This window comes from Pleurodeles waltl, chromosome 6, assembly GCF_031143425.1.
Source record: "Pleurodeles waltl isolate 20211129_DDA chromosome 6, aPleWal1.hap1.20221129, whole genome shotgun sequence".
Lineage (NCBI taxonomy): Eukaryota > Metazoa > Chordata > Amphibia > Caudata > Salamandridae > Pleurodeles > Pleurodeles waltl.
In genome coordinates, this window is record NC_090445.1 from 566,113,441 (window position 1) to 566,185,529 (window position 72,089).

Sequence of the window (72,089 nt, forward strand, 5' to 3'; positions counted from 1 at the left end):
TGTTCCCTATGTTACAAGCTGCTGTGACATTGGAGGTTACAGTAAATAAAGGTAAACTTACGCTCAGGTGGTCAATCACATTGTTGCTCGAATGTGAATTTACCTTAAAAAACAAAAGACAAAAGGTGTCTGGCAAAACAGGAACAGTTTGTTTAATTAAGCATTACGGCCGGAAGAGCAGTTACAAAACTGGGGTCTGAGAACTGTCTCTCAATGCACATCAGTTCAGAGTAGGGTTTTATATATTTCTCTGAGTATTGTAAAGTAATTAAAACTATTATCTTGGTTAAGAATGCCAATAGTTGTCATGGAGTCATAAATAAGGTTCCAGATAACAAATGCAGGGGGGCCTAGACCTTGCATGGACACAGTGTGGGCCAGTTAGTACATGTCCAGATGTCAGGCGAGATGGCCGCGTGGTCAGTGTGTGTGTTGTGTTCTGATTGGCTAAGTATTCCTAACTACATGTGGCATCTAACTTTATGGTGATTTTGGGAATGCACACACCCCTCTGGCCATATGTGTTTCATTAGAGCCAATGTCATGGGGCCATTGTAATGGTGTTGTGCCTGTCTGTGGGTTTTGATCTAAGTTTTCCTGTTTGTGCGTTTGTCTGCTAGGTACGTGTTACCCCACCTGTGACCTGTCAGTCAGTAACCTCAGGCCTAGGTCTCAGAGTCTGCATGACCACTTACCTATAAGCCGGGGTTGACCGAGAGTTCACAACAGGGGAATCGAGTAAGGGTGATGTGACTTTGTTAATGTACATGAATGTATTGTTGTGTGTGTCAACGTTGATTACTCCAGTATTAACATTCCTCCCTTAATTGAGTTTTCATCTACTCCATCAGATCCAGACATCATGACAGTCACATTGTTGGGAGCTTGTTGTCCAACTTCTCTAGCTTCTTGTATTCTACCCAATTTGATGACTGCGTTTTTACAGCAGGAAACCCCACGTGAAGGAAATCACACAAAAACAGTAATACGACGAAAACGGGCTACAATGTTGTGCACCGACGACCGCTCAGGAGTACCTCCCTCTTTACTCATGTCTTTTTGAGAGTGTTGCAATGCTTGGATTCAAGAGTCAGAGTCCCATTTTCCATATCATTGCCAGGTATGAAAATCCAGCAAGATGCATCTATCTTCGTAAACACCCCACCCTCCAATGCGCTCATCGAGTCCAACACATACCGATATTGCATCACCATGAGTGGGTGGTTCTCAGTTCTCCTTTGATTATATTAAGGCTGTTCATCAATTTGAGCATTTCCCACCTCGTTATTTGCAACCAGCGAGCAATCACTTTTGTCTGCAAGGAGAAGAAGGGTATGGACCCTCCTGCTGATACTTGGGTGTCGGCGAACAGTCTGAATTTCTCAGGAATGTCCTTGTACTGAGCACAGCCAAAATAAGCAGCAGTTCTTTTCTCTCAAACCTGATGGAACAGATTTGTCTTCTTCCTTAGCAGGTGTTGGTACAATTCAGACAAATCTTTTCCGGGGATGACCAGGGTTGGAGTTCGTATGGTGACAAGGACGCAGATGACACACCATCAAGGGATGAGCTTAGTGTATGCAAACTCGCTATTGACAGCAGGTGTCCATCAGCGTGGAGGTGCCTCATTGCATGTCTGGAATGTGCAAGGTTGTGCCACAGTTTTGGTTCATACCCAGCAGAATTGTTCCTTTGCCTTTGAAATATAAGGAATACAGTGTGAGTTTCCATACAATTAGGGGTTGTTATCCTTGTGAACCTATCTATTTCAGTGTCCCAGATCTCCTGACACAGGGTATCTACGCTGTAGTTAATTTCTCTTCGTATAATGGAGGTGGATAGCCCTGCACTGAAGCTCCATGTCTGTAGTCCACTTGTTAATGAAGACAGCCCCAGATATGCTAAGGGACACCCTGAGACCACAGATTGAAGCGGGAGCAGACATGTTTGTGCACTGGTTAGGTGGTACTAACTCCAAGAATCTCTCCTTTGGAAAATCTCGGGGCCAAACAGTATCCTCCCCTATAGCTTACTTTCTGCACATCCTGTCTAGCTCGGTTTCGTTATCGCTAGGCTCAGTGAGAAGGTACATGTTATAGGATTGGTCTTGTAACAGGTCAGATTTGCTACTACCCTATGAGGCTCTACCCTATTAAGTTGTATTTTGGCCCTAATCCTACATAGGTAAAAATAGAGAAGGTATTTTCTTTTTCAGGGGCTACATCTGGTGATAAGTAAAGCCTATCTGTGTCTACTGCATGCGATATCAACGAACAGACGTAACATGACCCGTCTGATGTCTTGGAGCCCATGGTGGTGATGAGCTGATACCACATGTTATGTAAAAAGGTGATATGTAATGCGTGTGGAATGCTAGTGTTGGGTGCAGTGTAATTATAGGTGACATGGGAAAGGTCCCTACATAAGAGCGGTGACATTTTCTGAGTAGACTCCATTAGACTGGGCTGCTCCTTGGAAATGCATGGATGTGGTAGCACTCCTAGTAAATAGTGGGTGTGTAAATGTTTAAAAACACATAACTTATAAAACATTGTAGGCCTTCAGATGATTCTGGCAGAGGTGGCTGTGTCCTTCTGGTTTAGGAGTTTCTTTGTTGTAAACAGTTTAGAAAAAAGTCTTTGGAGCATTATGTAATTCGGGATCCCTTTGGGGGTACTGATGTGGAAAGTCCTTAGAGCTGGTTGTAGCTCTTGATTCTGTTGCGGTTATTGGTGCAGAAAGTTCTTGGGGCAGTTTGTGGCCCTTGATCTGGTTGGGGGTACTGGAGCAGCCGCTGAAAAGGCGATGGTCCCCCGTAGAGGTGGTGCACTTAGCAGTGCAACTACAGATCTGTTGGAAAAGAGCCAGGTTTGTTTTTATGGAAGAAAAAAATGTACATTCTTGCATGTCATCAGTTATTTCTTAGGAATTCCTGTGTTTTCCGCGATTTTAGTAAGGCGCCGTAAAGTGGCGCCACTCTGGATACCTAGTTTGAAAAAAATGGGTTATTGATCTGATAGAGACTTCTAGTTGCAGATTCCTTACCTTAGAAATTTCCCCTTGGTGTCAGACTGAATCTGGAGATTTTTCTTCAAGCAGCACCCTTGCACGCCATCAGGTGGCGTCGGTCTATTCCACGTCCATCGTTGGCGTTGTGGTCATCGTGCTGACATCACGGTCGAATATAGGAACCACCCTAGCACGCTGACGTTAGTTCTTTTCTTTCCATGTCAGCCTATGCGCAGACCTGGCGAAGAGCTGCCCTCAGTCGCTTTTGGACTGAAATTTCAACCTTTTTGTCTAAGTTTTGGACTACTTGGTGCATCGAGATGTCTTCCCATAAAAATGGATTCAAGCTGTGTGACTCCTGTCACCGCATGATGTTGGTGACGGCTCTGCATCTCCTGTGCTTGTGGTGTCTGGAGCGCGACCCAAAGTCGTGCTCTGAGTGCCGGGCCATGAAATGAAAGGCTTTGAGGAAGTGGTCCCTAAAGCTCACGGTGGCCCGGCGCTCTGCTCCGCGTTGCCTCTGGTCTTGCTCGAGGGAAAGGTCACAATACTATTTGCAAAGCGATCACCACTTGTCCTCGTTCCACTCCAAGTCCTCGGGACATTCGGGTCACAAGAAGAAGTTGAAGAGGAACAAGTGTTCTTCAACTTTGCTCGTCACTCGGATGATGTGACGCGGGACAAGCATCATCCTTCTAGGCCTCTGTCCTCGGAGCCTGCTTCTGGGTCGGCTCCACACCTCCCAGAGTTTTCAGGAGCCAGAGCCACCCCTGCCCAACAAAGGGAGTTTTATGAGGCCATGTGCCCCATATATTGGCAGACTGCCCCTCCCTTTATGCCCTCGGTCCAGTAGGATTGGTGGGGGGCCCCCTTGGGTTCCGAGCAGATGGCGGTCATGTAATTGTGACCTTCCCCAGCACCAGTACAGAAGTCGACACTCCTGACTTCAGTTGGGCCCATAATTGACATCGACCCCATACTCATTCCTGTCCTCTACCCCTCCACACACACAGAGCTTCCAAACATTCCAAGTCCGACATCCCATCACAGACCAGTTGGAGGTAGGATTTGCCATCACATGCCCTGTAGTAAGCTGGCTTTTTATATACTATACCAAAGCGAGGTATAGTGTGCACAGAGTCCAGGGGTTCCCTAGAGGCTTAACAGAGGCTAAAATAGATAATACTAATGCTCTCTATTGTGGTAGTGTGGTGGAGCAGTAAGGCTTATCAGAGGGTAGTGCAAAGCATTTGTTGTACACACACACAGTCAGGAAATGAGGCACACACTCGATGAATAACTCCAGGCCAATTGTTTTATATAGCAAACATATATTTTGTTTGGGGCGGCCAGGTGCAGGGCGCAAACACAGAGCTGGGCGCCCAATGCTTCTCAAAGGTGGGGACCCCGGGGTCACAAAAGATGCTGTAGGCTGGGACCAGGGGGTCAGTTCCAGGAAACCAAAGGCTGGGCAGGCAAGAGAGGCCCTTCTGGACGTTGCCAGACTGTCGGTCAGATTCCCCCAGGCCAGGGGGCTGCGGATGCAAGGGTCTCCTTGGGCGTCAGGTATCTTCGTCAGATCCGGTTGCGGTCAAGGAAGGGTCCTCTGGATTCAGGCTGCAAGGTGGACTTGAGGTCAGAATCACCTGGGGACCTTCTCTGGATCAGTGGGCCACCTGGACTCGGGCCATGGGAGTAATGTGCAGAGTGGGCAGGGCTTCCGGATCTGGGGAGTTTCTGGAGTCCTTTTTGGAGGTTTCTTCTCAACAGGGCCTCTGTCCTCAGGAGTTCTTGGTCCTCTGCTGGTCAGGCAGTCCTCTGTGGTTTTGTAGACGTTGCTCGTCCTGCAGGACGCATCACCTTCTGGGAGCAGGGGCCTTTGAAGCTACAGACAGGCCAGTAGGGCTGGGGCCAGGTCATTTGTCATCTGGAGTTTCACTGCTGTTGTTGGCTTGGCAGACATGTTTTCTTCTTGAGGTCGCCAGGAATCTGGTGAGTTAGGTTCAGGGAAGCCCCTAAATTTTTGATTTAGGGGTGTTACAGTGGTCAGAGGGCAGTAGCCAATAGCTACTCTCCATGAGGGTGGCTACACCCTTTCTGTGCCCACTCCCTTTGGGGAGCGGGGCACAGTCCTAGCCCTATTGATCCCTATCCCCAAAAACAAGATGGAGGATTCTGCAGGGAGTGGCTCACTTCAGCTCTGGACACCTTAGGGGTGGTCCTAGCTACAGTGGTCACTCCTCTCTGTTTTACCTAATTTTCCGGCAGGATCTGCTGCCAAAAGTGGGACTTGGTTCAGGGGGGCGGGCATTTCCAGTAACTGGAATGCCCTTGAGCACTGTAACAGGCGGCCTGAGCTTTTGAGGCTCACCACCAAGTGTTGCAGTTCCTGCAGGAGGGAGGTGTGAAGCACCTCCACCCAGAGCAGGCTTTGTTTCTGACTCCAGAGATCACAAAGGCTCTCACCCCAAGGGGTCAGAAACTTGTCTGTTAGTGGCAGGCTGGCACAGACTGGTCAGCCCTGCAATAAAGGGTTGGGAGATGCCCTCCATGTGAATTGTACAATTAATCCAACACTGGCATCAGTGTGAGTTTATTGTGCTGAGAAATTTGATACCAAACTTCCCAGTCTTCAGTGAAGCCATAATGGAGCTGTGGAGTTCGTAATGACAAACTCCCAGCCCACGATTCAATATGGCCACACTGCACTTATAATGTCTAAGAATAGACTTAGACACTGTAGGGGCATATTGCTCATGCAGCTTTGTCCTCACCTGTGGTATAGTGCACCCTCCCTTTGGGCTGTAAGACCTGCTAGGGGGTGACTTCCCTATGCCACAGGCGGTGATTTGTGGGCATGACACCCTGAGAAGGCTTTACCTTTTTCTCTCCACCACACACGCAATCTGCAATGGCATTGTGCATGTGTTGGTGAGGGGTCCCTTAGGGTGGCACAATACATGCTGCAGCCCTTAGGGACCCTCCCTTGTCACAGAGCCCCTGGTACCACTGATACTTTTTACAAGGGATTTAGCGGTGTGCCAATTGTGGAAACAATGGTACAGTTTAGGGAAAGAACACTGGTGCTGGGGCATGGTTAGCAGGATCCCAGCACTCACTCAGTCAATTTAATATCAGATATCAGGCAAAAAGTGTATGGGGGGGATACTGCACACAAGGGGTCATTTTCCTACATGTCCCACTAGGAATCCATCACAACGGACAGGTAGGTTTACAAATTGTCCAAAGGGGCTACTCCCTCCATTTCAAGACTGCTCCTCTTGCCATGCCACCGTCCTCCGATCGGATGATGGAGTATCACTTGGCACTTCTCCATGAGGAGGTTTACGGCTCTCTTGGCCAAGGGAGCCACAGAGAAGGTCCCTGTGTGAGAAGTAGGTTGTGGTTGTTATTACTGCTACATTCTGGTGCCCAAAAAGGACAAGGGCCTTCGTCCTATCCTAGGCCTCCAGTTTCTCAATCTCTTCCTCAGGAAGGAGAAGTTCAAAAGGCTCACTCTAGCTCAGATCCTTTCTGCCCTGGACTCTGGAGACTGGAGGGTAGTGTTGGACTTGCAGGATGCCTATTTTCATATTCCCATCCTGCCTGCCTACAGACTTTATTTGCGGGTCATAGTGTGCATGTGTTGGTGAGGGGTCTCTTAGGGTGGCACAATACATGCTGCAGCGCTTAGGGACCCTCCCTTGTCACAGAGCCCCTGGTACCACTGATACTTTTTACAAGGAATTTAGCGGTGTGCCAATTGTGGAAACAATGGTACAGTTTAGGGAAAGAACACTGGTGCTGGGGCATGGTTAGCAGGATCCCAGCACACACTCAGTCAATTTAATATCAGATATCAGGCAAAAAGTGTATGGGGGGGATACTGCACACAAGGGGTCAGTTTCCTACATGTCCCACTAGGAATCCATCACAACGGACAGGTAGGTTTACAAATTGTCCGAAGGGGCTACTCCCTCCATTTCAAGACGGCTCCTCTTGCCATGCCACCGTCCTCCGATCGGATGATGGAGTATCACTTGGCACTTCTCCATGAGGAGGTTTACGGCTCTCTTGGCCAAGGGAGCCACAGAGAAGGTCCCTGTGTGAGAAGTACGTTGTGGTTGTTATTACTGCTACATTCTGGTGCCCAAAAAGGACAAGGGCCTTTGTCCTATCCTAGACCTCCAGTTTCTCAATCTCTTCCTCAGGAAGGAGAAGTTCAAAAGGCTCACTCTAGCTCAGATCCTTTCTGCCTGGACTCTGGAGACTGGATGGTAGTGTTGACTTGCAGGATGCCTACTTTCATATTCCCATCCTGCCTGCCTACAGACTTTATTTGCGGGTCATAGTAGGTCACAAGCACTTTCAGTTCAATGTGCTTCCCTTCGGCCTTTCCAGCACCCCTCGGTTGTTCATAAAACTGATGGTGGTGGTCTCAGTTCATCTGCACTGGCTAGGGGTTTCAGTCTTCCCTTACCTCGGCGACTGGCTGTTGAAGGCGGACTCGCTCCAAGTTGTTGTCTCTCAACTCCAGACTACGGTGAACCTCCTGCATTCGCTGGGGGTCACTATAACATGCCGTTTTCACACCTGACTCCATCTCAGACGCTCCCTTTCATCGGGCGGCGAGTCCAGGATATTCAGGCTATGATAGGCTATGATACTGATTTTTCAGCCTCTGTCCTGGGTATCAGTGAGATAGACTTTGAGGCTGCTGGGTCTCATGGTCTTCTGCATCCTGCTGGTCACACATGCCAGATGGCATATGTGGGCTCTGCAGTGTGACCTGAAGTTCCAATGGAGGCAGCATCAGGACAATCTCTCCCACATGGTCCAGATCTCTGAGGGAACTCTGCAAGATCTGCAGTGGTGGCTAACGAACCGAGATTGGGTCAGAGGCAGATTCTCCCTTCCCCAGCCAGATCAGACAGTGGTGGCAGATGTGTCACTCCTGGGATGGGGCAGCCACATGGGAGAGGCAGAGATTAGAGGCATCTGGTCTCCGGCGGAGTCCAGCTCCACATCAACCTTCTGGAGCTCAGGGCGATCAGGCTTGCATTGAAAGCATTCCTTCCCTCTCTCCAAGGGAAAGTAGTGCAGGTGTTCACAGACAACACCACCACCATGTGGTACTGCAACAATCAGGGCAGGGTGAGGTAGTGGATTCTTTGTCAAGAGGCCCTGCATCTCTGGATGTGGCTGGAACGTCAGGGCATATCCCTGGTGGATCACCATCTGGCAGGTTGTCTGAGCGTCAGAGCAGACAAACTCAGCTGTCAATGCATGGTCGATCACAAATGGCGTCTCCATCCAGAGGTAGTTCAAGGTCTCTTTCAGCAGTGGTGAGAGCCTCGGTGTAGGAAAGTACCATCTTGCCTGGCATGTTAGCCTCATTTTCAATGTATGTATGTTTGTTTTTGCCCTTATGTCACTGGGATCCTGCCAGGCAGGACCCCAGTGCTCATTATATGTGCCCTGTATGTGTTCCCTGTGTGGTGCCTAACTGTATCACTGAGGCTCTGCTAACCAGAACCTCAGTGTTTATGCACTCTCTGCTTTCTAAATTTGTCACTGCAGGCTAGTGACTAAATTTACCAATTCTCATTGGCACACTGGTACACCCATATAATTCCCTTGTAGATGGAGTGGGAAAGTAGCCTCTTTGTAGCCTTGTTACCCCCACTTTTGGCCTGTTTGTGAGTATATGTCAGGGTGTTTTCACTGTCTCACTGGGATCCTGCTAGCCAGGGCCCACTGCTCATAGTGAAAGCCCTATGTTGTCAGTATGTTTGTTATGTGTCACTGGGATCCTGCTAGCCAGGACCTCAGGGCTCATACGTTTGTGGCCTATATGTATGTGTTCCCTGTGTGGTGCCTAACTGTATCACTGAGGCTCTGCTAACCAGAACCTCAGTGTTTATTCTCTCTCTGCTTTCTAAATTTGTCTCTGCAGGCTAGTGACTAAATTTACCAATTCTCATTGGCACACTGGTACACCCATATAATTCCCTTGTAGATGGTACTTAGGTACCCAGGGTATTGGGGTTCCAGGAGATCCCTATGGGCTGCAGCATTTCTTTTGCCACCCATAGGGAGCTAAGACAATTCTTACATAGGCCTGCTACTGCAGCCTGAGTGAAATAACATCCACATTATTTCACAGCCATTTTTCACTGCACATAAGTAACTTATAAGTCACCTATATGTCTAACCCTCACTTAGTGAAGGTTGGGTGCCAAGTTACTTAGTGTGTGGGCACCCTGGCACTAGCCAAGGTGCCCCCACATCATTCAGGGTAAATTCCCCGAACTTTGGGACACCATTACACATGTGCACTATACATAGGTCACTACCTAAGTATAGCGTCACAATGGTAACTCCGAACATGGCCATGTAACATGTCTAAGATCATGGAATTGTCACCCCAATACCATTTTGGTATTGGGGGGACAATTCCATGATCCCCGGGTCTCTAGCACAGAACCTGGGTACTGCCAAACTGCCTTTCCGGGGTTTCCACTGCAGCTGCTGCTGCTGCCAACTCCTCAGACAGGATTCTGCCCTCCTGGGGTCCGGGCAGCCCGGCCCAGGAAGGCAGAACAAAGGATTTCCTCTGAGAGAGGGTGTTACACCCTCTTCCTTTGGAAATAGGTGTGAAGGGCTGGGGAGGAGTAGCCTCCCCCAGCCTCTGGAAATGCTTTGATGGGCACAAATGGTGCCCATTTCTGCATAAGCCAGTCTGCACCGGTTCAGGGATCCCCCAGCCCTGCTCTGATGCGAACCTGGACAAAGGAAAGGCGAGTGACCACTCCCCTGACCAGTACCTCCCAGGGGAGGTGCCCAGAGCTCCTCCAGTGTGTTCCAGACCTCTGCCATCTTGGAATCAGAGGTGTTGGGGGCACACTGGACTGCTCGGAGTGGCCAGTGCCAGCAGGTGACGTCAGAGACCCCCTCTGATAGGTTCTTATCTCTCTTGGTAGCCAATCCTCCTTTCTTGGTAGCCATACCTCCTTTTCTGGCTATTTAGTGTCTCTCCTCTGGGGTATTCTTCAGATAACAAATGTAAGAGCTCACCAGAGTTCCTCTGCACTTCCCTCTTCGACTTCTGCCAAGGATCGACCGCTGACTGCTCCAGGATGCCTGCGAAACCACAACAAAGTAGCAAGACGACTACCAGCAACATTGTAGTGCCTCATCCTGCCGGCTTTCTCTACTGTTTCCTGGAGGTGCATGCTCTGGGGGCTGTGTGCCTTCACCCTGCACTGGAAGCCAAGAAGAAATCTCCCGTGGGTCATTGGAATCTTCCCCCTGCTACGCAGGCACCAAAAGACTGCATCACCGGTCCTCTGGGTCCCCTCTCATCCTGACGAGCGTGGTCCCTGGAACACAGGAGCTAGATTCAAGTGACCCCCACAGTCCAGTGATCCTTCAGTCCAAGTTTGGTGGAGGTAAGTCCTTGCCTCCCTACGCTAGACTGCAAACCTGTGTACTGCGTGATTTGCAGCTGCTCCGGCTTCTGTGCACTTCTCCAAGGATTGCTTTGGGCACAGCCTAGCCTGGGTCCCCAACACTCCGTCCTGCAGTGCTCAACCCTGTGAGTTGGACTCCGATGTCGTGGGACCCTCCTTTTGTGACTCCGGTTACACCAATCTTCTAAGTGCCTGCTCCGGTACTTCTGCGGGTGCTGCCTGCTTCTTTGGGGGCTCTCTGAGTTGCTGAGCGCCCCCTCTGTCTCCTCCTCCAAGGGGCAACATCCTGGTCCTTCCTGGTCCCCAGCAGCACCCAAAAACCTCTACCGCGACCTTTGCAGCTAACAGGGCTTGTTTGCGGTATTTCTGCGTGGAAACACTTCTGCAACCTCCAGCACGCCGTGGGACATCTTGCATCTAAAGGAGAAGTTCCTAGCTCTCTTTGTTGTTGCAGAATCTTCGGCTTCTTCCACCCGGAGGCAGCCTTCTTGCACCTTCATATGGGGTTTCCTGGGCTCCTGCCCCCCCCAGACACTATCGCGACTCTTAGACTTGGTCCCCTTGCCTTGCAGGTCCTCAGGTCCAGGAATCCGTCTTCAGTGCTTTGCTGGTGTTTGTGGTTCTTGCAGAATCCCACTGTCACGACTATTGTGTCCTTTTGGGGTAGTAGGGGTACTTTACTCCTACTTTTCAGGGTCTTGGGGTGGGGTATCTTGGACACTGTGACTGTTTTCTTACAGTCCCAGCGACCCTATACAAGCTCTCATAGATCTGGGGTCCATTTGTGATCCGCATTCCAATTTTGGAGTACATGGTTTGTGTTGCCCCTAGACCTATGTTCACCTATTGCATCCTATTGTAATCCTACACTGTTTGCATTACTTTTCTTACTATTACTTACCTGTTTTGGGTTTGTGTACATATAACTTGTGTATATTACTTACCTGCTAACTGAGGGTATTCACTGAGATACTTTTGGCATATTGTCATAAAAGTAAAGTACATTTATTTTTAGTAACTCTGAGTATTGTGTTTTCTTATGATATTGTGCTATATGATATAAGTGGTATAGTAGGAGCTTTGCATATCTCCTAGTTCAGTCTAAGCTGCTTTGCCATAGCTACCTTCTATCAGCATAGACTGCTAGAAACATCTCTATTCTACTAATAAGGGATAACTGGACCTGGCACAGAGTGTAAGTACCACAAGGTACCCACTATAAGCCAGGCCAGCCTCCTACACTCGGTTAGATCTTTTTGCCTCCGCAGAAAGTGCGCAATGTCTGCTTTTTTGGGTGTTGGAGTTTCAGAGGCGGCACTTGCTTAACGACGCTTTTCGTCTTGAGTTGAACTCAGGTCCCCTGTGTGCCTTTCCGCCAATACTGCTTCTGCCCAGAGTTCTCAAGAAGATCAGGAACGACTGGGCCCAAGTTATTGTTATGGCTCCAGACTCTGTACAGAGAGTATTGTATTCCGAGCTTCTGAGCAGGACCATTGATCTTCCACTCAGACTGCTTCTTTGGTAGGATCTTCTGTCGCAGCAGCAGGGGAGTGTTCTTCACCCGAACCTGTCCAGTCTCCACCTTCTTTCATGGAGATGGAGCGGCGGCAGTTGACAGCTTTTGACCTGCCTCCCGAAATCTGTGATGTTATCTTGGCAGCCAGGCATCCCTCCAGTAAAACGGTATATGCCTGTCATTGGCATACATTGGTGGCATGGTGTACCAACAAAACTGTTGATCCCCTTTCTGCACCTCTTTGTGAAGTTCTTTTGTTTATTCTCTCTCTTGCCCAGCAGGGCTCTGCTTTGGGCACCCTCAAGGGTTATCTGTCTGCCATCTCTGCCTTCCTCAGACTTCTTAATCAAACCTCCTTGTTTAAATCTCCCATTGTTGCAAGATTCCTCAAAGGTCTTACCCACATGTTTCAGCTTACCCGTTCATAATGCCATAGTGGGATTTGAACCTGGTACTTACTTTCCTCATGTGTGCTCCTTTGGAGCCCCTTCACAATTGTGCTCTTCACCTCCTCACCTTGGAAACTGCCTTTCTTGTGGCCATCAACTCTGCATGGAGAGTGAGTGAGCTACAAGCTCTTTCTTTGAAGCCACCCTTCCTTTCTGTCTATCCTAACAAAGTGGTGCTTCGTACTAGGGCCTCCTTCCTACCTAAAGTGGTCATGCCCCTTCATGTAGGCCAATCCATCACCTTGCCTACTTTTTGTGGACCACCATATCCTTTTCATGAGGAGGAAAGACTCCACCGTCTGGATCAAAAAAGAACTTTGGCGTTCTACCTCAATCATAGCATAGTCTTCCAGGTGGATGATCATCTCTTTCTGGGTTATGTGGGTGAAAAGAAAGGACGGGTGGTGCAGAAGAGAACCATCTCTAGATGGGTTGTTCTCTGCATTAAAATGTGTTACGCTTTGGGTAAAAAGCAACCTCGTGAGGATTTGCATGCTCACTCAACCAGAGCAACAACTGCAACTACTGCGTTAGCATCTGGAGTTCCAGTCCTGGACATGTCAGGCAGGAATGTTGGTGTCCCCACATATTGTCACCAGACACTAGTGCCTGGACAGTCAAGTCATAGGGACTGCTATTTTGGCCTTTTGTCCTGCAGGACTTCCCAGTATGATCTTGGTTTGCAGACCCACCTCTGGGAATGGTATTGCTTGGGTATGTATTTTAAGGTAAGGAATCTGCAACTAGAAGTCTCTATCAGATGAACAAGGTACTTACCTTCGGTAACAAATTGTCTGTTAGAGACATATTCTAGTTACAGATTCCTCACCGACTCATCCATCCTCCACGCTTGCAGACTGATTTCTAGGGACATGGACTTCCTTTTCAGGGCCCTAATTTTGGCGCACTGAGATCAGTGTTCTTTATGGCTCTGCGCTACTGGTGTGGAAAGTCGTGAAAAGAAACTGACGTCAGCGCACTGGGGTGGAACCTATATACGACAGGAACATTGTCACGGTGAACACGACGTCAACAACGTATGCAGAGTTGACCGATGCCACCTGATGGTGCGCAAAGGTACTGCTCGAAGAAAAATCTTCGGATCCAGTCTGACGCCTGGGGGAAATTCTAAGGTAAGGAATCTGCAACTGGAATAAGTCTCTACCAAATAATTCACTACCGAAGGTAAGTGACTTGTTGTTTAGGCATGCACTGATTTTTATGGGTCGCTGGGTTTGGCATATACTGATTTTTATGGGTTGGTGGGCCTACCCCCCTCTCCGTGCCTGACTAAGTGTATGTCTGAAAGTATGCTTTATTGGGTGATTATCGTGAGCATGTGGGTAATTTTAATTTGGAACTGGTGCTCTGTTGCCAATGCCAGCTCTCCAGTACCCTAGTGTGTGCCTGGGTGGTGCCATCAGTGTGGGCGGTGTTTTCGACATACATGTGCGTGGGGGATGTGTAAAAGCGGAGGTATGTCGCACTGAACGTTGGTTGGCGATCGCAATGTGCCCCGAGATCATGTGTGTTACCCCTTTAGTCCCGGCATGTGGCATGCAGCGTGTTGCTCCCAGGTGGAGCCAGGCGTCTTGACTAGCCTTTTACTAGAGGCTTCCTTTGGGCTAGCTTTGGGTTTCTTTTATTTGGTCTTTAGGCGCTTCCTAAACCTTTGATTGTTTTTTTATTAAACAGATTTTATTGTTTTTTAAGTCACAACAAGAAACAAAACCATACCTTGGCAAAGCGGAGGAGATAAGCAGTTCAGTAATTTAACATTATCTAATTGTGTTTTAAGCTCTACCGTCCCTTACACCTCCCTTTGAGTCTGAACAGTACAATCGTGGGTCTATGATAAAGAGTTACAAGTTAGAGCCAAGTGAGTAAAATCATTCCACTGGTCACTCTTGGTGGAGGCCGAGCGACGGGTTGTCCCATGGGGGTAGATTTAAGGGAGGGGTGACCATTGGATTAGAGTTATGTGGGGGCGGGGTGGGTGAGGGCGTCCTAGGTTGTGTAGCCTCAAGTGAGCCTGTATACGAACATGAAGGTGTGACTGGATGTTGTAAGCTGTCAACTAAAGCTTTCCATGCTTGGGCATTCTCCAGCCTCCCAGTTCCCCTGCACGCCTCACGAAACATCAGGGTCCCCTCACAACCAGACAATTTCTTCAGCTCCCAGCACCATGCAGGGGCCCTGCTGGTCTTTCCAGTGACGAATGAGTTCAGGTTTGGCTTGTATTAGCGCCAGATCTTGGAATTTACTAGTTACTTTTTTTAGTGGTGGGTGGCAACCAGTGGGATAGACAATGACCTGGGGTGATGGGTACCTCCCTGTCAATCAATTCTATCAGTGTTCAGGTGATGCCCTCTCAGTAGCTGCATATGTGGGTACGAGACCACAGCATGAGAAGGAAGTTGGCACCTATTTCCCCACACCTAGAGCAGGAGGCATTAGCTACCCAAAGTATTGTTTATTTGTATCCAGGGTGAGGTAGGCCCTGTGTAAGATATAAAAGAAAATTAGTTTAACCCCTAGGGTGCCCAGGACGAGCTGGTCTCACCCTCAGCACCGGGAAACGGTGTTGAAGACGAGACCAGCTCGTCCTGCAGTGGCCTCCAGGGAGAGCGCCAGCACTTTCACGTGCTGACCTCATCAGAGGCCTTCCCCCGGTGCTGGAAGCTCAGCTTCCAGCGCCGATCGAAGGAGAAATGCAAAAGCATTTCTCCTCCGATCACGTGGAGGGGCAGAGACGCATGATTGGAGAGGAAAAGTCTTTCCTCTCCTTTCATGTCTCTCTGAGCATTTCTGCTGCATCAGGAAGCAGAAATGCCACTAGACATCAGGGATTTTTTTTTTGTATTTATGAAATAAAGGGAGCGGCCACTTGGGCAAGGGCTGCTCCCGAGGGGGGGCAATTTATCTCTTGGCTATTTCTTAATAGTATTAGGCTGATCTGCCCCCGGGGGGGCAGAAATTCACTAGACACCAGGGATAATTTTATTTATTGTTTTTAAAAAAAATATGTGTTTGGGGAGCGACCTGTTAGGCAAGGGTCGCTCCTGGGGGTGGGCACATTATTATTAGACCATTTCTGCCCCCTCTGGGGGCAGATCGGCCTTGCGATCTGCCCCCGGGGGTGGGCAGAAACCACTAGACACCAGGGATTTTTTTTTTTTGTACTTGCGCATAAGGAAAGCGGCCCCTTGGGCAAGGGTCGCTCCCCAGGGGGGAAAATTATTTTTTAGGCAATTTCTGCCCCCCCCCCCGATATTATTAGGCCCATCTGCCCCCAGGGGGGGCAGAAAACCACTAGACAACTGGGGATAATTATTTTTGTTTATTTTCATATTTTTATGTTTGGGGAGCGACCCCTTAGGCAAGGGTCGCTTCCGGGGAGCCAGAATATTTTTAGGACAATTCTGCCTCCCCTGGGGGCAGATTGGTCTAATATAATTAGGCTGATCTGCCTGGGGGGGGGGCAGAAACCACAAGACACAAGGGATTATTTATTTTATTCATATCTGCGCATAAGCGGAGCGGCCACTTGGGCAAAGGCCATTCCCCAGGGGGGCAAATGATTTTTAGGCCATTTCTGCCCCTAGGCCTAAAACTAGGCCGATCTGCCCCCAAGGGGACAGAAAACCACTAGACACTAGGGATAAAAAAAAAAAATATATATTTTTATTTTTTATTTTTGGGGAAAGACCCTTTAGGCAAGGGTCGCTCCTGGGGGGACAAATTATTTTTAGGCTATTTCTGCCCCCTCTGGGGCAGATCAGCCTAATATAATTAGGCCTGTCTTCCCCCAGGTGGCCGAGAAACCACAAGACACCAGGGATTTTTTTTTTATACTAATGCATAAGGGAAGTGGCCCCTTAGGCAAAGGCCACTCCCCAGGCGAGGCAAAATATTTTCCGGCCTTTTCTGCCCCCCTGGAGGCAGATCAGCCTAATATAATTCGGCGGATCTGCCCCCAGGGGGGGGCAGAAACCTCTAGACACCAGGGATATATATATATTTTAATTTACTTTATGTTTTTATTAAACAAGGGTCGCTCCCCTGGAGGGAAAATTGTAGTTGGGCGATTTCTGCCCCCTTTGGGGGCAGACCGGCCTATTTTTGTTAGGCCAATCTGCCCCCAAATGGGGCAGAAACCTCTAGACACAATGGATTGGTGTATGTGTGTGTTTTGTTTGGGGGGGCAGCCCCTTGGGCAAGGGTCGCTCCCCATGGGGGCACATTACTGTTGGCCATAACTGCCCCTCTTGGGGGCAAATTGGTCTATTTTTGAAAGGCCCATCTGCCCCAAGGGGGGCAGGAAGCCCACCAGAGACCAGGGAAGATTTTTTTTCAAAATAAGAGGTTGGGGGTATGGCCATATATGGGGCCAAAGTTGTTCTGCCCACCAGTGGGCAGATTGGGCAATTACCCCCGATCCACACCCCAGGGGTGACAGAAAATCTACTAAATGCCAGGGAATAAAAGAAATAAAAGAAAATAGTGGGGTGTTTGTTACCAACCAGTGTGGGCCTGGTTAAGCCCCCACCCGAACTGAATAGGCTAACAGTCTTTCAGCTTTCCCCCGCACACTAAAACATCTTAATCTATGGCAAGCAAGAGGTAATTTTATTATTATTGTTTTTTGTTTTACATTTGAGCTATGAGAGCTTGGTAACTCTCAAAAACGTCCCACTTGGAATGGTGAGGGCTTCACTTTTTTTTACTTTGGGATGCTGCCATGTAGAAAAATCCACAAGAACTAGACACATCTGAAAACTAAACATCTAGTTGGTTCCAGGGTGGTGTGCTTCACATGCACCCCGCACCATTTCCTTATCCACAATGCCCTGCAACTTTGCTGGAAAGCACACCTTTTTCCCACATTTTTGTGATGGAACCTTCTGGAATCTGCAGGAATCCACAAAATTCCTACCACCCAGCATTGTCTCATCTATACCGATAACATTTCTGCTGCAATTGTCAGCCTAAAATCTTTTTTTTCAAACTGCCCTTTTGGACCCACTTTGGTTCCCCCTCAATTTCAAAGTGTTTTTGGCTCTTCCCTGTCACGAACACTTGGCCCACCTACACAAGTGAGGTATCATTTTTACTGGGAGACTGAGGGGAACGTTGGGTGGTAGGAAATTTGTCCCGGTGCGGTGATCCCACACAGAAATGTGGGAAAAAATAGATTTTTTAGCTAAATTTGAGGTTTGCTGAGGATTTTGGGTAAGAAAACATTGGCGGATCCACGCAAGTCACACCTCCCTGGACTCCCACGTGTGTCTAGTTTTCAGAAATGTCTGGGTTTGGTAGGTTTGCCTATATGGCTGCTGAACCCAGGACCAAAAACGCCGGTGCCCCATCCCCCACAAGAAGAGGTAGTTTTCTATTTGATAATTTTGATGTGTCCAGATAGTGTTTTGGGGTATTTCCTGTTGCGAGCACAAGGCCTACACACACAAGTGAGGTACCATTCTTATCGGGAGACTTGGGGGAACGCTGGGTGGAAGGAAATTTGTGGCTCATCTCAGATTCCAGAACTTTCTGTCACCGAAATGTGAGGGAAAAGTGGTGTTTGGCCATATTTTGAGGTTTGCAAAGGATTCTGGGTAACAGAACCTGGTGAGAGCCCCACAAGTCACCCCATCTTGGATTCCCCTAGGTCTCTAGTTTTCACAAATGCACAGGTTTGGTAGGTTTCCCTAGGTGCCGGCTGAGCTAGAGGCCAAAATCCACAGGTAGGCACTTTTCTAAAAACACCTCTGTTTTCTTCGAGAAAATGTGATGTGTCCACTTTGTGTTTTGGGGCATATCCTGTTGCGGGCGCTAGGCCTACCCACACAAATGAGGTACCATTTTTTTCGGGAGACTTGGGGGAACGTAGAATAGCAAAACAAGTGTTATTGCCCATTGTCTTTCTCTAAATTTATTTCCTTTCAAATATTAGACAGTGTGTAAAAAAGACATCTATTTGAGAAATGCCATGTAATTCGCATGCTGGTATGGGCACCCCAGAATTCAGAGATGTGCAAATAACCACTGCTCCTCAACACCTTATCTTGTGCTCATTTTGGAAATACAAAGGTTTTCTTGATACCTATTTTTCACTCTTTATATTTCAGCAAATGAATTGCTGTATACCCAGTATAGAATGAAAACCCACTGCAAGGGGCAGCTCATTTATTGGCTCTGGGTATCTAGGGTTCTTGATGAACCTACAAGCCCTATATATCCCTGCAACCAGAATAGTCCAGCAGACATAACAGGATATTGCTTTCAAAAATCTGACATTGCAGGAAAAAGTTACAGAGTAAAACGTAGGGAAACATGGCTGTTTTTTTCACCTCAATTTCAATATTTTTTTATTTCAGTTGGTATTTTCTGTAGGAAGCCCTTGTAGTATCTACACAAAGTACCCATTGCTGAATTCAGAATTTTGTCAACTTTTCAGAAATGTTTAGGTTTCTGGGATCCAGCATTGGTTTAACACTCATTTCTGTCACTGACTGGAACGAGGCTGAAACCACAAAAAAATCATAAAAATGGGGTATGTCCCAGTGAAATGCCAAAATTGTGTTGAACAATTGGGATTTCTGATTCAAGTCTGCCTGTTCCTAAAAGCTGGGAAGCTGGTGATTTTAGCACTGCAAACCCTTTGTGGATGCCAATTTCAGGGAAAGAAACACAATCCTTCTTCTGCAGCCCTTTTTTCCCATTTTAAAAAAAACAAACATTTTTTTTAATGTATTTTGGCTAATTTCTTGGTCTCCTTCAGCGAAACCCATAAAGTCTGGGTACCTCTAGAATCCATAGGATGTTGGGAAAAAGGACGCAAATTTGGCGTGGGTAGCTTATGTGGAAAAAAAGTTATGGGGGTCTAAGCGCGCCCTGCCACAAATAGCCAAAAAAGGCCTGGCACCGGAGGAGAAAAAGGCCTGGCAGCGAAGGGGTTAAAGCGTGCATTTCAGGAAATCTTGGGGAGTCATGTCATGTCATTGTGTCCCAAGCCTTTTGGGTAATGGGGATTCCCAAAGCCTCCTCCCAGCATGTCCGCAGAGCCTCAAGGAGCCAGAGGATGTCTGCTTGTAGTGACCTGTATATGCATGTAATTGCTTTTTAAGTGCCGGCTGAGAGTGCTATGTAGCAACAGCAGCCGTGGTCCGTGGCTCCAAACCCCCCAATTTCCAGTGGTGGCAGAGAGCCGCCGTTACAGACCCATTGAGTAGAAATTGGCATGGGGGTAGGTCAAATTCTGCTTGAAGATTGTCGGACAGAAGAAGGACTGAGTCACGGAACAGCTCCCCCACCCTATTGAGTCCGGCTAGTGGCCATTTCCTGAGGGCACCCAATCCCCCCATGTGGTAAAGATGTTGCATGTTCAGTGGGAGATCTGGAGAGTAGGGTATCCGGGTATGTGTTTTTGTCAGGACTCGTGCCCAACAGTTCTGAATAACCAAGAACTCGTTTGAGGCGGCTCTAGGGGTGCTGCTTACGCATAACATTGTTATGACAAGGTCGTTCAGGGATGGGGCCAACTGGCCTATTACCCTGTAGGAAGATTGTCTTCCCACCATCAATTGGGTGTAGCATTATAGTTGGGCTGCCAGGTAGTATGTTTCGAAATCCGGGACTCTAGGCCACCCTGAGGTGTTGGATATTGCAATGTGGTGAGGGCCGCACATCTGGGGCTTTGACCCCAGATAAAAGATCCTACTAGCATGTTGAGTTCTGTAAAGAAGAATATGGTATCCACAAAGGTAGCACATTGAAGACGTATAAAAATCTAGGCAACACTACCATCTTCATTAAGGCTATTCTCTGTGCCTCTAACAGCAAGAGTGTCTTCCCGAAATCCAAGTGGGACTTCAAATTCCTTGTCATAAGCCCTAAGTTCCCTTCACAAGTATCTGATTGGTTATGATAGACTTTCACCCCCAGGGTAAGAAAGACAGTGGGCCTCCCAAACAAGACTACCTAATGAATCTGGTGCCTGGTTGCCTTCTGTAATAGGGAAGAGGCTGGTCTTCTGCCAATTGACTCCAAGGCCAGAAAGTATGCCAGAGTCATCCAGTAGGGCATTGGCCCCAGCCAGATCTCCTCTGATGTTGCTGAGGAGGAGAAATAAGTTATATGCATAAAGGGCTATCCTCTGAGGGATAGTGCCCACCTGTATCCTGCTGTAATAGGCCCCTGAACGGGTCATACATGCCAGTGGTTCTATAGCTATCGAAAATAGGAGGAACGATAAGGTGAAGTCCTGCTGTGTTCCTCGTTCCATTGCATAGCTGTCCGATATGGTCCCCCCATGTGAACTCAGGCTGTGGGGTTGGTATGTAGAAGACGTGATCAGTCTATAAATCTAGGCAATCAAATGCCTTCTCGATGTCTACAGCTAGGATGGCTGTGTTTTCCCTGTCATATGTTGAGGCATCTAGGAGCGACCGTACTCTCCTCACATTAATGGCTGTCTTCCTGGCAGAGATAAAAGGCGTCATTATGACATTGACTGTAAATACCGCTTCCTGCCACGGCGACGGAATTCCAGCGACGATCATTGTGGTGGCCGGCGGTAATGAGAGAAGAGCGCCGCTGACCACATTATGATCCATAATGCGGCCTGGCGGTGTGCTGCTGGTGGGCGCTGCTGCTGGCTGCAGCGCCGCATCCCGTCTCCTGCCGGAGAACGCCCATCAAGCAGGTAAGTGGGTGCTTCGACAGGGGAGGGGGGTGGAGGGTGTTGTGTGTGTGTGTGTGTGTGTGTGTGGGGATATGTGTAACTGCGTTTGTATGCATGCATGCGGGTGTTGGGTGTGTGTAATGCGTGTGTAATGCATGTGTGCATGAATGGGTATGAGTATGCCTGTATGTTGTGTCATGTGATTGCGTGTGTACCTGGATGTATGTTAGTGAGTGTTGCTGTGTGTGTGTATGAATGTATGCATGCGTGGGTGAATGTGGGTATGTATGTATGTATGTGCATGTATGTGAGTGTATTTTGGGAGGGGAGGGTTGGGGAGGACTCTGGGGAGGAGGGGAGACCCCTAACAGTGCCAGGAAAGGAATTCCCTGGCACTGATTGTGCCTACCACCATGGTTTTCAATGCGGCAAAAAACCCACGAAAACCATGGCGTATGCTGGGTCATGATACCTCCAGCGGTACAGTGACAGCCGCCGGGCTGGAGATATATATCTCCAGCCCGGTGGCTGTTACCGCCGTGGGGGTCGGTGTGGTACATTGGCGGTATGGCTTCAGCCATACCACCAATGTCATAGTATGGCGGTAAGTACCGCCTGCCTGTTAGCGGTACTACAGCAATTATAGCACCAATCGCCGGGGTCATTATGATCCCCAAAGTTTTTTTGGTCAGGGTGTATTAAACGTGTTATATGTGAAAGTAACCTATTGTCCAGGACTTTGCTCAGTATTTTATAATTTATGCTGTAAATGGAGAGCGGCAGCTATGCCCTGAAATCCGTTGCCTGTTTCCCTGGCTTTAATAGGGGTATGACCAGCGCTTCTCTGGTGGTCTATGGAAGGCCTCCGGATCTCTTGGCAGTTTTATAAAGTGTTGCTAGACGAGGCGCAAGCTCTGGCGAGTAGGTAGCATAAAACTCTGCTGGAAAGCCATCCAAGCCAGAGTTTTGCCTCTTGCAAGCCCTTTTATGGCCCCAAGAATTCCCTGTGGGGTGATATTTGCACATAGGCTGTCTGCCTCTTCAGCCATGAGTCGAGGGAAGGGAGCTGATGTCCGAGCTCTCTGTAATGCGTTGTCATCGTGTTGGGTCCTATTCATGTATAACTCTTGGTAGTACTGTAAGAAGCAGTTATTAATGTCAGTTTGGGAGTACAGGACCTGTAGGAGAAAGAAGTTCCATTATTGGTGTGCCCCGTCTGGTTGGGTTGGCTAACCAGGCTAGTAGACATCCAAATGGTCGCGCTCTGCATGAGTTTGTTCCATGTAGGTCCTATAGTCAAGTGTGAGTTGTCACATTCTTTTTGGCTTCAAGCAATGCAGTCTGTAACTCTGGGTGACCGGTTGCTGCTGTTCATCTCTAAGTGCAGATTCAGCAGTGCTGATCTCTTGCAGCAAAGTGTACCTGGTGCCCATCGTCTCTGCCAGGCAGTGCCCCCTCATCACAGACTTGATGGAGGAAGGTAGCCTCTTTCTAGCCTTGTTACCCCCACTTTTGGCCTGTTTGTGAGTATATGTCAAGGTGTTTTTACTGTCTCACTGGGATCCTGCTAGCCAGGACCCCAGAGCTCATAGTGGAAACCCTATTTGTTAGTGTGTTTTATATGTCTCACTGGGACCCTGCTAGCCAGGGCCCCAGTGCTCATAGTTTGTGGCCTGAATGTGTTCCCTGTGTGGTGCCTAACTGTGTTACTGAGGCTCTGCTAACCAGAACCTCAGTGCTTATGCTCCCTCTGTCTTTAAAATTGTCACTGCAGGCTAGGGACCATTTTTACCAATTCTGATTGGCACATAGGAACACCCTTCTAATTCCCTAGTATATGGTACCTATGTACCCTGGGTATTGGGGTTTCATGAGATCCCTATGGACTGCAGCATTTCATTTGCAACCCATAGGGAGCTCAGACAATTCTTACACATGACTGCCACTGCAGCCTGAGTGAAATAACGTCCACGTTATTTCACAGCCATTTTACACTGCACTTAGGTAACTTATAGGTCACCTATATGTCTAACCCTCACTTGGTGAAGGTTAGGTGCAAAGTTACTAAGTGTGAGGGCACCCTGGCACTAGCCAAGGTGCCCCCACATTGTTCAAGGCAATTTCCCCGGACTTTGTGAGTGCGGGGACACCATTACATGTGTGCACTACATATAGGTCAATAACTATATGTAGCTTCACAATGATAACTCCGAATATGGCCATTTAACATGTCTAAGATCATGGAATTGGCCCCCCATGCCAAATCTGGTGTTGGGGTGCCAATCCCATGCATCTCCTGGGATCCAGCATGGACCCTGGGTACTGCCAAACTAGCTCTCTGGGGTTTTCACTGCAGCTACCGCTGCTGCCAACCCACAGACAGGCTTCTGCCCTCCTGGGGTCTGGACATCTCAGTCCTAGGCAGGTAGAACAAAGGATTTCCTCTGAGAGAGGGTGTTACACCCTCTCCCTTTGGAAATAGGTATCAAGGGCTGGGAGGAGTAGCCTCCCCCAGCCTCTGGAAATGCTTTTAAGGGCACAGATGGTGCCCTCCTTGCATAAGCCAGTCTACACCGGTTCAGGGATCCCCCAGCCCCTGCTCTGGTGTAAAACTGGACAAAGGAAAGGGGAGTGACCACTTCCCTGTCCATCATCACCCCAGGGGTGGTGCCCAGAGCTCCTCCATTGTGTCCCAGACCTCTGCCATCTTGAATGCAGAGGTGTGAGGGCACAATGGAGGCCTCTGAGTGGCCAGTGCCAGCAGGTGACGTCAGAGACCCCTCCTGATAGGTGCTTACCTGGTTAGGTGGGCTATCCTCCTCTGAGGGCTATTTAGGGTCTCTCCTGTGGGTTTCTCTTCAGATAACGAATGCAAGAGCTCACCAGAGTTCCTCTGCATCTCCCTCTTTTACTTCTGCCAAGGATCGACCGCTGGCTGCTCCAGGATGCCTGCAAAACCGTAACAAAGTAGCAAGAAGACTACCAGCAACATTGTAGCGCCTAATCCTGCCGGCTTTCTCGACTGTTTCCTGGTGGTGCATGCTCTGAGGGCTGTCCGCCTTCACCCTGCACTGGAAGCCAAGAAGAAATCTCCTGTGGGTCGACGGAATCTTCCCCCTGCTAATGCAGGCACCAAACTTCTGCATCACCGGTCCTCTGGGTCCCTTCTCATCTCGACGAGCGCGGTCCCTGGAACACAGGAGCTGGATCCCAGTGACCCCGACAGTCCAGTGGTCCTTTTGTCCAAATTTGGTGGAGGTAAGTCCTTGCCTCCCCACGCCAGGCAGTAATCCCGTGTACTGCGTGAACTGCAGCTGCTAGGGCTTCTGTGCACTTTTGCAAGGAATCCTTTGTGCACAGCATAGCCCAGGTCCCCAGCACTCCGTCCTGCATTGCTCAACTCGCTGAGTTGACCACCCGCTTCGTGGGACCCTCCTTTGTAGTGTTGAGACGACCGCTGTGCTCAGATTTTGTGAACGCCTGTTCAAGTGCTTCTGCGGGTGCTGCCTGCTTCTGCGTGGGCTCTCTGTGCTGCTGAGCGCCCCCTCTATCTCCTCCTCCAAGGGTCGACCTCCTGGTCCTTCCTGGGCCCGGGTAGCACCCATTTTCTTCAACCGCGACCTTTGCAGCTAGGAAGGCTTGTTTGCGGTCTTTCTGCATGGAAACAACTCTGCATCTCCAGCACGCCGTGGGACATCTTCTGTGCAAAGGAGAAGTTCCTGGCATCTTCCGTTGTTGCAGAATCTTCAGCTTCTTCCACCCGGAGGCAGCCATTTTACACCTCTATCCGGGGTTTAGTGGGCTCCTGCCCCCCTTGGACACTTTTGTGACTCTTGGACTTGGTCCCCTTGCTTTGCAGGTCCTTAGATCCAGGAATCCGTCTTCAGTGCTTTGCAGTCAGTTGCAGTCTTTGCAGAATCTCCTATCACAACTTTAGTGTGTTTCTGGGGAAGTAGGGTCCCTTTACTCCTACTTTTCAGGGTCTTGGGGTGGGGTATCTTGGACACCCTTAGTGTTTTCTTACACTCCCAGCGACCCTCTACACTAGGCCAGGGGTCCCTAAGTGGTTCGCATTCCTCTTTCTTAGTATATGGTTTGTGTTGCCCCTAGGCCGATTGCATCCTATTGTATTCTACAGTGTTTGCACTACTTTTCTACCTGTTTACTTACCTGATTTTGGTTTGTGTGTGTATATTTTGTGTATTTTACTTACCTCCTAAGGGAGTATATCCTCTGAGATATTTTTAGCACATTTTCACTAAAATAAAGTACCTTTATTTTTAGTAACTCTGAGTATTGTGATTCTTATGATATAGTGCTATATGATATAAGTGGTATAGTAGGAGCTTTGCATGTCTCCCAGTTCAGCCTAAGCTGCTCGGCTATAGCTACCTCTATCAGCCTAAGCTGCTAGAACACTACTAATCTACTAATAAGGGAAATCTGGACCTGGCACAAGGTGTAAGTACCATCAGGTACCCACTAGAAGCCAGGCCAGCCTCCTACAACCTGTAAGGTGGAGGCTGTTCTTGTGTTATCTGCAAAGAAAGCCCTTATCTTCCTCTGATGGTTTCCTGAAATGATGGGTCCTCCAGCTCCTCAGGCTTCAGTTTTAGGTTGTGTTTTATGCCAGCACAGATGTAAGAGCACCGCGTTGTTATTCCAGATGGTTCGGGTCAGTTCGACAACCTGGGGAAGGATATGCACATCACTGCAACATAAATGTGTATCATGGCATACATACAACTCGTGCATGGGGGAAAATAGGATACCGAATAGAGGGATTTCTGCGCCACCTGGGATCTACAATGTTAACGTCCCTCCCATCAAGCTTCCCAGCAATTTCTAAGTATCTGCCCTCGGGATCTGTGATGGAGCTCACATATTTGAATGGAACCCCTGCTTTAACCCAGATCAACACTCCTCTTGCGAAAGCAGAAAAATAAATATAATAAATCTGCCCTCTCCAGCGGCATTGCAAAGCTTTGCCCTCCCTGGCTGTTAGGTGTGTCTCCTGTAATAGGGCTATATGGATGCCCAACTCTTTAAATATGAGAATACCTTGTAACGTTTGGACATAGTCTGGATACCATGCACATTCCAGGATATTAGTTTATAGTCTGTAACCATTAGTTTATGGTCATGACCGCTGAGCAAAGAGCCCTGGTATTGCTGTTCTCCACAGTGATGATCGGAGTGATACAATAGTCATGTTGGCTCTTGAGTACAGTGAGCTGCCTAATTGTTTCCAGACCATAGTTTCCCCAACTATACAAGCACGAACAGTTAAAGACATTAACAATCCCCAGCACCCTCTACCCAGGACAAGAAGCTGAACCCCTCTCATCCTAACCTGGAACAAAACTTGTCATTTAGAGTAGTCTTCCCTTTTTTGAGGGGGAGTGTGGTGCAGTTGAACCCATGGCTACCTGCCCAAGCTCCCACCTGGCAGTCTGATACAGAAGGAACCTTGAGAGTTGATGTCGCAGCAGGGTATGCCACTGCATCGCTCTCTGGGGGTGCCAGTTCGCTCTGAACTCTAGTAATCAAACTCAGCCCCCAACACATACAGGTAAATCTACTCATATTAGTTCGAGGATTCACCACCGGGAGGGTGATAATCAATACCTCCGAGTTGGAAGATCCATGGCCTTAGTCATTGCCTACTTCTTCCATGTATGGCAGCGGAGTAGAAAGGCCAGTGCTAGACCCACTTAGCGAGGCCACCGCCTCTGCTGCTTGCGGCCTCTCCCACTGCGTCTCCACCAACGGCAGTGCTGAAGACTTCGTTGAGGCTCACCATCTAGGGTTGGCCTTCGATCTTAACTGTCACGAACCAGAGGGAGTCAGAGAGTTGTTCCGCGGCCCCATGTGCCTCTGATTTGCATTGTTCTAAATTGGGATTGTTGCTCCCGTCAGTCTTTGTGTATGACACCTTGTAGGTTAGCTGGTTGCTTGTCCTGATGCAGAAGGGAAGCATACCTCTGTCTTCCATTATGCTCTGAGCATTGATGGATCTGTTGGTCTCCCTTTCCCCGGCATCCCTCCTCTCCCTCAAACTGTATCTTATTTGGAGCTGCGGTTCCTGGCTGTTGCTTGGAAAGCTTTGAAGGAAAGGAGGAGGCAAAAATGTCACCGCTTGGAGAGTATAGCGCAATGCCAAGAACCCGTCAAAGTTTGCCCGAACTATGGGAATGGATTAGGAGGGTTGGATGTTCTGGTGAACCCCCATACCCCATGTACTGGCCTGGTGTCATGCGGTGCTTTGCAATCTGTCTGAACTCATGCGTGTACTTTGGTATGGGGTCTCCGCTATCCCAACTGTGCAAGAAGCCTAGCTTCCAACACTGGAAGACAGCTTAATTTGGGAACCAAAACGGGGCCTCCATTTGGGTGGAGGTCATTAACTTTATGTGGGCTCTATTGCTGCTGGGGCTACACAAAAGAGACATTTCGGTCCCGGCTGGTTGCCCGAGAATGGGGACTTTTTGACTTCCTTATAGGAACCCGTCCCATTTACTTGTGGGTGCAGGAAGCTGGGTGCCTGTTTTTAAGCAGTGGTCAGGGGGCCATCCTGCCCCCCTCATTAGAGTGCCCACTGCACTCACAATGGCAAACTCTAGTGAGGATACCCAGTCGACAGAACATAATGCAGCCCTGAGTTTCCTGAACGCAAGTAAAGACTTGAATATCTAATGTTGTCTTGTTTGCCTTTCTTTTGAGTTTTACTGCAGTGAATTTTAAGGTGTGTCCTAAATGGATGCTTGCATCAGAGGTATCACATTACTGCACATTTGGGTTCTACTTCTGCATGAAGGCATTGCTTCCCCAAACAGTTATTCCCACTACTGTGATTGTGGCCCCGGTCTTGTTGGGCTAGGTTTCCTGTCTGTGGTTGCTGATGCCATGTATTGGTCCAACTACCTGACCCCTGTTGCCGTGGTGCGGAAGTGGACTGACTTTCCTGCTGGTGGATAAAAGGTGCATTCAGGTTTGCCTGGGATTGGTTCTGTGGATGTTAATTCTGCAGGGACTTGCCCTGTCTCATCAACTTCTGCTTGAGATATGCACCTAGCCGGCATCTGTTAGCCAGGTGGCCCACTCTATGGCAATAGTGACATTCTGTGGGGTCTGGCTGGGGTCACCCTCCCTGGTTTCTGTCTTTATAGCTATACTGAAACCCTCTGGGTTTTGTGGTGGGGCACCCATCAGAATGGGTCACTTGAAGGTCTCACAGTTCCTCTCTCTCTGGAAATTATTGAAGTCTGCTTCTGTGACAGGGTTTTACAATGATAACATGTCTCGGATTATGAAAAGCTGGTAAATAAGCAATCCAGACTGAATGAGGGTCTGAGATTGCCATTTTCCTCCCAAGGGAAAGGCATTTGTTAAAAAAAAGATGGCATTGTGGCTGATAAAAACTCTACTTTTCAGTCAGAAAATTGTTTAAAAGTACAAAATGTACTTAAAAACGTCGAGTGAAGTCAAAGTCTTTTGAATTTGTGTGAGAAAAATCACTTTTATTCACAAAAAAACTCAGGAGCAAGTGCTCTGGGATTCGTTTTGAAGGAGCCGGAAAAAAGAACTGATTTAACTGCCACCTTTCTCTGACCTCTGAGGCATGGTGGGATACTGGAGGTCTCTGAGGCCTTAAAGGCAATGTGCCTTTTATTTACTTTACCATGTTAATCTGAAAGCAGCCTATTGGCTAAAAATGTCAATGCTTTTCATTACAGTTTTCTCTTCAATAAAACATAGTACTGTTATCTATGTCTCCTTTCTTTCTGAGTTTCAGGAATTCTGAAGTTATTTTTGATATTTATTAAAGGAAAACTCAACGAAAATTAGACATGTTTTTCACCTTTAAATTATAGGCTGCATGTATATGTATTTTTATATTTTTATACTCCATGATAAATTTGGGTAGTCTTTTAGGGGATAGTTACTCCTTTTAGCTTTTATGTTTTTAGAGGATCCTGATTTATACACGTTCTAACTTTTCTGGTTTTATAGAATTTTAGATTTGACTCTGGTAGCTGGGCAATATGTACATGGGGATTACTAGATCTAATCCGGTAGGGGAGAAATATATACATGGGGATTACTAGAGCTAATGAGCTCAGTGCAATACACAGATGCATCAAAACATGTAACAAACACAAATATCATATGAATGATCACAACCTAGGAAAAAGTGCAGTTGTTAATTGAAACAGCATGAAGTTTGGCATCAAAATAACAAGCCTTACTTTGTCATGAAATATCAATTTGTGAAAATCAGCAACACCCTCATAGTACATTAAATCATCAACAAAACACAACACTTAATGGAAAATAAAGTCACAATAATTTACCAGCCTCACAATACCAAAATGTCACCATTTCAACTGGCGAAGAAAAGCTGACTAGGCACAAGAAAAAATAAAGAGAACAGCCTTGTCAGAAATACCTCAGTACACTCCTAACGCATGTTATCTTGTGACCATGGGAATCTCTACGCAGTGCTCAGGACTAAGTGAGCCTGATAAACTTGTTGATACTGGCTCCGGGGCAGAAATAACAACAATTTATGCAGAGAAAGACTTCAACAAGCATAAGCCCTACTTGGCCAAACACAAGCTAGGCATAATCTCCTGAATCCCAATCCTGCATACCCTCTGTGTCACGCCCAGCGGTCCAAGCGGACACACGTCTAACTTCTTTCAGATATTAGTAGTGTTAAGAAACTGATAGCACTGAGAAAACCTCTTTATGCTAGTAAGATTGAGGTGTGGGCCGTATATCACACCCAGAGCCTATGCGTACCATCTCTGTCACGCACAGCGGTCGAGGCGAAAGGCACCTCTTGAAACAGAGGTTCTGACCCTCTATCACACCCAGGGCTTAATGCGTACCATCTGTATCACACCCAGCAGTCCAAGCGATCAGCAACCTAAAACAATATTCGAAACAATTCAAACAATATTCACCTTTCCTAACGCTGACAATTTAAAAAAATGGTGACTTTAGTGGGTTATGCTTTTTCCTAACCAAATGCTAGGACTAAGGCTCTGATGTAGTCTCTTACACTTCTGATGGCGGCTTCAGGACAGTCCTCCACTCCGCAGATTCAGCAGAACTTCCAGTCCACTGCGGCATCTGCTCACCTTTTGGAAGGGGGGGGTTCCCTTCCTTCGGCTGCATTTGGGTCCAAGCAACCAATCAAATCTGGCTCACCAAAATGTTGCACGAATATGAATGTACCTTAAACAACAAAAGACAAGAGTTGTCTGGCAAAACAGGAACAGATTGTTTAATTAAACATTACCGCCAGGACAGCAGTTACAGAACAGGACTGTCTTTCAATGTACATCAGTTCGAAGTAGGATTTTATACATCTCTCTGAGTGCCATAAAGTAATAAAAAAACATTCCTTTATCAGTTAAGAATGGAAACAATTGTTATGGAGTCATAAATATGGTTCCAGATAACAAATGCAGGTGGGCTTCCACCTTGAGTGGACAAAATGTGGGCCAGCGAGTACATGTCCAGATGTCTGGCCTAAGGGGCGCTTGGTCGCTGTGTGTGTTCAGATTGGCTAAGTATTCCTAACTACATGTGACATCTAACTTTATGGTATTTTTGGGAATGCATGCACCTCTCTGGCCATGTGTGTTTTATTAGGGCTAATCTCCTGGGTCCATTGTGGTGTCGCTGCACCTATCTGTGGGATTTGATCTACGTTTTCCTGTTTGCACATTTGCCTGCTGGCAACTAGTTACTACACCTGTGACCTGTCAGTCAGTAACCTCAGGCCTAGGTCTGAGAGCCTGCTTGACCATGTACCTACGTGCAGAGGGTTGATGGAGAGTTCATGATGGGGAAATCTAATAAGGATGATGCAACGTTGTAAGTGTATATGAATGTATTGTTGTGTACGATTACTGCAATATTAATATCATCTTGATGTAGGTCAACTCCTCTGCAATTATTGGGATGTTCTGTTGCAGGGCAATGTTGTGGATCATGCATCCAGCCACCGTGATTTGGCACACTTTATCGGGTGAGTAGAGGATGGCTCTATGGCGTCTAAACCTGGCCTTGAGGAGCCTGAAAGTCAGCTCCACTGGCCTCCATGTTTTTGTCATGGGCCTCATTGAAGCAGACTTCCCCTGGTGCTGTTGAATTCCTCAGTAGCGCTAACAACCATGGTCTGTTAGGATAAGCTGGGTCTCCTACATGGAAACAATATATCACTAGATTAATAACGTATCGAGCCATTGTACCTTCCAAAATTTGGATTCAAGCAAATTATCCTCACGTCAAATTGTACTTACCAGCAAGCCAGGCCCTCTCCGGTCCAAGTTGTGACATCTGCAGGGGTATGGTGCTGTTCTGTAGTACAAATGAATCATGTGTTGACCCAGGAAAATGGGCACACACACTTGAGATATATAAATCAGGTAAGCAGGCATCTTGCAAATTGATAGAATGGAAATTCTTCCATTTGCGGTAGACCTATTCACTTACGTGTGGTGACGCCAAGGCAATATATGGGTGCCATCTATTGCTCCAACCACATGTGGTAGTCCACCCAAAGCATAAAATGCTTCCTGCACAGTGGCCAAAACCTCTTGTCATGGGAACTGGATGTAGCTGTTGATGTGTCTCATCAAGGAAGCAGGGACTTCTTGTAGCATTCCACTGGAAGTTGGTTGGGACATGCCCCCAGATACTGCCACAGTGTACTGAAAAGTGCCAGTGGCCACAAAAGAACTGCCATGAATTTCTCTATTGGTGTTATTGCTGTTGTATTCCTATTGTGAGGCAGGAGATCAGACTCCAACCCCTGACACAAGTCCAGGATAGTTTTCCCATTTAGTCGAAACTTTTTTATTACAGCCCTGTCCTCCATGGTCACAAGATCTGGAAAAGGCCTTAACACCTGAGGCCATTGTCTCCCATACATGCCTGGGTTAAAAGGTCTGCATGTATGGAAAAGAAAATATCAGATTAAATGGTCACACCATACTCTGAACATCAACACAGGTCCTAAGTCTTGGTACCATTAGGCATGTCCGAATGTCATTAATCAAATGTTTGGAACTTCAGAACTTGTTTTATAATACCGTCAAAAGAGATGCATCCCCCATAGCCGTATTGATGTGAAATGCAGTCACAGTTCAATTTTTATTGTGTCATATCTTGCCAAGAACAGTGTTGTTTGTATCTGACATTTGTAAATACACTAGCCTCCATTTTGAGTGCTGGTGACGCTATAACAATAAAAAATGAACAGCTTCACACCCCAAAATAGCAGATGCCTGATCTTGCCATCAGGACATTGGCTACCTGATGGCTGTCAGCCAAAGTTCACCACGTAGTAGGAGGTACCCTCCACTATGGACCCTGCCATAGGCTAACATGTGTGATGGCTACCCACAAAAGCCAATGGCTGTGTCCGTCTCTATTACGGATCGCGTGCGCCGTGTACTTGTATGTGGCGTATTGAAAAAAGCTTACTTTCCGCCTAACACTGCAGGCAACAGGACCGCCTCATTTTTTTTGCTGCTGTTACTGACCTCTGGAAGCCAGGATGCCTGGCAAAGCAGGTGATGGGCCCCTGCCTTCAGCATGGAGGGCCTGGAGCTCCTTGCCAGGGATGTCCCGTCCCTGTACAGCCATCTCTATGGGACCCCAGAGGAACAGGGATATGTCTGATTGATTGGGAAATGTTCAACTAACTAACTGCTTCAGTTTTTGTCCACAGCCAATATCAAAATGATAGTGATGTGAAGAGTAAGACATTGTTTTAAAGTTATGGAGTTGTCTGATGTGGTCCTGTCAAGCGGGAATACAGCCCATATTGTGGAATAGGATGCTCTTTGTGGTTTCATACTTTTCATGGTACCACAAATAGTTATTTCCTGTGCTGCAGGTTCAAATGCCACAGCCTCTAAATCGTCCACACATGTCCCATTCCTACATACACTTGTTCATACATCCCCCAAAACCCTGCTGACACCTAGCTGCCCTTCCATACTGCCCTTAGTCACTCTATGTGACGCAAACCGTGGGTTCTGATTCTTAGGGGTTTAGGCATGAAGCCAATGTAGCTGTGCGTGGGATTATGTGCAAGGATTGTACAGGTTGTTTAGCCTGTAATATCTCACAGTGATTGAGAGTAATCAGGAGTGGGTCTCACAACAGACAATATTTCATAGCCCTGATCTAGGCGATATTTTGGGCCTGAATTTGTAACATGAGGAGATAGAAAGTGTTGCGGGTGCTCAACCGATCACTGCAAATCAGTGTTTCCCAGGAACCTCTAAATGTTTTAGGAAAAGATGAAGTTATGAATGCATATGAGCGATGCAACAACATTGTGTCACAGCACTAAAAACCAAATTACTTTAAACTTCTCTTCTTGTTTTTATCTATCACCCATAAAGGTCTGCACCCATCAAAAGCAGAAAATATGGAAGACCATTGCTAAGAAGGTGCAGCCCCTGGGGGCCCATAAGCGGCGCAGCCTGCATTGTCGGAAGAGGTGGGAGGACTTGCGATGCTCAACACATAAGTCTGCAGAAGGGCAGCAGGCCTCTCAACGATCCAAGCAGGTGTGCCACACCCGGACCATCCTCCTCCCCCAATGGCCTGTATCCTTGCGGTGGCCAACCTGGATCTTGATGGGCAGCTGAGGGCCCAACAGCAGCATCAAGGGGGCAAGTTATTGCCTGTAGCTATTTTTGTTTAACCTTTTCAATTTCCGGCAAGGTTTTATGACATCAACATGAATTCTGACTTCTCTTCCAGGGGATCCTCATCAATAGTCATAAACATTGAATATTCCCGCCCTTGTGCGGGGACCCCGGAGCATATATATATAAAATACATACATATTATCATGTGTAAAACAGCAATGCAGGCTATAATCATAAATAGGCTAAAATGCTTTATTTCTATGCAAGTTTTTTTTTTTTTTTTTTTTTTTTTTTTATATTGTAAAATCACAAATAGATCATAAATATCTACCTAAGCCCCAAAAACTGGACTTAGGGAAGTAAACAGCAGTAAATATCAGAGAAAAATAGAAAAAACCACATTGAAAAACAATGAAGCATTCTTAGCCAATAGGCTGCATGCAGGTTAACACAGGAGAACCATAAAAACTTTGGCACCGTGCCTTTAAGACCCTGAGCACCTCCAGTATCCCACCATGCCTCAGGGGTGAAGGGAAGGTGACAGTTGGTTCACAGTTAGGTCAGTTCTTTTTTCCGGCTTCTTCTGAGAGGATCCTGGAGCATTGAGCTCTCAGTTTTTCTGAGTTTTCCTCAGAAAAATTCTTTAAAAAAAGCGTTTTTTCACTTTTCACTCGACAAGTAACATCTTTGTCTGAGCTAGGAAGGTTTTTTCTGACAGAAAAATGCCATCTCTTTTTGTAAAATGTCCCTCTTGTGGGAAGAAGAAAGCCCAGTCAGACCCACACTCTCTGTGTATTGTCTGCCTGCCACAGAGTCACTGTCCTGACACCTGCAAGTATTGTAAGAACATGTCAAGGAGGACTCTCAAAGACAGAGAGAAGATCAGGCTACATGGGCTTCAGGAGAGGAAAAAGTCAACATCCTCTTCACTTCCCAGACCTACAGCAGAAGGAATGGCCCGATCGACGTCGACAGGTAGGATTGTACCTGTTTGTTCTCCATCGACGTCATCGGCACCACCGTCTCACCGGCATAGATCGCCGTCGACGGCGACCAGAGCGACGTCGAGGGACAAAACGTCGAAGCATGGACACAGGGGTACATCTCCGTCGACGGCAGGCTGCCGTTCGGCGTCGAGTCATCTCCGGTGCTCCCGTTCGCCGTTGAGAACGTCTCACCCCTTGGCGTCGAAGGACACGACACCAAAAACACCTCGACGGCATGAACATCCGCCGTCGACCACTCGCCACTCAACGTCGAGACACACGACGGCGAGTAGGTCCAGGTCCCGCGATAGGCGATCGGCGTCAAGACATTCAACGTCAAGGCCTTCGACGTCAAGACCTTCGACGTCGAGAACAGACCAGCCATCGCAACCTTCGACGTCGAGGATACAATCGACGTCGACACAACCTTCAGCTGTGTCACAGGCAGTAGAGCCAGCGGACAAAGCTCCCTCACCGGTGGTCTCTATAAGGAGTGCATCATCCCATTCCAGAGCATCGGGGCATGTTTCTCCCATCACAGCATCCCCGGACTCACAATACTCGAGGATGTATTCTCCTACTGCCTCATTACCGAGAATGCCATCGCCTACAGCTAGAGCAGGACGGGCTCGTTCTGCTTCTCGTCAGCCGACCACAAGACCTGCACACTCTGCTACAGCCTCTCGGAGCAGGTCCCGTTCCCGAAGGAGAACCAGGTCACGAACACCACGCAGAAGATCACCTTCTTGGTCTTCTTCAGGATCGTCTGTGGGGCGCTACTCCCCCACACTCACAGATTCTCCACCTGCTAGGATTTCCCCGGTGGATGATATCACCACTTTTAATGAGGTTCTTCTAAGGGGAGCGCAGAAGCTAAATATTGAGGTACCGGAGCCGGCCACCTCATCCTCAGTTATCTTTGAGACCCTACAACACAGATCAGTCTCGAGAAAACTGCTGCCACTAGTACCGGGTTTGCTGCAACCGACTATGGACACTTTTCTGTCTCCAGCCACTCTCAAGTCTGCCCCGGCTAGGATTCAAAAGAAATACAAAGCTCCGGAACAAGATCCTTTATTCCTGCGGAAGGATCCGCCACCGGACTCTGTGATCTTAGCCGCAGCCAGAAAAACACACTCTGTGGCATCATCTTCCACAGTCCCCCCGGATAAGGAGAGCAGACACTTAGACTCTCTGGGGAGAAAGATGTGCGGTACGGCGGCATCTGCTATGAAGGTCTCCAGCGCCTCAGCACTTCTGGGCAGATATGACCGCTCTCCGTGGGACTCACTCCACAGATTTACAGAAAAGTTGCCCAGGGAAGATAGACAGGACTTCCAGGAAATCTTACAGGAAGGGGGCCTAGTATCTAACCAGGTCATCAGCGCGGCGGCGGACGGGGCGGATTTGGCTGCGCATGGGTATGCGCACGGAATCTGCTCTAGGAGGTCTTCCTGGCTACGGCTCACGGGTCTGAAACAGGAAGCACAGCAGCGCATTTTGAACCTCCCATTCAGCGGGAGTTCGTTGTTCGGTACCCACGCGGATGAAGAGATGGCCCGAATGAAAACGGAAGTCGACACGATGAGGGCAGTGGGCCTGGAACGTAAAAAAGACTTCAGGCGGAGGTACAGGCCGTATGACAGACGACCATTCCAGCAGAGGGTTCAAACCCCTCACTGGTCTCAAAGGCCACAACAACGACAGGGACGTCCCCTGTTTCAGGCACGCAGACCCACAAGAGACAGAGGGTCAAGTAGACCTCAACAGTCTACAGCAAAGACACCATCAAAGCAATGAGGCATTGCTTCCCTCAGCACTGTGCACCACTCCAGTGGGGGGAAGTGTTACGCATCATCTTCGCGAGTGGCACTCAATCACAAAAGACAAATGGGTGCTCAATATTGTCGAACATGGCTATTCTCTCCTTTTCAAAAAACCTCCTCCACACTTGCCGCCAGCAAGGTGTTTTCCTTCTCATCTCAGCCTGCTACGCAAGGAAGTTCTCGCACTCCTACAAAAGAAAGCTGTAGAAAAGGTTCCTCCGGCACAAAAAGGAAAAGGGGTGTACTCCCGTTACTTTCTGGTGGCGAAAAAAGGTCAACAGGGCCTCTTCAGACCAATTCTGGACTTACGGCTCCTGAACAAGTACATAAGAAAACAAAAGTTCAGGATGCTAGCCCTTCACCAGATTGTCCCGCAACTGCATCAGGGAGACTGGATGTGCTCCATCGACCTACAGGATGCATATTTTCACATCCCAATAGCAACCAAACATCGGAAATTTTTACGTTTTCAGATAGCGTCACAGCACTACCAATTCAGAGTCCTTCCATTCGGCCTGAAGTCTGCACCCCGAGTCTTTTCAAAATGTGTAGCAGTGGTAGCGGCACACCTTCGAAGACAAAAAATATTCGTCTACCCCTACCTGGACGACTGGCTAGTGAAGGCCTCATCTCCGGATCAGGCGAGAAAACATCGAGATATCGTTCTAAGAACTTTCGAGTCTCTAGGTCTTCAAATCAACCACGACAAGTAAACCTTGATTCCAACACAAAACCTCCACTACCTGGGAGCGATACTAAACACAGAGCTCCAAAGAGTGTATCCTTCGGAGGAACGACTTTTATCAATCCACAGGAAGTGTCAACATCTATTAACAGCCGATGCACCTACAGCTCGTCAGGTGACATCGCTTCTGGGCTCCATGGCTTCATGCATCTTCATTGTCCCGAATGCCAGGCTACGCATGAGGCCCCTTCAGGAGGCATTAGAGAACAATTGGAGCCAAAAGACTGGTCACTGGGAGGACAGAGTTCGACTACCAGCAGTGGCTTTTCAATCACTACAATGGTGGATGCACAGACCTCACCTGTCGATAGGTTCTCCGTTTCACCAGACAATTCCAGTCGACACTCTGGTAACGGATGCGTCTCTTCAGGGTTGGGGTGCTCATCTGGGTTCCTTCCAAGCTCAGGGTCTGTGGTCCGACAAGGAAAAGAACTATCACATAAATCTACTGGAACTCAGAGCAGTCCATCTGGCTCTCAAATCTTTCTCTCCATTGGTTCAGGGGAAATCTATCCTAATTCAGACAGACAATACAACCACAATGTATTACCTGAACAAACAGGGGGGAACAAGATCACTACCTCTGTCTCGAGAATCCCAAACGATATGGCATTGGCTCCTGGCCAGGGGAATGTCCATCACAGCGGTACACCTGCCAGGTCAGCAAAACGTAGAGGCAGATTTCCTGAGCAGACATCTGGAAGACGCGCACGACTGGGTGCTACACGACGAAGTCGTCGAGGACATCTTCGGTCAATGGGGTCGACCTCAGTTGGATCTCTTTGCAGACGAAAAAACAAGAAATGCCCAGACTTCGCGTCCAGGTTCTGCCGTCCGGGATCTCAAGGGAATGCCCTGTTGATCAACTGGTCAGGGACATTTCTCTACGCCTTTCCACCGATTCCCCTCATACCGGCAGTAATCAACAAATTTTACAACTCCAGAACCAGAATGATTCTGATAGCGCCACAATGGCCCCGCCAATTCTGGTACACGGACCTACTCAACTTATCGGAAAGACCTCACAGGAGGTTGCCGTGCAGACCGGATCTCCTGAGCAGAATGGAAGGCAGAATCCTACATCCCAACCTTCCCTCTCTGAGCTTGACAGCATGGCTCCTGAATTCCTACAGTATGGGCACCTAGGGCTCTCACAGGAGTGCATGAGCATCTTGAAAGAGTCAAAACGACCTTCCACGCGGCGTTCTTACGCTTTTAAGTGGAAGAGATTTTACATCTGGTGCTCTCAACAAGGTATAAATCCCATACGAGCTCAGGAGGACGTCATACTATCCTATTTACTTCATCTGGCGAAGTCTGGTCTGCAGGTATCTTCTATTAAGGTTCATTTGTCTGCAATTACAGCGTATCGTAAGTCGCCTTCTCAGGAATCCTTCTTTACGATACCTGTAGTCAAGGATTTTTTAGAAGGCTTGAAAAAGGTTTTTCCTCCCATTCGGAGACCTTCTCCTCCATGGGAACTGAATGTAGTCCTGTCAAAACTTATGGGCCCTCCCTTTGAACCTATCCACAAGGCCTCTTTACAGCACCTTACGTGGAAGACGGCTTTTTTGGTGGCCATTACTTCAGCGAGGAGGGTCAGCGAAATTCAGGCTCTGTCTTGCAGTGAACCGTACACGGTTTTTCACGATAATAGAGTGGTTCTGCGAACTCACCCATCTTTCCTTCCGAAGGTGGTGTCAGAATTCCATATCAATCAGACTATGGTGGTCATTCTGACCCTGGCGGTCTTTGACCGCCAGGGCGGAGGACCGCGGGAGCACCGCCGACAGGCCGGCGGTGCTCCAATGGGGATTCCGACCGCGGTCGGACCGGCACCACTGGCGGGGTCCCGCCAGTGTACCGCGGCCCCATTGAATCCTCCGCGGCGGCGCAGCTTGCTGCACCGCCGCGGGGATTCCGACCCCCCCTACCGCCATCCAGATCCCGGCGGTCGGACCGCCGAGATCCGGATGGCGGTAGGGGGGGGTCGCGGGGCCCCTGGGGGCCCCTGCAGTGCCCATGCCACTGGCATGGGCATTGCAGGGGCCCCCGTAAGAGGGCCCCTACATGTATTTCACTGTCTGCTGCGCAGACAGTGAAATACGCGACGGGTGCAACTGCACCCGTCGCACAGCTTCCACTCCGCCGGCTCGATTCCGAGCCGGCTTCATCGTGGAAGCCTCTTTCCCGCTGGGCTGGCTGGCGGTCTGAAGGCGACCGCCCGCCAGCCCAGCGGGAAAGTCAGAATTACCGCCGCGGTCTTTCGACCGCGGAACGGTAACCTGACGGCGGGACTTTGGCGGGCGGCCTCCGCCGCCCGCCAAGGTCAGAATGAGGGCCTCTATCTTTACCGACGTTCTTTCCCAAGCCGGAGACTCCGGCTGAGAAAGCATTGCATTCTTTAGACTTAAAAAGAGTGCTGAAATTCTATTTGGACAAAACAAAACCGATTAGACATTCTAACCATTTGTTTCTGAATTATGGTCATTTAAGAACAGGAGAGGCAGCGTCTAAACGAACTATATCAAGATGGATTGTGTCTTGTATTGTTAACACTTACCAACTGGCTAATAAGCAATTACTGGCTAGGCCAAAAGCGCATTCCACAAGGGGAAAAGCGGCTACTGCTGCCCTCCTTAACAATGTACCAATTTCCGAGATTTGTAAGGCTGCTACATGGAAGTCTGTGCATACCTTTACTAAGCATTACTGTTTAGACTCGGATGCAAGAGCGGATGCCCAGGTGGGGCAGGCCTCTCTTAGAAATCTATTTGCATGAATATGTATTCTTTCCTGCACTTCTTTCGGACAGTCCGCAGAGTTTAGGGAGGGGCTTGCTAATCTATTCAATGTTTATGACTATTGATGAGGATCCCCTGGAAGAGAAGGATTAGTTACTTACCTGTAAATCCTAGTTCTCTTCCAGGGGTATCCTCATCAAAGTCATAAACAACCCACCCTCCTCCCCGGACTTAAGTCTCCTAGAAGTGCAGGACAGATTATTTTTCTGATCAGTTACACAGATTGTCACCGTAAAAAAGTACTGACCTAACTGTGAACCAACTGTCACCTTCCCTTCACCCCTGAGGCATGGTGGGATACTGGAGGTGCTCAGGGTCTTAAAGGCACGGTGCCAAAGTTTTTATGGTTCTCCTGTGTTAACCTGCATGCAGCCTATTGGCTAAGAATGCTTCATTGTTTTTCAATGTGTTTTTTTCTATTTTTCTGATATTTACTGCTGTTTACTTCCCTAAGTCCAGTTTTTGGGGCTTAGGTAGATATTTATGATCTATTTGTGATTTTATAATATAAAAAAAAAAAAAAAAAAAAAAAAAAAAACTTGCATAGAAATAAAGCATTTTAGCCTATTTATGATTATAGCCTGCATTGCTGTTTTACACATGATAATATGTATGTATTTTATATATATATGCTCCGGGGTCCCCGCACAAGGGCGGGAATATTCAATGTTTATGACTTTGATGAGGATACCCCTGGAAGAGAACTAGGATTTACAGGTAAGTAACTAATCCTTATCCAACATACATCAGGATTTCTGGAGATGTAAGTTAATCAGACAGTGTCTGATGTTGTGTCTGCTGTATTGTTTTGTGCTAAAGGTTGCCACTAGATTCCTCATCATTAGCCAAGTACTGTTTTGAGCAGACACATGAGGGCATGTGAACAGAGGGATACCTGCATTTTCTCTATGTCATGAGGGGCAGTTGGACCAAGCGTCCCATTTTATGATTGGGTCAGGTGAGATGCTCCATCACATATCTGAATAGGTAATGTAGGCCCTATTACTGGTGACATGGCAAACTGTGCACTTATGATGCAGTTGATGTATCAGACTTGACATTGGTAAGTTGGTGCTATGACACTATGAGCATCTGCTCCAAAAGGACTGGAAACATGTACAGTAGCATCATTCCTTATGTGGAACATACCTGAAACCTGTTTGAACATCTGATTTCTAGTCACTTCATGTGGACATTAGCAGGTTGGCATGATGCCTTAGTCCTTCACAAATGTGCCTGTAAGCCAGTCTGTGTGAAACAACGCAAAATATTATGCCAAACTGTATTGATTGCAACTGGCAGGAATGTGTCCAAATTGGTGAGTGAGTTACATGTCCCTCAAACAACATTTTGTTGTTGATGGTGGGAAATGGGGTATTAAAAGGGACATTTTCAGATGGAATGTAACATCACATAGATGTTGAGGGATCGCATTTTGAGAAGGCAATTTCCAGCCCAACACGTGGCAATGTGATGTGAATATCTTTTAGCTCTGTATTGCAGTGGGTTAGAAATGTCACAAGACCTATGTGTTTAATCATGCTGTCAAAACCCTTTGTCATGGAGTGGAATACAAGTGGATAAGAGTCAAGGGTATACCATATTATAGGAGCTAGCATGGGCAGATTCTAGACTTTGAGCAAATGTTGTGTGATCAAAGTTCATGTCCAATTGTATTTACACAGATATACTCAAACAGTTTTTTCAGCATCACCTTGGCAAGGTGAAGGTGACAGCGGCCACATCAGCGGGGAGGAAGCTGGCCACTGTGGGTTGGGTGTGGACACCACGGACACTGGGGGAGCCAGTGTCACCTAGGGTGAGGGGACTGGCACAGAGGCCACGAGTGACTCTACATCTTCTTCTGAGCCCGCCAGCGAAGCTAGTGGTGGCGGACCCTGGAGTGACTGTTGCACTTATGTCATCATCTGCCACCCAAGTTCCGATCTCCAACCTCCCTCTTACCCCCCTGCCCCCCCGTTTGGCCGTAGCCACTCCCCTTAAAGGTTTGGTGTCACCTTTGCTGTAGGCACCTCCCCCATTCTCTGGTGTCCCAGGCTGTGCTCAGTCAGGAGGCTGTAGATCGTTTAAGAACTATTGCTATAGGCCAGACTGCATTACTGAATGCCATCCAGGGGCTGGCCAGCCAGTATACCCAGATGCTGGATGGCATCCACTGTGCCCTGTCTGGACTACAGCGGTAATTCCAGGGTTTGGCATTCTCTTTTAACGCAGCCTCCTACCTATCCCAATCTCATGCCCAGACTCCCACCCCTTCCCCATTCACATTCCATCCACCCAGCCCTAACCCAGGTATACTCAAACATCTGTACGTAACCACTTCAATGACCACAAGCAGCACATCCTCTCATTGACATAGCAAGAAACACAGAGGCACACACACATGCAGACATCTCCCCCACCACCACTACCACAAGCATACCCACAGGCACCACACCCACCACGACACAAACACACCCACCCACCACTAGCACACCTGCAGACACCACACCCCCCACGACCCAGACATCCACACACCATGAGCACATCAACAGACACCACACCTACCACTACACCAACACCCACACACACCACCAGAACACCTACAGACAACACAACACACACCATCTCCACAACCGACACATCCACACACACATACTAAACACAAACGTCCCCACTCACCCACTTAACAGACACTCAGTAAGAAACACAAATCAAACATACAGCACATACACCAGACCCTCAGACATCCCCACCATCAACAGACACATGCACAACAGCCACTGACACTCCCTCTATCTTCCAACCTCAACTCCTTCCCAGTCACCCAACCATTTTCCCCAGGGAGGAACTTATGTTTGCCTTCTCCCTGACCATGTCCTCATCCCAGACCACCCCTCCCAAACCTCAGATCACGCCACGCAAACGTCTTTGTACCCTTTAAAATTCCCACCCGGCCCCATCCAAATCTCAACCCTCCCCTTCCAAATCTCAACCCTCCCTTTCCAAATCTCAAGCCTCCCTTTCCAAATCTCAACCCTTCCCTTCCACATCCCAACCCACCCCACTCCTCCCAAAACCACCTCTCCCAAACCCAAGGACCCCCCTCCACAGTAACATCATTGAGGTGCTTACTCTCTGCCCATACATGCCCCTTCCAGTGGAGGTTTACTTTGGCAATGACATTGGGAGGCAAGTTGTGGGCATGCTACCCATAGTATGGATGAATGGTCTAATGCCTTTGTTCCTTTCTTTGTTGTATCCTTTCATTTAGTTATGAGAGAGTTATCTAATTTATTTAAATTATTTTTATTTTGAAAATACCTCTGTCCTGGCCTTATTTTATGATTGTTACAAATTGTTTACTGATGATGTTATTACCGCTAATATGTATACCTTGACAGTGACAAGCACAGGTTGTATATTTTAGAGAATACATTAGTGTTGTACATTTTGATGGACATATTAATTATGGTGCAAGCATTTAAGTGTTTCAGTGATATGCACATATGCAATACACAGGGAACCTGGCACTTTACTGTTAAGTGACATCTAATGTTTGGCATATATTGCACACACCAAGGGAACATGTGTTTGCAGTTTTGAGGTAAGATTGGTAGTACATTCTCTGTACTCCCACTTGTAGAATGTTGTAGTGGAATTGCTACAATATCATGGGTTTGAGTAGTTCCTATTGGGGATACTGTTTCAGTTAATAATTTAAACGTTATTGGGAAATTATTGCACACACGTGTAAGGACACATTTCTATTTGTGATTGCTGTGTTTTGATGAAACATTTTCTAAGTACAACATTACAAACATAAACATTGCACATCATTATGGTATTGTTTGCAATACAATTTTAACACATACACGTGTCTAGTGGTACTGTACAGCAACAATTCTGGGGATGACAGGTATGACCATGACTTACTGTATGTTCTGGCAACTACAAGGTTGATTTCAATGTTGGTCCAGGAATAGCAACCACATCAGGACTGGTACAATCGGTTCATTGAGGCAGGAAATTAGAAAACTGGGAAAAAGGTGAGTTGCATGCTTTTATCCATCACAGTCTGCCAACTCGGGTGAGGAGGTTTCATAATTTAGTCAGCAGGAATGCACATTGTGAGTACCTCAGCAGGAAAAGGGGCTGGCATCCTGCAGCCAATCGCCTATGCACAGTTCACACAGGTGGTGACTCCTGGCCATGACAGCGGACCATTGGCAGTCTTTCGCCTATGCTTCTGTTAACATCTAAATAGGGCGGGCAGACCATCATGGCAGTGGGCAGGTTTTCAGAGGAAAAACTGATGGCAGGGCCATTACCAGCAAGATCTAAATCAGGCCCTAAATGTTTTGTCATTGGTGACAGCACAGGTACACTCACAAGCTGTGCCAAAGCAGAAACTGTGTGCCTCGTGTCATTTGCGCACTGCATCAACACTAGAAGAATCGATACATCATTGCGTGATTCAGCAACCTATTCAAAGGTCCTGGATCTCTTAAGTCAAAGCTGATCAAGCCTCACATCGACGACACGGTCAAACCTGTCACTCTTTGACATTAATGGTACACATCTCATCTTCAGCACAAGGTAGCCTGCGTGAAATAACGCACACGTTATTTTACAGCCTTTTTCACTGCACTTAAGTAACTTATAAGTCACCTATATGTCTAACCTTCACTTGCTGAAGGTTAGGTGCAAAGTTACTAAGTGTGAGGGCACCCTTGCACTAGCAAAGGTGCCCCCACATAGTTCAGGGCCATTTCCCTAGACTTTGCGAGTGTGGGGACACGATTACACGCGTGCACTACATGTAGGTCAATACCTATATGTAGCTTCACAATGGTAACTCTGAATATGGCCATGTAACATGTCTAAGATCATGTAATTGTCCCCCCATTCCAAATCTGGTATTGGGGAGCCAATTCCATGCATCCTGGGGGCTCCACCATGGACCCCCAACACTGCCAAACCAGCTCTCTGAGGCTTGCACTGCAGCTACAGCTGCTGCCATCTCACAGACAGGGTTCTGTCCTCCCAGGGTCTGGGCAGCCCAGTCCTAGGAAAGCATAACTAAGCATTTCCTCTGAGAGCAGGGTGTTACACCCTCTCCCTTTGGAAATAGGTGTTACAGGCTGGGGAGGGTTAGCCTCCCCCAGCCTCTGGAAATGCTTTGAAGGGCACAGAGGGTGCCCTCCTTTCATAAGCCAGCCTACACTGGTTCAGGGTCCCCTTGTCCAGTGCTCTGGCGTGAAATTGGACAAAGGAAAGGGGAATGACCACTCCCCTGTCCATCACCATGCTAGGGGTGGTGCCCAGAGCTCCTCCAGTGTGTCCCAGAACTCAGCCATCTTGCTTTGCAAGGTGTGGGGGCACTCTGGAGGGCTCTGAGTGGCCAGTACCAGCAGGTGACGTCAGAGACCCCTCCTGATAGGTCCATACCTGATAAGGTAGCCAATCCCCCTCTCAGGGTGATATAGGGTTTCTCCTGTGGGTTCTCTTCAGATTCTGCTTGCAAGTTTCCTTCAGGAATCCTCTGCAACAACTTCATCATCCTCTGACCTCGGATGAACCGCAGCCTGCTCCAGGAACCACTGTAACAGCAACAAAGTATCCACAAGGGATACTTTTCCTCTGCAACTTCAGCTCCAGCCAGCAACTGCAACAACTTTCACTGTGTGCACGCTCTGAGTACCCCCTGTCTTCATCCTGCACCAGAAGGACCGAGGAAATCTCCCGTGGGGTGACAGAGTCACTCCCCTGCTCCAAGATGACGACCAGTGCCCTTGGACTCCTCTCACAGTGACGAGCAGGACACAGAGGGTGGACATCATCGACATAGACTGTACTGATGTCTTGCGTTTTGTGTCAAAATGGCGCTGGGTGGACCGAGGAGGGACCTGGGAGCCTCAATTTGGAGGAGGTAAGACCTTGCCTTCCCAGAGAGTGACGGTAACTCTGTGCACTGCGTCTTCTTCAGCTCCTGAGGCCTCTGTGCACTATTTGCAAAATTCCTTCTTGCACAGCCCGGCCCAGGTCCCCAGCACTCCATCCTGCGACGCTCAACTCGCTGAGTTGTTCTCCGGCGGCATGGGACCTTCCTTTGTTTTGCTGCATCAACATCGTTTTGCACTTCCTTTGTTCCCATGTCCTGGGACTCCAGGGGGTTCTGGCTGGCATCCTGAAGGCACTCTAAAGTGCTGAGATCCCCCTTTTCCTCCTCACACAAAGTTGAGGCTCCCAGGTCCCTCCTCGGTCCATCCAGCGCCATTTTGACACAAAACGCACTTTTGTCTTAACCAAGGTTTGTTGGCGACTTCCAACACAAAATCATGTCTGCATCCCTCTTCTCTTTGTGGGAGATCCTTTGCATCATGCAGGAACCCGCTGGCATCTTCCTAGGGTGCATTTCTGCAGTCTTCGACTAACCGTGGACTCTTCTTTTGCACCCTCTTCTGGGTTGGCAGGGGCTCCTGTCCTTTCTGGAGCGTCTTTCGACTTCTGGACTTGGTCTCCTTCTTCTGCAGGCCTTCAGGTCCAGGAATCCAACAGTTGTTGTTTGCAGATGTGGTTGGTTACTGCATAATCCCAATCACGAAGTGTAGTGTGTCCTAAGGAAACTTGCAGGACTTTACTCCTGCTTTTCTGGGCTCTGGGGTGGGGTAATTTACTTAACTTTACTATATTCTTACTCTACAAGCGATTCTTCACACACTACACTTGTCTAGGGGGGGGTTTGTGATTCGCGTTCCACTTTCTCAGAATATGGTTTGTGTTGCCCCTAAACCTATTTTCTCCTATTGCAATACGTAGCATTTCCTATTGTTTGCATTGTTCTATGACTAATTACTTGTCTAATTTTGGTGTCTAGTGTATATATTGTGTATAAAACTTACCTCCAGAAGAAGTATTGTCTCTAAGATATTGTTGATACTGTGTCACCCAAATAAATACCTTTATTTTTGGTAACACTGAGTATTGTCTTTACTTGTGTATAAGTACTGTGTAACTATAAGTGGTATTGCATGAGCTTTGCATGTCTCCTAGTTCAGCCTTCGCTGCTCTGCTATAGCTACTTCTATCAGCCTAAGCTGCTAGAACACTACTACATTTCACTAATAAGGGATAACTGGACCTGGTATAAGGTGTGAGTACCCAAGGTACCACTACAAACCAGGCCAGCCTCCTACACTGAGAAACTGCATCTAGCTGACAACCGTATTGAACAGGCATCAGGAGCATGAGAGTGCCTCTGAAACGAATGGAGAACTGCCTGCTTTGTCAAGCCACTCACACGCAAAACAACACTGCTCCAATCATGACAGAACATGCCTGTACTGAACCCCTGACTAAAATCAGTGTCTAGTTTTGCAATCTGCCAGATGGACAATCACTCCTAGTTATTGTTGGTGCATATTTGAAATACCCAGAGTCGAGATAGTAGATCAAATCAAACCCAAGAAGGACAATATCTTTGCAGTAAGCTGACTCGCTGTTTTTGACAAAGAAGACAATTGTCCAGCCTTTTGTGCAACCAAGTTTCAAGCGTACATGGTTTATCTGAACATCTAACAGCACAAGATCTTGGCTGGAGGTTAATAGTGAGCTTGAACTTTTCATGTGCATTTTGAGCAAGGCACAAATGATAGCCATCAAAACACAACTTTCACACATATCCTATGAGCATACATGACCTCTCCATATTACGCAACAAACTGCCCACCAGGTAGTATGCCGTTTGAGAGAGCTCCCTGAGACACCATGCTAACTGATCAAGCCTCAAAAGAAAACGGGCTGCTCATGTAGATAAAAAGACAGATGGGCTGCTGAGGTAGATATTTACATAGATGACATAAATGATCAAATATCAGTAAGGAATCAACACCTGGGCACTAGCTCTAGATGACGTTTGAGCGAACACTCTGGACACTATACGACAAGAAAGGAACAATGATAATTCAGCAAAACAGAAGGGAAAGGTTATGGCTCAAAACATAACCATGTTTAAGTTTAAGAAGATCCTGCAGAATGATAGTAATGGCATGTTCCCATAGAACATGGAAGAACCCACAAGAACTGGAGAACCAGAAGCTATCCTGGCGAGAGTCATAGAGATGCCAGGGAACCGTCGGCAATTCCTGCATCCTGTAACAAGAGCATGGTATGCCACATCCAGACATGTTCTTCTCTGGTTCAGAACAGAGCTAAGTATTCCCTTCTGGAGGATCTGAAACCACCCCTAAGACAACAAAGAGAAGTTTGATTATATTGAAGTGGTTATATGAGTTTAAGTTTGTTAGTTATAAAACGTAGTCAGAGATGTAGTGTGCAGTAAAGAGTGAGAAGGTATGGTAACATTCAGGTGTGATGTCACTGACATAATAAAAGGAAGTGATATGGCGGTAATGGACAGTGAAAACTGCAAAATGACCCCCCATGGTATCGAAAAAAACTCAAATGGCTATGGGGTATATTTTTATTTTCAAAAAGAAAATCCTGCTTTGAGATTTTCTTTTTGAAAATAAAATAAAGTTGAAAGTTTGATGTACAGCTCTATCATGTTGATGCTGCTGTCTGTCAAACTTTCAATGCATTTACAGGAACCGGCGTGATGGTGGTTCCTGTAAAGAAATGCAAGAGATGTCTATTGAGCCAGCTGACATTGCTAAATTTGGCGGGTGGTTTTTCCCTTAGGATGACTGAGTACTTTACCATGTCACCCTGATGGAGTAAGTTCCAGTTTCCGATCTCTAAATCAGGCCCTTATTCATTTCGTTTGAATGAAAATTAGGTCTGATACACAGAGGTTTAAACTAGCTGTTAAGGCACTCCCTCCTCCCGGTCCCCCCTTAACCCCTATCCCCCGGACTCTTCTGGTCACAGGGATATATTGTTTGTTGGTTGTTCAAAAACATTGATATCCAGATCCAACAACTGAACTGCGTGCAACTTGTAATTATTTTTCATTGTGTACTGATCATGTAGCAATTCATCTGGTGAAATCTAATGAAAAAAATGGGTAGTAAACAAACCTGTGTGTTTTTGAAATGCGCATAAGATACTGAGTTCAAGAATAATGAGTATTTGTACTCCTCTAAATTTGAGGTGACCCATAATACCATATTAGTCATATGGCAATTTGCAAAATGTGTGTGATCTTTCTTACAGTCTGGCTTACATTTGGGAGCAAATAATGAGGAAAAAATCAATTCATAATTTAGAAAAAGTTACACTATTCTGTGTCTCCACACTTTTCTCAATAAAAACGCTACCCCACTTGTGTTACTGGGCTTAGCGTCTGCAACAAAAAAGTCCTCAAAACAATTATGAAGACATCAACTGTTCCTGCCTTTGATGGCAGGAACAGTTGATGTCTTCATAATTGTTTTGGGGACTTTTTTGTTGCAGACGCTAAGCCCAGTAACACAAGTGGGGTAGTGTTTTTTATTGAGAAAAGTGTGGGTAGCGGCATTATTTGGGCCTGGAACTAGCCTGTCATCCTAGGAAACCTACCAAATCCAAACATTTTTTAAAACTAGACACCCCTATGAATCCAGGTGGTGTGTCTTGTGAAGATCTCAAGATGTTTTCTTACTCACAATGTGTTGCATACCTCAAACTTTGTCTATAGTCATGCATGATCCTCACATTTCTGTTACAAACTTCAAAAATCTATGGAGATGTACAAAATTCCTACCACCCAGTGTTCCTACACATCTCACCCCAAAAATCTTTACCCCACTTGTCTGGCTCAGCCTAGTGCCCGCAACACAAAAAGACCATAAACACATTGGGAAGACATTAAAAGTTCCAGTTAAAAAAGTAATCTGTCTTGGCGATGGGGCTAGCTGTGCTATTTGGGCTGTGCTTGGCAACCACCCAGGGACATCTACGAATCCAAGATATTTTTAAAAACTAAACACAAAATTAGTCTAGGGGTGATGTGTCCTGCGTGATCCCACCACGGTTTTCATACCCACGAGATTCTTCAAATCTCAAACTTTACCTAAGATCACATTTTCCTCATGACTGAAACGTTCAGAATCTTCTGGAGTTATCAAAATTTTACCACCAAACGTTCCCAGACTTCTGAAAAAACTGCCATTCCACTTGTGTATCTAGGATTAGCACATGTAAGTGGAGCGAATCTAAGGACAGATCAAACCAGGGTCCATACAAATCTCTGTTTCCCACATGACCAAAGTTATGCTCTCTCAACAATGATCAGAAGTGAATGCAGACTGCCCTATTATCGTGGTCTGCTTTCTCTTCGTTTTGCAGTGATGTCGAATTTTATCTTTGAAAAGAAATTGGTTCTAATGTTTTCACCATAAACATTTTCTTTTTGTATATGAAGGAATGACCCATTGACATCCTCTGCACTAAAAGGAAGTACGGGGGACATTAACAGGTCATCCTCCTCACTAAAGCAGTTTATTGAGTCTAGTGGTTGATTGATTTTAAGTCTCATAAGTTTAACTGTTACAAGTATTGGAAATACATTTTGTTTTGCCCATGATTTATAAAAATGTCTAGATATTTTAGTGAAGAATTAAAAATTAGATTTTCTTAGGAAAATTTATTTGGATTGGATTGTAAAGTTTTTCTTTTTTCTTGTTCTGTTTACTTTTGCTACTCCTCCCTATTCGGTAATGCTGTTGTTGACTTTTGATTGAGTGCGCACAGGCTGAGCAAACGGCAGCAGCCACCATGCTTGTGCCCCACTTCCCCTTCTCTCATTTTCTCGTTAGGCTCTCTCTCCCAGCAGTAATAGTTTATTGACAATTACAACTGCAGCTCTGTTGGCAGTGGGACGGCATTGCATAAGATTTGCATGTTGTTTTTTCAATTGCTCTGTTGACAGTACTGATCAAGAGATTCTGGGACAATTTGTCTCAGGGAGAACTAGGTGTCAGAAGAGTTGTTGAGCGGTAAATCAAGCTGACATGTGACAATACTTGTCTATTAGTGCCAGTTGATCTGGCCGGCCTTTTTCCTACACTTGGCCCTTCTACTCATGAAGTCAGGAGGAGGGGGAAGCTCTCACCGTTTCTCAGACATAACTAGGCGAGGTAGTCTGGTACAGAAGATGTTTGAATTTATACTGTGTTATAACGATTTGAACTAAACCTTGGTTTAATATTAAAATAACTATAATGGTACCATAATGTGCCAGGTCCAGTTATCCCTTATTAGAAGAATAGAGGTGTTTATAGCAGCTTAGGCTGATAGAAGATAGCTATGGCAAAGCAGCTTAGGCTGAACTAGGAGACATGCAAAGCTCCTACTATACCACTTATATCATATGCACAATATCATAAGAAAACACAATACACAGAGTTACTAAAAATAAAGGTACTTTATTTTTATGACAATATGCCACAAGTATCTCAGTGAGTACCCTCAGTACGAAGGTAAGTATTATACACAAGTTATACCTACACAAACCCAAAACAGGTAAGTAAGAGCAAGAGAAGTAATGCAAACAGTGTAGAATTACAATAGGATGGAATAGGTGCACATAGATCTAGGGGCACCACAAACCATATACTCCAAAAGTGGAATGCGAATCACGAATGAACCCCAGACCTATGGGAGCTTGTAGAGGGTCGCTGGGACTGTAAGAAAACAGTCAGGGTGTCCAAGATACCCCACCCCAAGACCCTGAAAAGTAGGAGTAAAGTACACCTACTACCCCAAAAGAGCACAATAGTCGTGATAGGGGGATTCTGCAAGAACAGCAAACACCAGCAGTGCACTGACAACGGATTTCCGGACCTGAGGACCTGCAAGGGAAGGGGGCCAAGTCCAATAGTCGCAACAGTGTCCGGGGGGGGGCAGGAGCCCAGGAAACCCCGGATGAAGGTGCAATGAAGCTGCCTCCGGATGGAAGAAGCTTGGAGTGGAGTTCTACAAGAAAGAACTCTGGAAGACAGATGTCCCACGTCATGATGAAGCTTGCAGAGGTGTTCCCACGCAGATATACAGCAAACAAGCCTTGCTAGCTGCAATGGTCGCGGTAGAGGTTTTTGGGTGCTGCTGAGGGCCAGGAAGGACCAGGATGTCGCCTTTTGGAGGAGGAGACTGAGGGGGTGCTCAGCAACTCAGAGAGCCCTCACAGAAGCAGGAAGCACTTGCAGAAGTACCCCAACAGGCACTTAGAAGAAGAGTGAACCGGAGTCCACGCAAAGTTACAAAAGAGGGTCCCACGATGTCGGAGGCCAACTGAGAAGGTTGTGCACTGCAGGGCGGAGTGCTGGGGACCCAGGCTAGGCTGTGCACAATGGACATCCTGGAAGAGTGCGCAGGAGCTGGAGAAGTTGCAAATCACGCAGTACACAGCTTTGCAGTCTAGCTTGGGGAGGCAAGGACCTACCTCCACCAAACGTGGACTGAAGAGTCACTGGACTGTGGGAGTCACATGGACAGAGGTGCTGTGTTCCAGGGACCACGCTTGTCAGGATGAGAGGGGACCCAGAGGACCGGTGATGCAGTCTTTTGGTGCCTGCGTTAGCAGGGGGAAGATTCCTTCGACCCACCGGAGATTTCTTCAGAGCTTCTGGTGCAGGGTGAAGGCAGGCTACCCCCAGAGCATACACCACCGGGAAACAGTCGAGAAAGCCGGCAGGATTAGGTGCTACAGTGTTGCTGGTAGTCGTCTTGCTACTTTGTTGCAGTTTTCCAGGCGTCCTGGAGCAGTCAGCGATCGATCCTTGGTAGAAGGCGAAGAGGGAGATGCAGAGGAACTCTGGTGAGCTCTTGCATTCATTATCTAAAGAATTCCCCAAAGCAGAGACCCTAAATAGCCAGAAAAGGAGGTTTGGCTACCAAGATAGGAGGTTTGGCTACCAAGAGAGGTAAGAGCCTATCAGAAAGAGCCTCTGACGTCACCTGCTAGCACTGGCCACACAGAGCAGTCCAGTGTGCCCCCAACACCTCTGTTTCCAAGATGGCAGAGGTCTGAGACACACTGGAGGAGCTCTGGGCACCTCCCCTGGGAGGTACTGGTCAGGGGAGTGGTCACTCCCTTTTCCTTTGTCCAGTTTCACGCCAGAGCAGGGCTGGGGGATTCCTGAACCGGTGTAGTCTGGCTTATGCAGAGATGGGCACCATCTGTGCCCATCAAAGCATTTTCAGAGGCTGGGGGAGGCTACTCCTCCCCAGCCCATCACACCTATTTCCAAAGGGAGAGGGTGTAACACCCTCTCTCAGAGGAAATCCTTTGTTCTGCCTTCCTGGGCCAGGGCTTCCTGGACCCCAGGAGGGCAGAAACCTGTCTGAGGGGTTGGCAGCAGCTGCAGTGGAAACCCTGAAAAGGCAGTTTGGCAGTACCCGGGTTCTGTGCTAGAGACCCAGGGGATCATGGAATTGTCTCCCCAATACCAGAATGGTATTGGGGTGACAATTCCATGATCTTAGACATGTTACATGGCCATGTTCGGAGTTACCATTGTGACGCTATACATAGGTAGTGACCTATGTATAGTGCACGCGTGTAATGGTGTCCCCGCACTCACAAAGTCTGGGGAATTTGCCCTGAACGATGTGGGGGCACCTTGGCTAGTTCCACGATGCCCACACACTAAGTAACTTGACACCCAACCTTCACCAGGTGAAGGTTAGACACATAGGTGATTTATAAGTTACTTATGTGCAGTGGTAAATGGCTGTGAAATAACGGGGGATGTTATTTCACTCAGGCTGCAGTGGCAGGCCTGTGTAAGAATTGTCAGAGCTCCCTATGGGTGGCAAAAGAAATGCTGCAGCCCATAGGAATCTCCTGGAACCCCAATACCCTGGGTACCTCAGTACCATATACAAGGTAATTATATGGTTGTACCAGTATGCCAATGTGAATTGGTAAATTTAGTCACTAGCCTGTTAGTGACAACTTTGGAAAGCAGAGAGAGCATAACCACTGAGGTTCTGGTTAGCAGAGCCTCAGTGAGACAGTTAGTCACCACACAGGGAACACATACAGGGCACATACTATGAGCACTGGGGCCCTGCCTGGCAGGGTCCCAGTGACACAAGGACTAAAACAACATACATACAGTGAAATATGGGGGTAACATGCCAGGCAAGATGGTACTTTCCTACACAAACCCCCACCCAAACGAAGGACAATAAGACGAGCCATGACCTGATCAGTCTTCATTGTCTAAGTGAAAATATCTGGAGAGTTCGTCTGCATTGGAGTGGGTACTCCCAGGTCTATGTTCCACTGTATAGTCCATTCCCGTAGAGATATGGACCACCTCATCAATTTAGGGTTTTCACCTTTCATTTGTTTTAGCCAAAGTAGAGGTTTGTTGTCTGTCTGAACAATAAAGTGACTGCCAAACAGGTATGGCCTCAACTTTTTCAGTGCCCAGACCACAGCAAAGGCCTTCCTCTCTATTGCAGACCAACGCTTTTCTCTAGGGGTCAACCTTCTGCTGATAAAAGCAACTGATTGATCCTCGCCCTCAGAAATCAGTTGTGATAAGACTGCCCCTACCCCTCATTCAGATGCATCAGTTTGAACAATGAATTTCTTGGAATAACATGGGCTTTTTAGGACAGGTGCAGAGCACATGGCCTGTTTGAGCTTATCAAAAGCTTTCTGACAGCTAGCTGTCATAACACCTTCTTAGGCATTTTCCTACTTGTGAGATCATTAAGATGGGCTGCTATGGAGCCATAGTTTTTAATGAATCTCCTGTATTAACCTGTGAGGCCTAAGAAGGCTCTCACCTGGGTCTGAGTTTTAGGGGGAACCCAATCCATGATTGTCTGGATTTTCCCCTGCAGTGGTGCAAACTGTTCTCCACCTATCCGGTGGCCCAGATAAACCACTTTCCCCTACCCTATATGGCACTTTGAGGCCTTGATAGAGAGGCCTGCCTTTTGCAGGGCCTCCAAAACGTTCCAAAGGTGGACAAGGTGCTCATCCCAGGTTGAGCTAAAGACAGCAATATCATCAAGATATGCTGCACTGAAAGCCTCCAACCCTTGCAGGACCGTGTTCACCAACCTCTGAAAAGTGGCAGGTTCATTTTTCAAACCAAAGGGCATCACTGTAAACTGGTAGTGCCCTCCTATAGTAGAATGCAGTCTTTGGTTTAGCATCTTCTGTCAATTTGATCTGCCAAAACCCTGCAGTCAAATCAAAAGTGCTAAGATACTTGGCAGATGCCAGTGTATCAATGAGCTCATCTGCCCTGGGTATAGGGTGAGCATCAGTTTTTGTTACTTGATTGAGACCTCTGTAGTCTACACAAAACCTCATCTCCCTTTTTCCATCTTTTGAGTGAGGCTTTGGTAGAAGCACCACTGGGCTAGCCCATGGGCTTTCAGAAGGTTCAATCACTCCCAGATCCAACATTTTCTGCACCTCTTGTTTAATGCAGTCTCTGACATGGTCAGGCTGCCTATAGATTTTACTTTTGACAGGCAGGCTGTCTCCAGTATCAATTGTGTGTTCACACCAGGATGTTGTACCTGACACAATTGAAAAGAGGTCAGAAAATTGTCCTAGGAGATTGATGCAGTTGTCTTTCTGTTCTGCAGTCAGACAATCTGCCAAAACTACTCCCTCCACTAAGGCATCTGCTTCAGTGGTGGAGAAGAGATCAGGGAGAGGGTCACTCTCTTCTTTCTGTCCCTCATCTGTTGCCATGAGCAGGGTGAGATCAGCCCTGTCATATTAGGGTTTCAGGCGGTTGACATGAATCACCCTACGGGGACTCCTGGCAGTGCCTAGGTCTACCAAATAGGTAACCTCACCCTTTTTCTCAACAATCTGATGGGGTCCACTCTATTTGTCTTGGAGTGCTCTTGGGGCCACAGGCTCCAATACCCACACCTTCTATCGTGGTTGGTACTGGATCAGGACAGCCTTCTGGACATGCCATTGCTTTTGCAGCTCCTGGCTGGCCTGAAGGTTTTTGCTGGTCTTTTTCATGTACTTGGCCATTTTGGATCTTAGGCCAAGTACATAATCCACTATGTCCTGTTTAGGAGCTTTTAAAGGTTGTTCCCAACCCTCCTTCACAAGAGTGAGTGGACCTCTTACAGGGTGCCCAAAGAGGAGTTCAAAGGGGCTGAAGCCCACTCCTTTTTGGGGTACCTCCCTGTAAGCAAAAAGGAGTCAAGGTAACAGGACATCCCATCTCCTCCTGAGTTTTTCAGGGAGTCCCATTATCATACCTTTGAGAGTGTTATTAAACCTCTCAACCAGACCATTTGTTTGTGGATGGTAAGGGGTGGTGAACTTGTAGGTAACACCACACTCTTTCCACATTGCTTTTAGGTATGCAGGCATGAAGTTGCTACCTCTGTCTGATACCACCTCTTTAGGAAACCCCACCCTGGAAAAGATTCCCAGGAGGGCCTTTGCCACTGCAGGAGCTGTAGTGGTCCTTAAAGGTATGGCTTCAGGATATCTTGTGGCATGGCCCACTACCACCAAGAAAAATCTATTGCCTGAAGCAGTAGGAGGGTCAAGGGGGCCAACTATGTCAACCCCTACCCTTTCAAAGGGCACCCTAACCACTGGAAGTGGAATTAGAGGGGCCTTTGGAGTGCCACCAGTCTTGCCACTGGCTTGGCAGGTCACACAAGACTTGTAAAAATCTTTGGAGTCCTCTGACATATGAGGCCAATGAAACAAGGGGACAAGTCTTTCCCAAGTTTTCGTCTGGCCCAAATGCCTAGCCAAAGGAATGTCATGTGCTAGGGTGAGAAGAAACTCTCTGTACTGCAGGGGTATGACCAATCTCCTGGCAGCTCCAGGTTTTGGGTCCCTTGACTCTGTGTAGAAGAGGTTGTCTTCCCAGTACACCCTATGACTGTCACTGACATCCCCATTTTGCTGCTTGACATTTTGCTGTCTGGGACCCTCTAATGTGGGACATGTTTGCTGTGCCATACTCAGCTCTTCCCTGGCAAGCCCCGCTCCACCCAAAAGCTCAGCAGTGTCTGCTGGCAGCTTCTCTGGTGTAGGTTCTGCCCAGGGAGGAAAATCCTCTTCCTCAGAAGGGGATTCATCTGTAGAGGGAGGGATAATGGGTAGGGATTTACCCTTTTTACTCCTAGCTTTAGGGAGAACTTGGTCCATTGTTTCAGGATCCAAGTTACCCTGTCCTTTTTGCTTTTTGGCCTGAGCCCTTGTTAAAGCAAAAATATGCCCAGAAATGCCCAGTATTGCTGCATGGGCCTCCAACTCCACTTCGGCCCAAGCTGATGTCTCCAAATAATTTCCTAGTAGACAGTCTACAGGTAAATCTGTGGCTACCGCAACTTTCTTCGGACCAGTAACCCCCCCCTCCCCCCCAGATGAGATTCACAACAGCCGTGGGGTGGCTAGGAGTGTTGTTATGCAAGCTGCAAGGGTCACGGTAGAGGTTTATGGGTGCTGCTGAGGGCCAGGAAGGACCAGGATGTCGCCTTTTGGAAGAGGAGACAGAGGGGGCGCTCAGCAACTCAGAGATCCCTCACAGAAGCAGGCAGCACCAGCAGAAGTACCCACACAGGCACTTAGAAAAAGAGTGAACCGGAGTCCACCCGAAGTCACAAAAGGGAGTCCCACGACATCGGAGGCCAACTCAGAAGGTTGTGCACTGCAGGATAGAATGTCGGGGACCCAGGCTTGGCTGTGCACAAAGGAAATCCTGGAAGAGTGCGCAGGAGCTGGAGCAGCTGCAAATCACGCGGTACCCAGCAATGCATTGTAGCGTGGGGAGGCAAGGACTTACCTCCACCAAACTTGGACTGAAGAGTCACTGGACTGTGGGAGTCACTTGCACAGAGTTGCTGAGTTCCAGGGACCACGCTCGACGTGCTGAAAGGAGACCCAGAGGACCGGTGATGCAGTCTTTCCCCTGCGGGGAGTCTTTCCCCCTGCAGGGGGAATCTTCCCCCTGCGGTTGCAGGGGGAAGATTCCGTCGACCCACGGGAGATTTCTTCAGAGCTCCTGGTGCAGAGAGGAGACTGGCTACCCCAGAGCATGCACCACCTGGAAACAGTCGAGAAAGCCGGCAGGATGAAGCGATACAAGGTTGCTAGTAGTCGTCTTGCTACTTTGTTGCAGTTTTGCAGGCGTCCTGAGCAGTCAGCGGTCGATCCTTTGGTAGAAGGTGAAGAGGGACATGCAGAGGAACTCTAGTGAGCTCTTGCATTCGTTATCTGAAGAATTCCCCAAAGCAGAGACCCTAAATAGCCAGAAAAGGAGGTTTGGCTACCAAGGAAGGAGGATTGTCTACCAAGAGAGGTAAGAGCCTATCAGAAGGAGCCTCTGACGTCACCTGCTGGCACTGGCCACTCAGAGCAGTCCAGTGTGCCACAGACACCTCTGTTTCCAAGATGGCAGAGGTCGGGACACACTGGAGGAGCTCTGGGCACCTTCCCTGGGAGGTGCAGGTCAGGGGAGTGGTCACTCCCCTTTCCTTTGTCCAGTTTCGCGCCATAGCAGGGCTGGGGGATCTCTAAACCGGTGTAGACTGGCTTATGCAGAGATGGGCACCATCTGTGCCCATCAAAGCATTTCCAGAGGCTGGGGGAGGCTACTCCTCCCCAGCCTTCACACCTATTTCCAAAGGGAGAGGGTGTTACACCCTCTCTCAGAGGAAATCCTTTGTTCTGCCTTCCTGGGCCAGGGCTGCCTGGACCCCAGGAGGGCAGAAACCTGTCTGAGGGGTTGGCAGCAGCTGCAGTGGAGACCCCGGAATGGCAGTTTGGCAGTACCTGGGGTCTGTGCTAGAGACCCGGGGGATCATGGAATTGTCACCCCAATGCCAGAATGGCATTGGGGTGACAATTCCATGATCTTAGACATGTTACATGGCCATGTTCGGAGTTACCATTGTGACGCTGTACATAGGTAGTGACTTATGTACAGTGCACACGTGTGATGGTGTCCCCGCACTCACAAAGTCTGGGGAATTTGCCCTGAACGATATGGGGGCACCTTGGCTAGTGCCATGGTGCCCACACACTAAGTAACTTTGCACCCAACCTTCACCAGGTGGAGGTTAGACATATAGGTGATTCTAAGTTACTTAAGTGCAGTGGTAAATGGCTGTGAAGTAACGTGGACGTTATTTCACTCAGGCTGCAGTGGCAGGCCTGTGTAAGAATTGTCAGAGCTCCCTATGGGTGGCAAAAGAAATGCTGCAGCCCATAGGGGTCTCCTGGAACCCCAATACCCTGGGTACCGCAGTACCATATACTAGGGAATTATATGGGTGTACCAGTATGCCAATGTGAATTGGTAAATTTAGTCACTAGCCTGTTTGTGACAAATTTGGAAAGCAGAGAGAGCATAACCACTGAGGTTCTGGTTAGCAGAGCCTCAGAGAGACAGTTAGGCGTCACACAGGGACCTAGTGACACATAGACTAAAACAACATATATACAGTGAAGTATGGGGGTAACATGCCAGGCAAGATGGTACTTTACTACACTGACCAAGTAGGTGTTGATGAGGGTGGACCAGTTTTTCTATCACCATAGTTACACTGGCTCCTGTGTCCCTGTAGGCCTCAACCCCAACACCATTGATTAGGGGAAGTTGCTTGTACTTACCCATATTAAGGGGACAAGAAACCAAGGTGGCAAAATCAATACCACCATCAGAGACTAAAACAGCCTCTGTGGTCTCTCTAACAAGACCAACCCCTACTACATTGCCAATAGTGAGCCCAGCTACACCCTTGGATTGGCTATTAGTAGTAGATTCCCCACCACCATTGCTATTACTATTACTAGGGGCACTAGAATTTGCAGCATGGGTTGTGGTGGTGGGAGGTTTAGTGTTTTTCTTTGGACAAGTGGAATCACTTGCACTGTCGCTTAGGCTCTCATTATCTTAATAAGACTACTGGATTTTTGGGCAGGCAAGATCGTTCACAGTGTGGGGGACTAAGTCTGACCCACAGTGAAGGACCCTTGTCACCCCAAATCCGGGTTGAGCTCCGGCTTACTAGCAGTGCCTTATCTCTTCCAAAAGGAAAAGACAATTGGGCAGCCGAGCGCATGACATCTTAGTGCTTCCCAGGGAAGTCGTGGTCACTCAGGTCACAACCAGTTTTCTCATACACAGTGCGGTCTCATATATAAATGACAAAGGCAGTTTGAGTTTTAATGATTGGTTTAATAAAACGACTGCATTTTAGATAACAAGGTGTGAGCCGCAATAACCAGAACCATACAACACAGTAGGATTGAGATAGTAACGAGGAGAGTGAAACATAAGAATAATGCTATCATAGTGCAACTAGATTACGTTCTCTCTCTAAGTTATATTTTGAGCACAGCATGTGGAGCTCTAAGCCTGCCTTTCAGGTACCCCTGGAGGACATCGACCCTCATACCTGAGCAAAAGCCTGTTATCTGGAAAGTGGTTTAAGCCGAAGCTAAAAATACCCTAAAAATGCCCTAAGCTAAAAGATGATTAAAACCCTATAGAATTTCAACAAGTCAAGAGGACACCAAAGCACATTAATCCTCAATTTAAAAATAAGCATGCGGCTAAATGCCGAATTCATATAACAGTGTCAATTTAAACTAGATTCAATTCAAACAGTGGTCATGTAAAGCAGGAGGTTCTCCACTTCGGCAGATGACAAAACCAGAAAATCCACGCCAAAGACTATCAAGGAGCAGGTGTGTTCCAAAGCCCCAGTGTCAACCAAGGCAGCATCCCGCACAGAGCCTGTGAACGAGTTAATATCAACTTCCTCCAGGAAGGGTATCTCGTAATCAGCCTCACGAAGCAAACGCAGCTGCAGTGCGCATGTCTGGTAATGAGCCCTCATTGGGAACATCAACAGGTCAGCATCAACCACTGGGGGGGCGTTGCTGTGAGAGACAGACGTCCAGTGCATGTTCCAAATCGCACCAATAGCACTGAAACACGGGCTGCACACAATCCAAAACCGGTCTGAATGACAGAGACCAGTCACACTCCAAATGTTCCAGGAGTGTTGCTCCAAAGTGCTGCATCATGCGTTCACGACACAGCTGCGCTGATGGGAGTGCCCACATTCGTCTTTGTTGCGGCGGGACAGCCATTGCAGAAAAATAACAGCAACAGCAAAATGCTGACTATTAAAGCCAAAGTTATCGGAAATCCCCCAAAAATGCTTCCGAAAATTGAATGAATAGCCGAAGGTATTAAACCGAATATGGAAGAGAAGGTGTGAACGAAACCAACACCAACTGCTTTGACAAAATGTGCTAATCCAGCCGTGCTGGACGCATTAAATATACGTCCCACGAGTTCACCAAAGTGGCTCGGAAAGTTGGTATTTAACAGGGACTGTATTTCCGCTGATGACCTTGCCACCTGAAGTGCGTAGGTCTCGAGTGCAGATGTAAGGGCCACATGCTTCTGAAACAATAAAGCCTTTAGTCTACTTAACTTGTCGAAATTCACCTTGGAAGTAGCAATGTGAGGCCAGATATCTGCTACCTCCCTTAATTTAGTGGGGGGAAACAACACACTCCTGCAGCAAGTAACGACCTTAGTGACCGAAACAACGTAAACTACTCCGGCCCGCATGCCACAACAGTCTTCACTATTGAGGAGCACGTAGCTGCTGTTTGCAAGCACCTGGAATGTGCGTTTAATCAAGGGGACCAGAACTCCCTTCAGATAGCAAGCCAAGTTCACAACCGAGACATTACATGCCCCATGCAAGGACAGCTGCTTACAAATCATCGAAAGGCTGACTGAAGTCTTGCATTCACTACCGCTAGGAAAGACCTCTTTCATGCCATTGAGGCATTTGTACAAGAAGAGAAGCTCCCACACCTCATGGATATAACTATCTCCCAACTTTTCATATCTGCCTACCGGAACATGTTTCAAACAAGAAGTGAACTGTAACGTAGAAATAGGCTGATTAATAACCCCGTGTATCAACCACTCTGCAGAGGGGATCTCGGCCACAGTAAAAGGCAATCTTTCTAATTTTTCAATGTTGAGCATGACATAAGTAGCCTCCTTCTTAGCCATTAGTTGTTGTTGTCGCGTTAAGTTAAAGGAAAAAAATATCTCCCTGGCACTGATGTGCTGCCACGGAACGCGACCCGCCTTATATGTCTGAAGTGTCCAACCCAACTGCATAATGGACCTGGCCTGACTTTGTCCATGAGATAACGAAGACATATCAGATCGTATAATGTCTATAGCAGAATAAACAATGTTGTTAAGAGTATATATTCGGTCGGACAAGGTGTGAATTCCATTATCCACAACAGCTAACGCCTTTTTCAAATTTTCCTTATCTATCTGCCATAACCGGGCAGCAGCCTCTTGCTGGGAACGTTTCCATATTCCATTGTATACTTCATACAAGAAACGCTTCCTGCGTGGTGTCTTCGGGCCTGACAAAAAATCTTGTAAGTCAGTGTTATTAGACAGGAGATTGAGATGTGTCTTAACTGCATCTAGTGAGGATGATTTTTAACCATTGTTGGGACAATTTTCCCACACTATGGCATTACAACATTGTCGGTAAAAGCCGCGTACAGCCGTGCAGAAGACCGCCAACACACCGCTGGGGCCACGGAAATCTGCCACAGCTATTGTGACCCACAGCTCAGAATCCGCCAAAAATCAGACACCCACACAAGTCCACACACTAAAGGTCAGTGATAAACTGGCGAAAACAAAACCTCCACCGTCACGCCAACAGAAATACGCCCACACTATCACGACCCACGAATCCACGTGGTGGTCTTTCAACCGCGGTATTACATTGGCGGTACACACCGCCATGCTCAAAATACACACACACATACAAAACACAGCCACATTGGACAATTCAAAATACACACACCTGATACACATACACACACCACTCCCACACACCCAATACAATATAAAACACACACCCACATCACCCACAAACCCCTACGACCACAATGACTGAGAGAAGGCCAGAGAGAGACACCACCATCAACAACACTAGCATCCACAGGCACACAACACCATCACCCACATAACTTCCACGCACTGCACACTACACACCACTACATCTCAGCACACTTATCACTATACACACCACCCCACACATCACCCACACCACCCCATGGCACGGCAAAGACACCCCAGGTTCTCTGAGGAGGAGCTCAGGTCATGGTGGAGGAAATTGTCCGGGTAGAGCCACAGCTATTCAGAGCACAGGTGCAGCACACCTCCATTGCAAGGAAGATGGAGCTATGGCGAAGAATAGTGGACAGGGTCAACGCAGTGGGACAGCACACAAGAAATCGGGATGACATCAGGAAGAGGTGGAACGACCTACAGGGGAAGGTGCGTTCCGTGGTCTCAAGACACCACCTGGTGGTTCAGCAGACTGGCGGCGGACCCCCACCTCCTCCCCCACAACTAACAACATGGGAGGAGCAGGTCTTGGCGATTCTGCATCCTGAGGGCCTCGCAGGAGTAGGTGGAGGGATGGACTCTGGTAAGTCAAATCTTAACTATTACATCCCCCACCCTACATGCATGCCATGCATGCCAGCACATACCCCCACGCTCACCCTCACCCCCATCACTCTAACTCCTCACAAATGTCCCAACCTCACAAACCACACATCCTAACACCAAGCCCTGCATGCAACAACAAAGCATGGACACCCATCACCAAAGCATGCCCACTGCACATACCCATACTCCCCCTAAACCATCATCACACAAGGTCCAACACAGGAATGCAAGCACTGGGGTACACGGTCACCCACTCATTGCACACCATGACAGACACAGATGTAATAACCATCCTTTACACACACAGATGTAATAACTATCCTTTTATACCCCTGTAGGACCCCTACCCAACATCACCGGACAGGAGGGTCCACACATGTCCACACCACCAACAGAAGATGCCCACGGTGATGACAGCACCTCTGTCCAACTGGATCTAGATGACCAGCCCTGCCCATCGGGGACCTCGGGACAGTCGGTTCCCCACACCCAGTCACAGGCCACCACAGAGCTTCCCCCCTCTGTAAAGACCAGCACAGCACCCACCCAGCGGGCCTATACCTCCGTCCCCAGGATACGTCAATCAGCTGTGTGTCCACCACTACAGGGAACCCAGGCTAACCCACCACACCAACAACAACAGGGACCTGGGGGCAGTGGTACTGGGCACACGGTCCAGGGGACGGAAGCCCAGGAACACAGGCGAACTGGGAGGGTTGCTGTGCGATGGGGGGCGGACAGGCCCAGGGAACCCACTCTCCACGAGCCCCTCTCCTCCATTGTGGGAGCCTACCACCACTCCCAGGAGGCGATGGCAACGGTATTGGCCAAGTTTCAGGAGACCCAGCACCTGCAGGAGGAACAGTATATGGGCTTCAGGGAGGAACTCGGAATCATCAGTTCCACCCTGGGCACCATCGTAGGGGTGCTGAAGGAAGTACTCAATACCAGGAGGGACACTGTGGCACTACAAGGGGCCCCTGACACTAGCCTGGACGATTAACTGCCTACCACCTCCGCCGGCGCTAGTGGACGGGAGGCACCGCCACAGGACCACCACACCAGCACCCCACCCCCTGTACAGGGAGAACCACCTCGCAAACGGTCCCTGAGATCCAGGACAAAGACAGTGACCTCGGTCTGGAAGAGACAATGGCTCGAGTGTCTGGGGAAAGGGCCCCTGCCTTCACATCGGAGGAGTTGGAGAAACTTGTGGACGGGGTCCTCCCCCAGTACACGCTACTCTACGGTCCTCCAGACAAACAGGTGAGTAAACTGGGAGCATGCTGTATGGGCTATGCCTGTGTGGAGAGGGGTGGATGTAAGAAGGAATGGGGGAGAGTGCGTTGTGCATGAACACATGGTGAGTGCACGTGCCACATGGCAAGGGTAGGGATGGGGGCCAATCACTTTGACAGTGCAGTTGGTAATAACTTTCTCTTCCTCCTGTACAAATCATGTAGGTCAGCGCCCACCAGAAAAAAGATATTTGGTGTGCCATCGCCAAGGACGTCTGGACCCTGGGGGTCTACCAAAGACAGAGCACCCACTGCCGGAAAAGACTGGAGGACATTCGCCGCTGGAGCAAGAAGACGGCAGGGGCTCAGCTGGGGATGGCCTCCCAGCGCGGGAGGGGTGCCCGTTGCACCATGACCCCCGTGATATTCAGGATCCTGGCGTTGGCGTACCCGGAGTTGGATGGGTGCTTGAGGGCATCACAGCAGCCACAAGGGGGTGAGTACACCCGCATTCTGCTGATTTTGCGCGCAGTGGAGGTGTCTGGGTGGGGGAGGTGCGCTGTCGGTTCCCTAGGCCAGGGCGAGTTCCGTAGGCAAGATCCCTCCATAAGGCAGGCCATGTGGCACCCCAACGCACCTCTGTAGAGTGCCAACTACACCTAGTCATGCCCCTGTGTCATCCATGTGTGCAGATGTCGTCCATAGCCTAGTAGGCCATTTCCCAGGAATTTAACAGTGGAGCCCAAGAGTGTGGCGTAGTGCAGGGGGCTTCTGTGTCTGTCGTGTCCGCCAACAGTAGCGCTAATGCATGCACTTAACATGTCTTTCTTCTGTTGTCCCCCCCCCTTTTTGTGATATCCCTGTTCTTGTGTGCATTAGCATCATCAGGGGGAGGAGCAGTCGCACCGGAGCACGAGGGGGCTGCATCCCACATGGCCATGCAGGGCCACACTACGGAATCAGACTTCACCAGGGCGAAGGGAGCTCCACGGCGGGGACAGGAGCTGAGACCAGTGACACGGACTCGTCCTCTGATGGGACCTTCCTTGTGGTGGCGGCAACATCTGTGCCCCCGCATCTACAGGTACAGCCGCCACCCCCCCTTCCAGCACTGCCCTCCCAGCAGCCCCTCAGCCTTCACCCCGTGCCCGCTCAACCGGGAGGGTGGGCATCACCTTCGCCCCAGGCACCTCAGGCCCTGCCCCAGTCACCCCTGCTTCTCTCAGTGAGGAGGCCATTGACCTCCTCAGGTCTCTCACTGTTGGGCAGTCTACCATTTTGAATGCCATCCAGGGTATAGAAAGGCAGTTGCAACAAACAAATGCATTCCTGGAGGGCATTCATTCTGGTCAGGCTGCCCTTCAGCGAGCTTTTCAGACTATGGCCTCTGTACTGATGGCAGTCATTGTCCCTCTGTCTAGCCTCCCTCCTCCAACTTACTCCACCAGACCCAATCCCCTGTACCTCAGCCTACCCAAGCACACCTACAGACCAGCATGCACACACGTCAACACACAAGGGAAGCTCAGGTAAACATAAGCACCACACATCCCACAGGCACTCACATAAGCATCACACACATGCAGACACACCAACATCCACTGCCTCCACTGTGTACCCCTCCTCCTTGTCTCCCTCCTCCCTCCCAGTCTCGTCTACACTCACACCTGCATGCACTACCTCTACAGCCACTACTACCATCACCAGCACACCCACCACCACACCCCGCTCACGTGCAGTCACCTCCCCCACTACAATTCACACGTCCCCTGTGTCCTCTCCCAGTGTGTCTGTGACGCCCCCTCCCAAGATACACAAACGCAGGCACACACCCACCCAACAGCCATCCACCTCACGACAGCCTCCAGCGCATGCACCTTCACCCAAAGTCAGCAAACAAACACCTCGTACAACCACAACCTCTTCCTCCACTCCCAAACCCCCTCCAGCTACCCATCCCAGTGTGTCCAGAAAACTTTTCCTGTCCAGCCCTGACCTCTTTCCCACACCTCCCCCACCCCATCCGTCTCCTAGGTCCCGAACTAGCACCTCAGCCACAACATCTCTGGGACCAGTAGTGCCTGTAGTCACCGGAATCTGGAGTGCACCGGCCACCAGGGCAGCCATTGTGGCACGGAGCCACAGCACAGACAGTCCCCCACCTGTGAAGCATCAGAAGTTGGCCAGTGCCCGGCGGGAGAGGGGGAAGACTCCAGCCACCAAAGCCGCTCCCAGGGGTACAGGTGGGAGTGTGAAGTCAGCTGCAACACCTTCCAAGGTGGGGAAGGGGCACAAGAAAGTCAGCAAGTCTGGGAAGAGCAGTACGGTGAAGAAGACCGCCATCATCCCCGCTGCCCAGGAGGCCACTGCCAGCACCAGCCCAGCTGCACAGGAGGCCACCGCCAGCACCAGCCCAGCTGCCCAGGAGGCCACTGCCTGCCCAAGAGGCCACCGTCAGCACAAGCCCAGCTGCCCAGGAGGCCACAGCCACCACCAGCCCAGCTGCCCAGGAGGCCACCGCCAGCACCAGCCCTGCTGCCCAGTGTAGGAGGCTGGACTGGCTTGTAGTGAGTACCAAGGGGTACTTGCACCTTGCACCAGGCCCAGTTATCCCTTATTAGTGTATAGGGTGTCTAGCAGCTTAGGCTGATAGATAATGGTAGCTTAGCAGAGCAGCTTAGGCTGAACTAGGAGACGTGTGAAGCTACTACAGTACCACTTAGTGTCATATGCACAATATCATAAGAAAACACAATACACAGTTATACTAAAAATAAAGGTACTTTATTTTTATGACAATATGCCAAAGTATCGTAGAGTGTACCCTCAGTGAGAGGATAGGAAATATACACAAGATATATATACACAATAGCAAAAATATGCAGTATAGTCTTAGAAAACAGTGCAAACAATGTATAGTTACAATAGGATGCAATGGGGAAACATAGGGATAGGGGCAACACAAACCATATACTCCAAAAGTGGAATGCGAACCACGAATGGACCCCAAACCTATGTGACCTTGTAGAGGGTCGCTGGGACTATTAGAAAATAGTGAGAGTTAGAAACATAACCCTCCCCAAGACCCTGAAAAGTGAGTGCAAAGTGCACTAAAGTTCCCCTAAGGACAAAATAGTCGTGTTAGAGGAATAATGCAGGAAAGACACAAACCAGCAATGCAACAACTGTGGATTTCCAATCTAGGGTACCTGTGGAACAAGGGGACCAAGTCCAAAAGTCACAAGCAAGTCGGAGATGGGCAGATGCCCAGGAAATGCCAGCTGCGGGTGCAAAGAAGCTTCGACTGGACAGAAGAAGCTGAGGTTTCTGCAGGAACGAAAAGGGCTAGAGACTTCCCCTTTGGTGGACGGATCCCTCTCGCCTTGGAGAGTCGTGCAGAAGTGTTTTCCTGCCGAAAGGACACCAACAAGCCTTGCTAGTCGCAAATCGTGCGTTTGGCGTTTTTGGACGCTGCCGGGGCCCAGGAGGGACCAGGAGGTCGCAAATTGGTCCTGAAGAGAGAGGGGACGTCGAGCAAGACAAAGAGCCCTCACTGAAGCAGGTAGCACCCGGAGAAGTGCCAGAAACAGGCGCTACGAGGATGCGTGAAACGGTGCTCGCCGAAGTTGCACAAAGGAGTCCCACGTCGCCGGAGACCAACTTAGAAAGTCGTGCAATGCAGGTTAGAGTGCCGTGGACCCAGGCTTGGCTGTGCACAAAGGATTTCCGCCGGAAGTGCACAGGGGCCGGAGTAGCTTGCAAAGTCGCGGTTCCCAGCAATGCAGCCCAGCGAGGTGAGGCAAGGACTTACCTCCACCAAACTTGGACTGAAGAGTCACTGGACTGTGGGGGTCACTTGGACAGAGTCGCTGGATTCGAGGGACCTCGCTCGTCGTGCTGAGAGGAGACCCAAGGGACCGGTAATGCAGCTTTTTGGTGCCTGCGGTTGCAGGGGGAAGATTCCGTCGACCCACTGGAGATTTCTTCGGAGCTTCTGGTGCAGAGAGGAGGCAGACTACCCCCACAGCATGCACAAGCAGGAAAACAGTCGAGAAGGCGGCAGGATCAGCGTTACAGAGTTGCAGTAGTCGTCTTTGCTACTATGTTGCAGGTTTGCAGGCTTCCAGCGCGGTCAGCAGTCGTTTCCTTATCAGAAGGTGAAGAGGGAGATGCAGAGGAACTCGGATGAGCTCTTGCATTCGTTATCTAAAGTTTCCCCAGAGACAGAGACCCTAAATAGCCAGAAAAGAGGGTTTGGCTACCTATGAGAGAGGAAAGGCTACTAACACCTGAAGGAGCCTATCACAAGGAGTCTCTGACGTCACCTGGTGGCACTGGCCACTCAGAGCAGTCCAGTGTGCCAGCAGCACCTCTGTTTCCAAGATGGCAGAGGTCTGGAGCACACTGGAGGAGCTCTGGACACCTCCCAGGGGAGGTGCAGGTCAGGGGAGTGGTCACTCCCCTTTCCTTTGTCCAGTTTCACGCCAGAGCAGGGGCTAAGGGGTCCCTGAACCGGTGTAGACTGGCTTATGCAGAATTGGGCACATCTGTGCCCAACAAAGCATTTCCAGAGGCTGGGGGAGGCTACTCCTCCCCTGCCTTCACACCATTTTCCAAAGGGAGAGGGTGTCACACCCTCTCTCAGAGGAAGTTCTTTGTTCTGCCATCCTGGGCCAGGCCTGGCTGGACCCCAGGAGGGCAGCTGCCTGTCTGAGGGGTTGGCAGCAGCAGCAGCTGCAGTGAAACCCCAGGAAGGGCAGTCTGGCAGTACCAGGGTCTGTGCTACAGACCACTGGGATCATGGAATTGTACCAACAATGTCAGGATGGCATAGAGGGGGCAATTCCATGATCATAGACATGTTACATGGCCATATTCGGAGTTACCATGGTGAAGCTACATATAGGTAGTGACCTATATGTAGTGCACGCGTGTAATGGTGTCCCCGCACTCACAAAGTTCAGTGAATTGGCTCTGAACAATGTGGGGGCACCTTGGCTAGTGCCAGGGTGCCCTCACACTAAGTAACTTTGCACCTAACCTTTACCAGGTAAAGGTTAGACATATAGGTGACTTATAAGTTACTTAAGTGCAGTGTAAAATGGCTGTGAAATAACGTGGACGTTATTTCACTCAGGCTGCAGTGGCAGGCCTGTGTAAGAATTGTCAGAGCTCCCTATGGGTGGCAAAAGAAATGCTGCAGCCCATAGGGATCTCCTGGAACCCCAATACCCTGGGTACCTCAGTACCATATACTAGGGAATTATAAGGGTGTTCCAGTAAGCCAATGTAAATTGGTAAAAATGGTCACTAGCCTGTTAGTGACAATTTGGAAGAAATGAGAGAGCATAACCACTGAGGTTCTGGATAGCAGAGCCTCAGTGAGACAGTTAGGCACCACACAGGGAACATATACATGCACACCTATGAGCACTGGGGCCCTGTGTGACAGGGTCCCAGTGACACATACATATAGGCCACAAACCTATGAGCACTGGGGTCCTGACCAGCAGGATCCCAGTGACACATAACAACCATACTGAAAACATAGTGTTTTCACTATGAGCACTGGGGCCTGGCTATCAGGATCCCAGTGAGACAGTGAAAACAGTGACAAACACCCTGACATACACTCACAAACAGGCCAAAAGTGGGGGTAACAAGGCTAGAAAGAGGCTACCTTCTCACACAACCCCCCCCAAACGAAGGACAATAAGGCTAACCTTGGCCAGTTGAGACTTTATTGTCTAAGTGGTGATAAGTAGAGAGTAGCTCTGCAATAGACTGGTTACTCCCTTTATCATCCACTATATGGTTACTTCCCTGTGGGGATTTAAACCACCCTGTTTGAAGTTTTTTAGCTAAGCAACAATGTGAAGATGTATTTTCAGAGTTTCTATCAGTAAGTTTTAGTTTAGAGCAGTGGGAATTGTCCACTGAACCTATTTGTAGTGATGGAAATGCCAGACAGGGATGCTGTCTCAGAAAAGCCATAGCTGGGCAAAAACTGTGTCCATCTGGCTGTAAGAGAGAACAGGGATGCTGTTTCTCTTGAGTTGGAGCAGGGCAGGGATGCTGTCCTATGAGCTCCACACTAGGGCAGGGATGCTGTCCTAAGTGTTGTGAGGTAGTGCAGGGTTTCTGCACTAAAGTTTCTCTGGGAGGGTTGGAGGGATGCTCCATGTTAACTAAAATGGTGCTGTTTTCCTCACCAATGTTAGTTATCCCACAGAGAGGTACTTCCACCTCAGGGAGTCCAGCTTTGCCAGCTGATGATTCCCTTGGAACAGGTGCCACCCCAGGAGAGGTTTCTCCCACCACAGGAATAGTATCCTGAATGGTAGGGTGGTTAGGGGATACTGTGATACCCTTTCTACCTGTTGATGGAGAGGGATCCTGAGTTTTCAGGCCTTCTCTCCTTTGCTTTTTCATTTCACTTGAAATGAGAGGGAACAATTCCTCAGGGATGCCCAGCATGGCTGCATGGGCATAAAACTCTACATCAGCCCAACCTGAGGCCTCTAGGTCATTACCTAAGAGACAGTCTACAGGTAAGCTAGGTGATACCACCACCTGCTTAGGGCCAGTAACTCCACCCCAACTAAACTGAATTATAGCTAAGGGAAGAAACTTAGTGGAGTTATGGACATCAATAATCTTATACTGTTGTCCAATGATGTGTTGATCAGGGTGCACTAGGTTTTCAGTCACCAAAGTGAAACTGGCACCTGTGTCCCTGTAGGCCAAGGCCTCAACACCATTTATTGAAACTGTCTGCCTGTACTTATCCATTGTAAGGGGACAAGCAGCCAGTGTGGCAAGGCCAATGCCACTAGGTGTGACAGAAACTGTCTTGGGACTGATTACATCAGTTTCCACTATGGACCCATAAGTGAACCCAACTACACCCTTTGCTTGACTGTTGCCAGCAGTCCCACCACTAGTACCACTACTGCTAGGGGCACTAGAGCTTGATGTATTAGTGGTGGTAGGCTCAGGGGGTTTACCTGGACAGGACTTATCCCCTGGCCTATGGCCTCTGTTTTTACACACAAAGCACCAAGGCTTTTTAATGTGTGCAGGTTGGGAAGAAGAGGAAGAATTTGTTTTATCCCCACCCTCTGAAGAGTGTTTAAGATTTGAAGTGGGATCTTTGGTTTTACCCTTATCCCCATGCTTATCTTGAGAT